Raw genomic sequence first — 72,089 nt, 5'->3', positions numbered from 1 at the left:
ATGGATCATAAATAATTTCTCCAAAATAAAAACCAGAACAAGCTTCTAGCTATTCGCATGGTTGTCCTGACAGCAATGAATTTCTGAGCAACTTCTAACTTAGCCTCCAAAAAAATAAAGACTGAAACCCTCCAAGATGATCATGCTCCAAATCCTTACATAAATCAGGAGAAGACAACATTTAAATTTTTCTTGAAATTGACTCATTTTAAAATGTAGGTAATTTCACATTTCTCCTCCATTCTTAAATATTGCAGTCCCTCAAATCATTCAGGCCTTGTAGGCTACATGGTAGATTCAGTACTCCAAGAGAGTTGGAGTCCTTTGGGACCAATCAAATGGATTCTACAGGCAGAAAAACTTAGGAAGGTAGAAAAGTACCCTATTAGAACTAGTAACTAATGAAGATTTAAGTAGTTGGTGGCAGTGGTGAAATCCAAATTTTTTTACTACCGGTTCTGTGGGTGAGGTTTGGTGGGCTTGGTGTGGCTTGGTGAGCGTGCCAGGAGAAGGATACTGCAAACTCTCCATTCCCACCCCACTCCAGGGGAAGGATACTACAAAATCCCCATTCCCTCCCCACTCCTGGGGGAAGGATATTGCAAAATCTCCATTCCCACCACACTCGGGGACCAGCCAGAGGTGGTATTTCCGGTTCTCCGAACCTGTCAGAACCTGCTGGATTTTACCCCTGGTTGGTGGGCTGATGAATCTAAGTATTCCTTCGATACTCCTCCTCCTTCTGTCTACTTACACGCAGTAGGGCCCAATTTCAGAGAGTCGGCAAACACCATTGAAGCAGTTCATGGAATCTTGAATGTCACTGAAACATCTCGAGACACAGCGCACAGTACCATTTGTTATGTGGGGATAATAGTGGTTTGCATACTGTACACCACTAATATTTTTACAGGGGTCTGGAAAAAAAAGAGGTGCTAAATATATAACGAACTACGCGCAATACATGTAGGTCAAACCAACAAACTGTACTGCAACAAACTATGAGCTTGTGACTGAAATGCAGCAAATTTGCTCAGACATAGCAAGGCCATCCTGTTCCTGCACCAACTGCTCCATATATAGTACAAAAGCAGTTTTGAAAAATATCCTCCCATGGTAGAAAATAAAAAATAGCAAGATGAGCAAGAACGAGTTGTCATTACGATGGACCTACAACTTGAGAGAGAGAGAGAGAGAGAGAGAGAGAGAGAGAGAGAGAGAGAGAGAGAGAGGGAGAGAGGGAGAGAGAGGGAGAATCAAGATGATTGGAAGAACTGAAAGAATTTATAGGTGGCCCAGCTCTGCAGGGAGGCACTAAAATTCTATTACAAAACAAATGTGGGGACTGAAAACTCATCTTTTCCATCTTTCTTTAGGGTCGTCCTTGTGTCCTTCTAACCATAGCATAAATGTGTCCTTATAGTATATCTTTAACTTTTTTTTCTTTTAGTTTCTGTGCTATTTATAGTATCCTGTTTTCCCCAAAATAAGACATTCCCTGATATTAAGCCCAATCGGGCTTTTGAGCACATGGCAATAAGGCCAAATGCTTATTTCAGGGTTCAAAAAAATATAAGACAGGGTCTTCTTTTCGGGGAAACACGGTACAATACAGCATTTACTTATGGCCAAGTTCAGTTTTAGCTAAAAAAACAAGTCCCTTTTATATTTTCTTCATCCTTGTTCCTCAACCATGAATTTCCGCTTTATTTTTCCATTATTGTTCAAATACTTCCTCAATATTTCTGGTTTTTCTACATTTGTTAAGAAATACTTCATAATTATAGTGTTTTCGCTATTTCCAGTCCACTGCAATTAAACTTGCCCTTAGCTATTCCAGTTTTAAAATGTTTTCCATCTTCTTCAAAAACATTTTTACTACAGGTAGCATCTGATACCTGTAGTGTATCTGATACACTCCACCAATAAAGTGGCTGCTGAGATGCCTTCTTCTCTCTGGGGCTGGGCACCATTTCCATGTTATTTTGGCTTGAGCTGTGAGAGAAACAACCCCCTGGCTTCCTCAGAGATATCTGCCTTCAGGATGCTCACTGGTATTTTCCAAAGTTGATAAGTGGATAAGTGGCATCCTTGAACAATATACTGAACCAGTTGTTGCCAAACTTATCCACTGCCCACTTGGGATGCTGCACAGAAAGTCAATTTAAATTGGAAAGGAAAACCAAATTCTGCCTGCTTTGTATTGCTCTTGCTTTAGCACTCTTGTGCATATTAGAATTTTTTAAAATCAATTTTTGGCAGCAAATAATTTCACATAGGCATCCGTTTTACCTTTTTATTTCAGTGGAAGAACAAGAAGACACACAGGGAGAGCTGCACCCCATACCTCTACCGCAGACCTGAGAGCACTAAACCCATGTTCAGAAGTACCATGGTTGACGTGTTTCAGGCATAAAGAAATTGTGTAACTCTATTCTGTTAGGAAAATTCAATAAATCCTTAGCTTCCACCTCTAAGCACCTGCCTACATTCTCCCAGCTCCAGCCATACTGCTCTTTAGCAAGAATGACTGAGTGTTATTTTCCTGTATAAGAATAAACTTGATGGGAAGTGAAATGAAGCCAGGGAATCCATCCATCCCTTTCCTTAACTTGTCCTACATTTAACAGGAATGACTGCATCATAGGCAGGCCTTACTACTGTCTGTGTTGGGTCTGACAATTGATGCCCATACGTTTTTCTGCTGGCTCAAGGATTAGCACTTTAACATAAATGAAAAACATAAATGACATCTGTTAGCATGACCTGCACAGCTTTTTCTCCACCTTCGCCTCCTGTCATTGCCTCACTGCTAATGCTACAAATGGACATATAGGAGCTGGAGAAGATAGATGGATAGATAGATAGATAGATAGATAGATAGATAGATAGATAGATAGATAGATAGACAGAGTGAGTGAGTGAGTGAGTGAGTGAGTGAGTGAGTGAGTGAGTGAGTGAGTGATTCTCCATGGATTTGGTCTGGTGAGTCCTTTTGGCCTCCCATGATTGAGTTATGGGACTGACACTACAAGCTGACATAAAGTAATTTGATGAGATGGATTGATTTGAGTGGTGGATTGCATCTATCCATCAACAAAGCTTCTAGGGACTTTCATTTATGTATGAAAAGCCAGCACTTCAAATACCTGTGGTACTTTTAGCAATTATACATTTAAAATGTGGATTGAACTATTTCATAATTTGGAAATATAAAGCATAGTCCCAATAATCTTGACACATCAACCCAACTGTTTACTGAAACTTACCATTGAATGAAAAGCTTGAATTAAGAATTGGGTTAGGTAAAGGAACAAAGCACAGGTTTGGTCCTGAAAAAAAAATTGTATGAATTAGTTATCCAGGGTGGTTGTATACCTGTATATTTCCTTCAAGATACTTCTGCATTAAAAACATTGTGATATTAAATAGGATCTCCCCCACCAAAATAATTATCCTTTTGAAGTAATCTGGGGAAGAATAAATCATCAAATGATACGTCAAACATTCATCAGTGTCTAAGTTTAAGATTTTAAAAAGTCTTCTGTTGCCTGACAAGGGCCCCCAGTTTCCCAGGCTTCAATCATTTACCTGGCTATCTTTGTAGCTGCACAACCAACAATTTTAGTAGCTTCGAAACTGAATGTATATCCTTGTTCATTGCACTTTGAGGCAATGAACAAACAATTCGGTTTCAGAAAAATATCATCCTGTAATCTACAACTACTACATTGCAAAAATATATGGACTACACATCTCGATCAGGGCAAAGCAATAGACGCAGTTTATATAGACTTCTGTAAAGCTTTTGATTCAGTGGTACATGACAAATTACTTCGAAAACTAAAATCCTATGGCATTTTTGGACTCCTACATAAATGGATAGCTACGTTCCTGTCAAACATACAACAAGGGGTCAAAATAGAAAGTGCTCTATCAAATCCTGTACATGTTAATCGCGGTGTTCCCCAAGGCAGTGTCTTAGGTTCAACACTCTTCATACTTTACATAAATGACCTTTGTGATCATATTAAAAGCAACTGTGTTCTCTTCGCTGATGATGTTAAACTATTCAACACCACCGACAATGCAACTACCCTTCAAAAAGACCTTGACTATGTGTCAGATTGGTCTAACAAGTGGTAACTCCAAATATCAACCAACAGATGCTCTGTCTTGCATATTGGCAAAAAAAATCAAAACATAAAATACAAATTAGATGGGCATGACCTTGTAGATGACCCTCACTCTGTCAAGGACCTTGGAGTACTCATTTCTAATGATCTAAGTGCCCGACCCCACAGTAACAACATTGCCAAAAAGGCATTAAGAGTTGTTAACCTAATCTTGCGTAGCTTCTTCTCTGGTAATGTTGTACTACTAACTAGAGCATACCAAACATTTGCTAGACCAATTCCTGAATACACCTCATCTGTCTGGAACTGCACTGCATATTGGACATAAATACAATTGAGACAGTCCAGAGATATTTTACGAGAAGAGTCCTCCATTCCTCTAACCGCAATAAAATACCTTATGCCACCAGACTTCAAATTTTGGCCTTAGACAATTTAGAACTATGCCGACTTCAATCTACCTAAGCATAGTACATAAAATTATCTGCCACAATATACTTCCTGTCAATGACTACTTCAGCTTCAACCACAACAATACATAACCAAATAATAGATACAAACTCAAGGTAAATCGTTCCAAACTTGATTGCAGAAAATATGACTTCAGTTACAGAGTGGTCAGTGCCTGGAATGCACTACCTGACTCTGTAGTTTCTTCCCCAAACCCCCAAAACTTTGACCTCTACTGTTGACCTCACCCCATTCCTAAGAGGTCTGTAAGGGGCATGCATAAGTGCACCAGCGTGCCTACCGTCCCTGTCCTAATATTCCTTTTTACTTACTCTTTTCATGTATTCAAATTATGTTTATACTTTTACCTGTTATCTTATATATGCTTGAGAAAATAAACTTATGACTTACCAATGAGTACAAGTCTCTTTGTCTGACCACTCGCTTGCGTTCTTGCAATCTGGTGGTTAGCTTCCTTCCTGTCCTAAATCATCACACACTATATGGCAGGGGGAGAACCCACTTTACAAGGCCAACTATTTGGCACACCTTGCCATACATCAAAAATATTTCAGAAGCAGTAGAACACAGCTTCTGAGATCTGCAAGTGGGATCTCACACTGTCCAGAGGCTACAATTATACACTGGACAAATTATACATTGCAAAGATCTCTTGGAGATGAGATATACTGTATAATGTAATCTACTGGATCCCTTGCATGGATTGATTCTGTGACTATGGAGGACAGATGGGAAGGAAGTTAACCACTGCAAGAATACAAGTGAGCAGTCAGACGAGGATGCCAAACTCAATGATAGCCTCACATTGCAATGAACAATAAACATACATTCAAGTTCAAAGCTACTAAAATTGTTGGCCATGCAGCTACAAAGATAGCCAGGTAAATGATTGAAGCCTGGGAAATGGGCCCTTGTCAGTCAACAGAAGTGCTGATTTATCACCAGCTTTTCAGGTACTTAAGAGCCAAGGGTTTTACAGCCCAAGGAAGCAACAGCCAATCTCATGCCATCAACATACCAATCAACCAAGCAATAGAAAGTTAACACATAAATATGACCCATAAAATAGCCCAAATAACATATTCCAGTAAAGGGAAGATCCCTGAGGATGGGCTCCAGCATAAATCCGAAAGCTTGGAAGAGTAAATCTCTGGTCCCAATGACTGTGCCAGATTGGATCCTGCAACATTATTCTGGACTCTTACATTTGCCTTCATTCAGGAAAAAAAAAAAGATGTATTTGCCGCCATCTGGTGGCTATATTGAGATTTGCCATACAGATATGATACCTTGCTCTATCCCCATTATTAAATTTTGTGACAAAGGGGAAGCCATTCAAAGGACATTCCTGCAGAAAAAAGGTGGCTCATTCTAAAAACATCTTGTCTAAAAGAAGAATTAGCCAGGAATCTTGCTTATTTGTCAGTCAAACGAAATCACATTCAAGCAGAAGAGTTTACCAGGATAGATCATACCTGAATCGCTGACACACTCCGCATCATTACGGATGTCTGCCAAGGATTGATTCACTTTCTCTGTAATAGTCTCCATCTGCTGCTGGATTGTTTCCTCATTATTCTTTATTTGTACGTGGAAGATGACTTTATGTTCCACAATAATGCTGCCATTCCTAAGAGAACAATGAAGGAAGAGCAATTCCTCAGGTGCTGAACTACCCTTTATTGCTCCATGAAGATATGCTACAGACTGCTATAACCCCACCCCTTTCCTCCATCAAATGCAAAATGAACTAGTACTTCTACTCCATTTCTACTCTATTTAATCCACACAACAGTTTTCCGAGAGAGCTTAGAATAAAAGTTCAAGACTAGGCCAAAGTACCTCTGGAAGTTTCATAACTGAGTGGGATTTCAACCTGGACTTTAGTCCAATTCTAACTGCTTTAACTTGCAAGAACATTTTTCATCCCCTCAGATGTTTCCTGGAATACATGGTGACTGAAAGTATACATAAGACATGCTCAGGCCCTGGTTTATCCACATTGTTAAAAAAAGAAATCTGAAAAGGAGTTCCTTAAACCGAAAAAGAGAATCCACAATGGGAGAAAAGTTCTACCCATATTCAAGTTCACTTGATGGCTCATCATCCCAAAGAATAAATTAGTCTCTTTCTAGATACCCACTTCATTCGTAAGATCACCACATCATGGTATCCAGGGACAGTACGATAAACACTTTTCATCTATAAGATAGAAAAAGTAAAAGAAAATCTTCATAAACAACGAAATCTATGCCAGGAAAGAGGCTTGAATCAGAAGCAAGCCTCCTAAAGCATTGAGTATGTGGTCTGTGCTATGTCTTGTCTAATTTTCTATCTGAAGAAAGATGAAAATCCAAGAAGCAAATTTTTGATTGGGAAGAAGACACTTTCCTGGTATGAATTAGGACAGCTGACCTTAGTTAAAGAAGAGGGTAAGATACATTACAGTGAAATAGTGACATTGATCAGATGTTTCCTTGATCCAATCTTACCTGCAATTTAAACTGAGACTGAATTTCCCGATAATAAGTAGAGTTTAAGTCTTCCAGAGATTTGTTGTACTCTTTGTTAGTAACTTTCACCTGAGCTTCGACAGTAACAGTCACAGATACTAAAAGAGAGGGAAAGAGATATTCGTATGAATCTCAACAAGTTACTTCCCTGCAGTGCAAAGGAATTCTAAAATGTGACAGGCAAGAGATAAATGTGTTCCCATTCTCCAACACGGTTTCAAATGCCTAAATCCAAAGATCCTCATCTGGTTTGAAAACTCATTTTTGATTTACTGATACATTTTTAAACTCAGAATACTGCTGGAAGGGACCTTGAAGGTCTTTGACTCCAATCCCCTGCTCAGGCAGGAGACTCTATACCATTTCAGACAAGTGACTGTCCAGTCTCTTCTTAAAAACTTCCAATGATGAAGCACCCACAACTTCTGAAGGCAACCTGTTCCACTGGTTAATTGCTCTCCCTGTTAAGAAATTTCTCCTTAATTCCAGGTTGCTTCTCTCCTTGATTAGTTTCCATCACTTCTTGTCTTGCCTTCTGGTGCTTTGGAAAATAAGTTGATCCCCGCTTCTTTGTGGCAGCCCCTCAAATACTGGAATATTGCTATCATGCCACCCCTAGTCCTTTTTTCCTCTAGATCAGGGGTCCCCAATCCCCAGTCCATGGACCTGCAGCACGCCACAAACAAACAAACAAAACCCCATCAGTGGGATGCAGGAAGCGTGTGAAACCATGCCCCTTCTGGTCTGCAGAAAAACCTCCCTCCACAGAAACAATCCCTGATACCCAAAAAGTTGGGGGCCAGTGCTCTAGACTAGCCGTACCCATATCCTGCAATTGTTCCTCATATGTTTTTGTCTCTGAACCTTAGAATCATCTTAGTTGCTCTTTTCTGCACTTTTTCCAAAGTCTCTTTTTATAATGTGGTGACCAAAACTGGATGCAATATTCCAGGTGTGGTCTTACTAAGGTTTCATAAAGCAGTACTAATACTTCATGATTCTATGCCTCTGTTTATACAACCAAGGATTGTATTAGATTTTTTGGCTGCTGCCATACACTGCTGGCTCATATTTAGGTAATTGTGTACTAGGACTCCAAGGTTCGTCTCACAGTTACTGTTTTTGAGCCAGGTTTCATCTAATCTTTACTTATACCTTTGGTTTTTCCTGCCTAAGTGTAAAACCTTGTTTTTCTCCCCTTTAAATTCCATTTTGTTGGATAGGGCCCATTGTTTAAGTGTGTCAAGATCCTTTTTGATCCTGAGTTTCTGGAGTGTTGGCTATTCCTGCCAGTTTAGTGAAATCTGCAAATCTGATGAGTTCTCCTTTGATTCCCTCATCTAAGTAATTTATAAAGATACTGAAGAGTACTGGGCCTAAGACAGAATCTTGTACTACCCCACTGCTTCCTACCTGCCATGTAGATGTAGTACCATTAAGGATTACTTGTTGAGTAACATTTGCCAACCAGTTACAAATCCATATGGTAGTGATGCTGCCTATTCCATATTATTCTAGCTTACCAAGAAGTAGGTTTTGGTCTACTTTATTGAATGTCTTAGTGAAATCTAAGTATACTATGTAGTAGCGGCGAATATCTGTGGCTCGGATGTAGGATAAGGATAGAGGTTCATTCTCGGTACCTATGGGTTGATTTCTGATTGTTTCATTACCAAGCTAGGTAACATCTTCAGGAGAATTTAGGGGATGTCAGTGTTGGTGTTCTAATTATAAAGTCTTAGTGTGATCAGCAGGGCCGGATTTTCCTATAGGCTAACTAGGCTTCAGCCTAGGGCCTCAAGATCAAGAGGGGCCTACACAGTGGTGGGATTCTGGGGGCGGGGGGGGGGGGCGGGGGAGCCAGCAATTTAACAAAGGGTTCAGTGTTTTTTTTTTTTGTAATTTTATTGGCCCACGGAGCTTCAGCATAGGCTAATTGGCCTCCCGGCTCTCAGCTGATTTGTCTCGGCTGTTTTGCTCAGGGCTCTTCTGCTTCCTTGCAAAGAAACGAAACTGAAACTGCTTTGCTGTTGCTGCAAGGTTGGAAAATTAGGCAGGCAGAATTCTTTTCTTTTTCCTCACCAAAAAAGGTACGTGGAAACAATGGGAAATTTAGGGAAAAGGAGGAGAGTTCAGGATTTTAAAACACAAAAGAAAAAAAGCTCTATTTAACTAAGGAATTGTAATAATTGAGATACTATTAATTGTATATTGTGTTGAAAGCAGAAATGGTTAAGTTGTGGTTTGGAGGAATATATGGGGGAAATTATTTGGTTTATTATTATTGGTAAATATAATTAATTGATTTGTAAGAAATTGGATTGCATGGAAATAATAGGAATATTCATGTTCATATTGATTAATATACAAAAAAGGTAGTTATATAACTAATTGATTTATATTAAAATGTTGAATTTGTATTAAACAACTAATATTACATAATTAACCAATGTGAGGATGGATATAAAAATAGATGACAATGGGAAGGGGTATAATATAGAATAGAAGGGAAAAATTGAATTTGATTAAGATTAGAGATGAGGATGAAGGGTAATATTGGTTTTTTACAAAAATAGATGAGGAATAAATATGGCAAAAAGGAAATATAGAAATTGTAAATTTAATTGAAATGACTAAACACTGTTTAAATTTGTGAACCGGCCAAATACTCTGTTCAAAGAAAATACATTGTATGTTTGTATGTGTGTTTCTAATTATTGTTATTTATTCATATTTGTTCTCTTTTATTCTTTAAAGTTTAACAATTCATTCTTTATCTTAATATCTTTATATTTGTTTGGGGTTGGCTTTCTTCCCTTTCATCTTTTTTATTGTACAGCAATCTTTCTCCTCAAACCTACCACCTCTCTCTTTTCTTTCCTTCTTACTTTCTCTTCCTCCCCCTCTTCTTCTCCTCCCTACTTCCTCTTCCTTTCTCCTTCTCCTCCTCTCTTCCTCCCTCTCTTACCCTCACTCCTACTCTAATTTCCCTTCCCTTCCTTCATCCCTCTCTATTGCTGTATCCTTTTATGCATATGGACTACTCAGAGGGCTGAAAAAGTTATTTCTGACTGGTCCTCGCACTTTTGACCAGTCCTCGAACTTACGACTGTCCTCACATTTTACGTTTTTGCCCTATCTTGTCACCATGGTGAAGAGAAGCAGTTGTGAAATGAGTGACATGGTTGTTAAGAAAGCTGCACGGGCATAAATGTGAGGATGGTCATAAGTGTGAGGACCGGTCAAAAGTGCGAAGCCCAGTCAGAAATGACTTTTTTCAGCCCTCTGAGTAGTCCCTATGCACATAGCCACACCCACCCGGTCACATGATGAGCTACCCATGCCTACACAGTCATGTGACCAGCTAGCCACGCCCACCCAGTCACATGATTGCCAAGCCACACCCCCAACTAAGCCACGCCCACAGAACCTGTTGTTAAAAAAATTGAATCCCACCACTGGTGAAAGGGCCTCATAAGTGGAATAGCCTAGGGCCTCTTTTCATCTAAATCCGGCCCTGGTGATCAGTAGGTCTTCTGATGAGGAGATCACGTCAGGTGAGGATCATGTCAGATCAGGATCTTATGATGGGTTAGGTATAGGTGACATTGGGTAAGGGTCTTGTATACTAAGTTTGCGATGAATATACTATAAGTATACTATGTCCACAGAATTTTGCTACTCTATTAATTTAGTCACTTTGTCAAAGAATGAAAAAAGATTGGTTTGGCAAAGTCTGTTTTTAATAATCCTGTGCTGTTTCTAGTATTTTTTTTTACATTTTTGAGGCAATCTCAAAATCTCACCTCCATGATTCTCCTTATATGAAGAAACTGTAGTCAGCATAGAACCGGGATATTTTCTCGGTTATTCATGAGAGCTCCTAGCCATTTAGGGGGAAAACATTAGCTCTAAATTAATTACTTTGGCTTGGAGCTGGCAAACCTATAATAGACCTCTATGAACCATCTTTCCCAGAACCCAGACGGAACTGGGAACGGAGAACTATCTATTTCCCAACAGGTTCCTGGTTTAAGTGGACTATAAAGGAGCTCCTGTCAAGCCACATTTCTTCCATATGCAATCTCCTTATTCTAGTATGATAATCCAACATATCTGAAAGGAAGAATTTGTTTTAAGCTGCCATCAGGAAATCACGCTCTCCCTGGTTGTACTTACATTCAGGGATTGGAATTTCACCCCAGAGGAACTCACACTTGGGTCCATAGAAGAAATCGTCATTACAGAGGCACTTGGTTCCATCATAGGTTCCACCATTCTGGCATAACTCTGGAACAGAAAAGTCCCCTTATACAGATCTAATTTGAAAGTTACGATCAATGCAGCAATTTACATAGAAATATAATTCTTTATCACAGTATGCATGTATAAAAAATAAACAATGCAGCAGATAAATGAAGTGAGTTTACAAGCGTTCATATGACGCCAAATTGCTCCTCACTCTTTCAGCTTCTAACGTGACATTAGCTGACAGGAAGGATGGAGAGGCTGATCATTTTTAAGCAATGAAGTAGAAAATGAAATAAATGCAATTAAGAATTTTTTTAGTTTAAAAAAATTCTTGCCTTTTTTCATTAGACAAACTTTCTCTTAATCATTTTTAAATGTTTGTTGATCTGAATCAGTTCTGACCTTCCTTTCTTAAGATACTAACACTGCAATGCAATTATTCAAATACGTACAAAGATCTAAATCACAAACAGTTGTCTCCAGAGGAGCATTGGAGAGAGAGTTCTGCATAATAACCGTCCTTCAAACCAAAATTTGGCAAGACCAGATTAAAAACAATTCTGTGAATATGAAGTAATCTGCACAAACCCATTAATGATTGGTGCTCCCTTACTTTAAAACTTGGCACAAGGCAGCCATGTCCCAAAGGAGGTGTCCATCCTCCTAATCTCCCAGAACAGATGGCAGCTTCCTGTGGACTTTCAGCTGCTGTGAAATATCACTCTCAGCTACCCCAGACACGATCCCCAGTAGTAGGAGATGAGGGAGTAGGGAAAGCCGGAAATATCATTCTCAGATTATGGAGGGAGAATCACCTCATATGATTATACTTCTGTCACAGGCCCATTTACAAGGGATTATGTCAACGATATCATTTGATAGAAATGTGATGAATAGTAGTAATCCCATTCATACTCAATCTGCCCTAAACTGAGGCCATTCTAAAAAAAGTAGAACATCCAGGCTGTGCTTCAGACCAAAAGTCACCATAGTTTGATCACAGGAAAGGAAAAATTGCCATGACTTTTGAAAAATTTAAAATAGGAATAACCAAACATATAGATCAAATGAAAACTGATACTTACCACTGGTGGTAGTTCTGGTAGTACTCTTGACAGTAGTAGCTTTGGTAGTCGAAGTGGTAGTGGAAGGCCTGCTAGTACTCTTGGCAGTAGTAGTTTTGGAAGTGGAAGGGCTGGTAGTAATCTTGGAAATAGTAGTTTTGGTAGTGGAGGAATCAGTGGGATCAATGACTGTACTTCCCTCGTTGTCGGTGAGGCCTGTGTTTGCGGTGCTGCTCGGTGTTTCACCGTGAGGAGAAGTCATGAAAGCTGTGGTTGCATTGACATCGGTAACGGTGGGGCTGCTATAGGTTGGGAAGCCTGGGATTTCTGCAGTTAAAGGACTTGGGGAAGGTGTGCTAGGATTGACATCACTGGTGGTGGAGCTGGGGGCTTTTGCAGAAGTGAGTATTTCACCTGACACAGCACTCGTGGACGCTATGCTCGTCACGTTGCTCGGTGAGGCACTTGCAGATGTTGAGTGGCTGAGATCTGTATCCAAGCTAGATGTTTCCCACCCGGCAGATGTTGTACTTGTGATGGTGGTGGAGAAATCAGTTAAGATTCTAGTGGAATCCGATGAGGAGGTAGGACTTTCAGGTGAGAGGGATGTAGTGTAAGGACTGGTAGTAATCTTGGCAGTAGTAGTTTTGGGAGTGGAAGGGCTGGTAGTAATCTTGGCTGTAGTGGTATTGGTAGTGGAGGAATCGGTGGGATCAATGACTGTACTTCCCTCATTGTCAGTGAGGCCTGTGTTTGCGGTGCTGCTCGGTGTTTCACCGTGAGGAGAAGTCATGAAAGCTGTGGTTGCATTGACATCGGTAACGGTGGGGCTGCTATAGGTTGGGAAGCCTGGGATTTCTGCAGTTAAAGGACTTGGGGAAGGTGTGCTAGGATTGACATCACTCGTGGTGGAGCTGGGGGCTTTTGCAGAAGTGAGTATTTCACCTGACACAGCACTCGTGGACGCTATGCTTGTCACGTTGCTCGGTGAGGCGCTTGCAGATGTTGAGCGGCTGAGATCTGTATCCAAGCTGGATGTTTCCCACCCGGCAGATGTTGTACTTGTGATGGTGGTGGAGAAATCAGTTAAGATTCTAGTGGAATCCGATGAGGAGGTAGGACTTTCAGGTGAGAGGGATGTAGTGCAAGAACTGGTAGTAATCTTGGCTGTAGTAGTTTTGGTAGTGGAAGGACTGATAGTAATCTTGGCAGTAATAATTTTGGTAGTGGAAGGGCTGGTGATAATCTTGGCTGTAGTAGTATTGGTAGTGGAGGAATCTGTGGGATCAATGACTGTACTTCCCTCATTGTCGGTGAGGCCTGTGTTTGCGGTGCTGCTCAGTGTTTCACCGCGTGGGGAAGTAATGAAAGCTGTGGTTGTATTGACATCGGTAACAGTGGGGCTGCTATAGCTTGGGAAGCCTGGGGGTTCTGCAGTTAAAGGACTTGGGGAAGGTGTGCTAGGATTGACATCACTTGTGGTGGCGCTGGGGGCTTTTGCAGAAGTGAGTATTTCACCCGACACAGCACTCGTGGACGCTATGCTCGTTACGTTGCTTGGTGAGGCGCTTGCAGATGCTGAGTGGCTGAGATCTGTATCCAAGCTGGATGTTTCCAGCCCAGCAGATGTTGTACTTGTGATGGTCATGGAGAAATCGGTTAAAGTTCTAGTGGAATCTGATGAGGAGGTAGGACTTTCAGGTGAGAGGGATGTAGTTAAAGCGATGTCGATGGTGCTTTCTCTCCCGGTGCTGTCGAGCGTGGTCAGGGAGGTGTGCGTTTCCCCCAAGGGAGTGTTTCCGGATGGGGTTCTGGTAGCCACATGAGCCGTTGTGGAACTCGTTGGGGTTAAGTGGCTGTGCGCCGTTGTGGGGCTGCGTGTCTCAACTGAGGTAGTCCAGACCGTAGCCAGGATATCATTCCCTGTGGGAGACGTACTTGGTGGAGGGCTGTCTGTTTTCTTGGAAGGAGCAGTGGTTGAAGCTGTGTGTCTACTGGCTTGCATCCCTGTGGTCCTGAGCGATGTTGAGGGAGTGTGTGTTTCATCCAAGGGAGCACTCGTGGAAGCTATGCTTGCAGTGGCATCCCTCATTGTTGTACTGGGCTCTGCTGAGGGCCTTTCTGAGGATGCAGAGTTATGGGTTGCAGTGGAGGGAGAGGTGGAGAAAGCTGCCTTTGTGGTGACATTGCTGAAGGCGCTGCTGGTATGGTATGAAGAAGTGTAGGATTGCTCGGAGAGGGTCCCTGTCAAAGCTGTGCTTCCAGCGACTTCATTCCCTGTGGGGCTGGTCATGGTTGGTGAGACCCGTGCTCCTGTCGAGGGAGTACTTGCGGATGCGGGTTTTGAAGTGACATCAGTTGCTGTGCCAGCGGCATTTTCTGGTGCACTGTGTGCTGTTGCGGAACTGATTGTCTCGGAGGAGAGAGTGCTTGTGGATGGGGTGGTTTCAGGGGAATCATTCATGGTGGTATCAGCCTGGGAGTGGGGACTCTGTGTTACATCCAAAGGAGAAGTTGTGAAAGCTGAGTCTAGAGTCCCATTGTCCCCCGACATGCTGAATGTTGTGAAGCTCGGCGTTGTCCCAGGGAGGGTACTAGGGGAAAGCACGTCTACAGTCCCCTCGCTGAGGCTGGTACTGATCTGCGTCGACCTGCTGGCACTTGATGTACGGGTATATCCTTCCCCTGAGAGTGAGGTCGATGCTGTTTGAGGACTGACATCAGTTATGGTGCTGCTGGCTTCCGCAGAAGGGCTTGGTTTCTCCTGGGAGGGTGTCCTTGTTGGAGCTGGAGTTGCAGTGACATGGGTTCCTGTGGTGCTGCCATTTTCTGTGGGAGTACGAGTTTGATCTGAGGGCGAATCGGTGGGATCAATGACTGTACTTCCCTCGTTGTTGGTGAGGCCTGTGTTTGCGGTGCTGCTCGGTGTTTCACTGTGAGGAGAAGTCATGGAAGCTGTGGTTGTATTGACATCGGTAACGGTGGGGCTGCTATAGCTTGGGAAGCCTGGGGGTTCTGCAGTTAAAGGACTTGGGGAAGGTGTGCTAGGATTGACATCACCCGTGGTGGCACTGGGGGCTTTTGCAGAAGTGAGTATTTCACCCGACACAGCACCCGTGGATGCTATGCTCGTCACGTTGCTTGGTGAGGCGCTTGCAGATGCTGAGTGGCTGAGATCTGTATCCAAGCTGGATGTTTCCAGCCCAGCAGATGTTGTACTTGTGATGGTGGTGGAGAAATCGGTTAAGGTTCTAGTGGAATCCGATGAGGAGGTAGGACTTTCAGGTGAGAGGGATATAGTAGAAGGACTGGTAGTAATCTTGGTCGTAGTAGTTTTGGGAGTGGAAAGGCTGGTAGTACTCTTGGCAATTGTAGTTATGGTAGTGGAAGGGCTGCTGGTACTCTCAGTAGTAGTTATGGTAGTGGAAGGGCTGGTAGTACTCTTCTCAGTAGTAGTTATGGTAGTGAAAGGGCTGTTAGTAATCTTGGCAGTAGTAGTTTCGGTAGTGGAAGGGCTGGTAGTAATATTGGCAGTAGTAGTTTCGTTAGTGATGTTGAATGTTGAGGGGAGTATTGATAAACCTTCATGTTCTATGCTAAGGATGTTTCTGCCCCATGGCTTCCTTACGATCACCTTGTTGTCCATTGAATCCATGCTGTTAATCTCAACAGATCCATCGCTCTTATGATCTCTCTGGTCTTTAGGTTCAATGACTTCTTCCCAAGTTCTTTCATCTTCTGATTCTACCACTTCCCATTGAATATGCTGTACTTTTTTAGGTTCATTATATGTATGTCTATTTCTAGCATCATTCCTGAAGCCACCTAAAAAGAAAGATGGAGAAAAGTTAAATAGCTTTTTAGTGTGATATTTTATATTCAAAGTTTTCTTTTTCTGCTCCCGACGAAAATGTCTGACTCGGGCAATGGAAAAGTGGCTTTCCTCACTTTCATTTCACTTCAAACAATGCTGGACCAAGAGCGGCAAAAAGAATATATAGCAGGGTGTCTTCTTATACATATATATCATTTACCGGTACTCTATATAAAATTAAGGGAATAACTTTATGGAATTTTCATTATTTTTTATTTTATTTCTAGACCCGCCTTCCACCTTGAGCAGCCCATAATAAAACAATAATAAATAATAAAAATAATAATAATTAATAAATCCAGGGATATCTAAAAGTTATAAATTGAAAGATGAAGATGAAGATGAAGACTTCATCAGATAGCTACAGTATGCACTGTTGCAGCTTCCAGGAGGTCTTTGAAGTGGCCCTATGTATATACATACACAGGATACTGGATTTTTCGTCTGGAATATTTTTTTCTAAATAACAATTGACATTTCACCTAATTTTGCATGAAGATTCCCATGCCCTAGAATGAAAATAGGATTACTTATGTCGGTTTTGCCTTCTGTCAAATAAACATAGTCATCTTTTCAAGTGACTGTAATTTACAATTGCTGAAATGGAAATCCAAAATAGGTGTAAAATTAGGACTAGAATCAGTAATGGACTAAATCAAAAAATATAAAATCATGCTTTAATCCCAGTAAGTTAATATTTACTTCTGTAAGATATCCAAGAAGGAATTTGGCACATTCCTGTGAATTACTATAATACACTTTCTACATGGAGCTATGCTCCCAAAATTCAGATGCTTTATCCATACTGTTAAACAAGCTGGGTATAAGGAACAGAAGTTATTTCCTCATTAAAATAGTGGGCTTCATACCAGGCTGTTTTTAGACAAGACTTGTTGTCAGTGATATACAATAAATACTAGGAAGGTAGGGATGGCAATTGGCACAGGTTGCCCCTTCCATGGCCCTTCCTGGCCATTTACTATTTATCCTGTCCATCAAAAGCATGAATGACTACTTAATGGCAACAACAGATTAACATTTTCTGCATCTCTTTGCTGAAACAGTATGTCTTGTGGCTTCCCTTACATAGTAACCATAGTATAGGGCCCAATTGGAGCAATGACCAGTATGGACTTCTGTGGGTGGTTGCACTGCTGTATGCTTAATAGCTTATCTATTTTGGCTTTAATGTCCCCGTGGCCCATCCTGGCTAGTGTCTCTTTGGTCGATCACACCATCCGCTCCACCTGCTCATTCATGAGGGGTGTCCAGGCCCGTATAGTGCATGCCTTATTCCTTGGTTTGCCAGGAATATTTCAAACTGGTTTGCGGTGAATTGGGACTTGTTGTCAGAGACGACTACATCGGGCAACCCATGTGTTGCAAATAGTTTCCTCAGTACCCTTATGAGGGCTTCCACCATGGTTGACTTCATGTCCTTGCTGCATCGGTTCCTTCCGAATGGAGGCTTCCGTCCATCCACTTGGGAGTTCCTGCGATGCGGTGGGGGGCTGGATTGCCTTGGTCTGTGGGAAAACGGCTGAGATGCCCTGCATACTCTTGCGATATGCCCCTTCCATTCGCATCATGGCAGATGGCATCCCAGAACTTGCATTCGGCCCTGGGATGGTTCCCTTCACACCCGGCGCACCAAAAACACTTTCTGTTTTTCTCAGGGTTTTTCACCTTTTGGTCTGAGCGGAGCTGGTGCACCTCTTCCTCATCTTCTTCCTCGGACTCTGTTTCCAAATCTTCATGCACGGTGGCGGGTTCCCATGCTTGCAACAGCTTATTCATTTTCTTCATGGCTGCTGTAAATTGTTGTATGCCTCTGTTGCTGTCGCTTCTTCCATGGCTTCGTGAAAAGTGATTCTGGGCTTTGTGAGCAAAGTGATTCTGGGTTTTGTAGGGTAAGGTCGGGTAAAGTCAACACTAGACAGTTCCTCATGGCCTCATCCATGTTGGAGAACTCACATGCAGTTGTGATCTCTCACAGATTTGCGATGAATTCGCTGATGGATTCCCCCTCTCTTTGGTCTTGCCGGTAGAACTCGTGTCTCTGCGTGAGTGAGAATCCCTGCAGAGCATAATGTGCCCTCAGTATTCTCTCTAGTGCTGGCCACTAGAGAGCAGTTTTTAACACTGCTGGTGATGCGAGGGCTTTGGCCATTTTAAAAATGATGGCTCCGCAGTGTGTGAGAAAGAGTGCCCTCTTTCTCTGTTCCAAGAGGCTCAAAAGGTTGCTTGCTTCCAGGAAAATCTGGAAACGGTCCATGTAGGAATCCCAGTCTTCTCCCGCAGGGTTGAATGGAGCGGCGGATATGATTGAAGATATCGTGAGTTGGCTGGTTGATTCTGAGTTCGATGGTCGATGATTGCCATGTGGAAAACTTTGTTCAGCCTTGGTGTCTTATTGTTCTTCAAATCCCACCTTAGTCACCAGTGTAAAATAGTGGGCGGACAGAAGAAGCAGGACGCTCAAAAGTGGTTCTTTCTTCTTTATTTAGTTCCAGCAAAAGCAATCGTAAATCAAGCCGCAGCAGCTCCTTTTAAAGGGAGCTGTCCACGGCTTCAGCCACTGATGCACGCTTAATTTTTCCGCTCTGACTTCGGGCCACTTATTGGTCCTTACGTCAGTCCATGAATATCTAACATATTCATCAAGTATTTCTTCCCAACCATGGCTGTAAAAACCACAATCATAAAATAAGAGAATGATGATTCTTCATGACATCTAAGATCTGTTTCCTGAAGCAGCCACCCCATTTTGCCTAAGAGGATGGCCATCCAAATGGCTTTCTTTCTTCCATGACAGCAATTATCTCAAAGCAAAGTTAGAAACCAGAAAAATTAGATCACCTTTGACAATATGTGAATCAAACTGAAGTTGATACAAAGATATTTTTAATTTCATGTCTACAGAATATTTTTTTAAAATAGTTTCATGTTCTTTAGACAGAAAATATGGATTTATTTTATTTTATTTTGCTATTTTAGATTTTTACCACAATTATTACCCAGTTAAATAAAAACTTGAGATGGGCAGCTTCTTCAGGGTCCTGTTCACCTGGACCTCCAGTATCTATTGCACAAGATACTTTGGGCTATCTAATAACAATAAAAAGAGCCTTGGTAGTACAGTGGTCTAAGGCACCCTGTTATTAAGACCAGCTGCCTGCAATTACTGCAGGTTCGAACCTCGCCAAGGCTCAAGGTTGACTCAGCCTTCCATCCTTTCTAAGGTAGGTAAATTGAGGACCCAGTTGTGGGGGCAATAAGCTGACTTTGTATAAAGATACAAAAGGATGAAGGCTACTGCTTAGCGCATTGTAAGCCGCCCTGAGTCTCCGGAGAAGGGCGGCATATAAATCAAATTTTAAAAAAAACAAACATCCATCTGCGCCATGCCAGGAATATGATCCCTATTTTGCCCCATGAAGCCATGTATAGCCCAAAATTCATTAGTTTACAAGGCCTAAGTTATCAGACATACCCAGTGACAATGTTAGTAGATTAAAAACAGCAGATCTGAACCCCACCTAGTCCTAGCACTTGCCCCATCCTTAATATTCTTTCTCAATGTATCCTTCTTTATTCCAAATAAAACATCTGATAAACAAAAAGGTTGCCGAAATTAGAAATTAGGTATCTGTTCAGCTGAACTCCCATACAGTATTCCATATATGAGAAAGTCCCTAATTTTCTTTTCTTTTTTTTTTTTTTTGCAAATTTTTTTTTTATTTTTTAAACAAAAACAACATAAAAACATCAATTTTCCAAACAATTACAGACAGTATTTTGATCGGTTAAAATCATTTCGTGCTCCCAAAAGTTTAATGTGGATTAAAGAATGGGTAACATTGAACAATACTAGATTATTGAATTTAGAGGGACATGATTTGTTGATGGGGTGGCATGCCTTTTTATGGTACAAAGAACTAAAATACAGGGGTATTTTAGAAGACATCAGATACGTGAAGCTTTGCTTTTGAATTGGGAGAGGATTAAAAAATACCATTATTTGAAGATTCCAGACTGGATATCTACAATTGAAGCTTTTTCATATCCAGTGATATTCAAAGGGGAACAAATTGTTAGATATAGTGAATTATTGGATGAAACAGTGAGCTTAAATTAAAACAAGACTTAGAAGATCAGGGATTTAAGATGGATTGATTTTCATATATGCAAATATTTTCTAGATATCGAGAAGATCTCAAACAAGAAGGCTTTTATAATGTTTTGACTACCTTAGATAAGATATTAATGGGTTCTGATGACCATGTAATTAAAAAGTTATACGGACACTTGCTAGAGGCAAAATTGGAAGAAGAACAAGTTAAAGAATCAATGATAGCATGGGAGGAAAATTTTGGTTATGGTATTGATTTAGAGAAATGGCAAAAATTGTGGTCACATAATTATAAAACAACAATGTCTACAGCATGTAAGGAGAATTTGTATAAGATGTTTTACAGGTGGCATTTACCCCCGATGAGGATAGCCAGAATGTTCAAGAACAAATCGGAAAAGTGTTGGAAGTGCCATCAGATACTAGGATCTTATTACCATATGTGGTGGACATGCATAGAAGCAAGGAGATTTTGCACTAAGATACACACATGGTTGGGAAAAATGACAAAGAGACATATTGACTTTAAACTAGATATATTTTTATTAGGGATCTTACCTGAGACATTTAACAAAGAATTGCAATATTTAATTGTGAATATTTTAACAGTGGCTAGAATTGTATTTGCAAAAAACTGGAAAGGAGAGAAGATAATTACTGATGAAGAAATTATTAAGAAAATGTTGGATTGTGCCGAAATGAGTAGATTGACATTTGAAATAAGAGAACAGGAAGATAAACAATATTATTTGATATGGGAGCTATTTTACCAATGGATAGATCATAAAACATGGAGATGAAATATTATATATGAAATGAAATTTGGATAAAATGTTTAAGCACTTGTTTTTTGTTAGAGGAAAGAACATCTGTCATATAATGAGATTTTGAAAATTTTGAGAGTACGAAATGATTTTAACCGATTGAAATACTGTCTGTAATTGTTTAGAAAGTCCCTACTTTTCTTAGGCCTTACGTCACCAGATGAATTAAATGGAAAACAGGCAATGATGAAGCTCCTTTTGTGCTTAGCTATTTCTCCTATATTTAAACATTTCTGTTAAAAGAAATTATTTTAAAAATGGCAATATTGATTTTCTTTTATAAAAATTAATGTTATAGCAGTTATATATAACTGTGATTGCCTGTTCCCTGATGCAATCTTTAGAACACAGTGGTACTTTTTAATTGATATCAGGAGCGCGATAAGTATCAAAAGCAATGAGCACCAAACTAATTTCTCTCATAAGGAATAATGTAGTGAGTCACACAGGCAGCCAATACTGACAAGTTCTAACTTGTGCTTTATGTACCAAACAAACGATGAGTACTGAGACAAAATACATTGAGTACCAAATTTGATGACTTTCAAAGCAGTTGAGTATCAGCAGTTGAGTGTATTAAATTTCTAACTAATTTTGATTCTATTTGATACAATAGCAATAGCACTTAGAATTATATACCGCTTCACAATGCTTTACAGCCCTCTCTAAGGGGTTTACAGAGTCAGCATATTGCCCCCAATTGCTCATTTTACCAACCTCAGAAGGATGGAAGGCTGAGTCAATCTTGAGCTGTGAAAATCGAATTGCTGGCAGTCAGCAGAATTAGCCTGCAATATTGCATTCTAACCACTGTGCCATCACAGCTCTCTACATCATGTAAATGTGTTTGTTTGATTATTTGTTGCAATGATGTACACAAGAATTCCGTACATTTATCAATTTTATATGTGATTTTTTATTTGGAAACTGTTCAATTTTTCTTTGTATTTCAAGACTTGTTTATGACTCCATAAAACGATTTGGTTATATACAGTAATATTTTATTGAATTACCAAGTAGCTTTTTCAGTCATTAACTAGTATACAGAACCAGAATATTTCTACATGTATTTATATTCCCCATTGCCATACATCTCACTTTGGAAAATGCATCATTTATACAGAGATTTTTTTTTCTCCCAGAACCATCCACCATATCTCTGTAAAGTTATTTACAGCCCGAACTCTACTCACCTGTTTCTGCACAAAGGAAGAGAAAAAAGAGGAGAAATAACACCTTACTCATCAGTTAGCCTGAAAATTTGTGAGACAATCCAAATTAGGGCTACTGGAGTAGAATCCGACCACTGTTGAAGACTGCAGTCTGTTTCTTGAAGTAAACGAGTTAGAACTGAGGACCTTGAACCCCTGAAAAATGGCTGATCATTTCACAACGGAATCATAACATTTCTTCCTTCCGTCATAGAGACTATGAGTCCATGAAAGGCAATAAAACTTGCCTGGAACTTTGCCAGTCAATGTAGACAAGAAGAAAAGAGTTCCAGGCTGACCTCCCGGATATGTTTGATAGTTCTTCCCTTTGGATCACAAATCAATAAAATGCAAGAAAAAAACACAAGCATACACCTACACACATACACACACATTATCTTTCATATCCTTATAAACCAAGTCTACAGCAGCTACAGTTTTCACCTTAATTACATGTTAATTTTGTTTTAGTCTTGAGTATGCTGATTGTTTCCATCTAATTTCTTCCATATGGAATGTGAACTGTTGACTTCATAAGATTCCTGTAAAGTTTAAAGCAATGAAAAGTCTAAATCTAAAAAAATAAAACAATGCTTTATACCCATTTTTGAAAGGCATCTATTAAACCATGTACTCGTTCCAGTTTTATCTATAATTATTAGATTTACTATTCACTGTTTACTTTTTAGCAATATGGATTTTGTTCATTTTCTAAGCAGACAATGCAATCTAAAATAACCCTGCTTGAGGGTCCGAATGAGCCCTGTAAGAATCTGTCTCATAGAGATGTGTGTAATTACATCAGTAATAAGCTGATTGCTGCTTCTTAATTACTATTTATGGAGTTCAGTTACAAGGTGGGGAAATTCTTCACAGTGAATTTAGACTTTGGCATGACTATTCTTGGACAAAGGCTGTCTGAGTAGCTTTAGAACCATAAGCTTGACCAGGAAAAAAAAAAAACCTTGGTGGATTCTAAATGCACTGAGAGAAAATCAATAGCATATAACCAATAGCATGGAAACGAAAAATACATCTTGTTGTATTATCTATTAAAATATCACTCTGAAGGAAAACAGCCCTGAAATAATTCCCCTATAAAGGGCAGATAGCAGAAGACTATAAAGCACACATAAATAATTGGTTCAATGTGTGGCTTTCCATTTAAAAATAAATGACTTACTAGGATTCTCTGGATGCCTTTTTAACAGTCAAATAACTGTTTCTAGAAGGCAGAAACATATGAAAGTAACTCCATTTATCCACTACATGTACTTTTAAAGTAACTTCAGGGTATGTTTCTGGCTATATTTCCTAAGTACCTTTTTCCATTTATGTCACTTCCTGTCCATTTAGAGATGGCATGTTTCAGTTTGATATAGGCCCATGATGGCGAACCTATGACACGCGTGCCAGAGATGGCATGTGTAGCCATATCAGTGGGCATGCCAGTTCAGCTCTGGTGCGCATGCACAGGCCGGCCAGCTGGTTTTCAGGCCTCCTGGGCCCACCAGAAGTAGGGAAACAGGCTGTTTCCTGCCTCCGGAGGGCCTGGGTGGGGGGTAGGGTGGGGAAGACCTGTTTTTCTTTCTCACCTGGCTCCAGATCCTCTCTATGCATCTGGAGGGCGAAAACAGCCTTCCCCACCCACTCGGAGGCCCTCCGGAGGCCCCAAACGGTCCGTTTCCTAACTTCCGGTTGCCAGGAAGTGACATTTTTTGCTTTCCCCAGACTCCAGAGACTCCATTGCATGCCAGGAGCAGGGGGGAAGAGGAAGTCGCGCACGCATGTGCAGGGTGCATAGAATTATGGGTGTGGGCACATACGGTGCACGAACCGCCCCCCCTCCTGGTACACGATGGCAAAAATGTTAGCCATCACTGATAGCAGCTCAACAGCTACTTTCTAGAGGCTACTTTGTAGCCACCTTTAGCAGGAGTGCTGTAATAGCACAGTGACTGTGATTCTTGCTTTGCAAATCGAGACTCAGCAGAAACTTTTCAATCACTATTTTGGTTTCTCTGAAATGCTTATTTTTCACTCTGCTTTTTTTTTTTTTTTTTTTAGTCCAGCATTGCACTGTTTCACGTTTTTTCCAGTCACAAGTCACTCCTAGCTCCAAATAGTTCAAATAGAGAATGGGCAATCCCTCCTTAAGATATCTTGACTGAACAGTGCTTTTTTTCAATATTCTTCTTCTTATATTCTGAAGTAACCAGGAGATGAAACAAGGAGCTCATTCTGGCATCATTTGTCATTGTCATCATTATCATCATCATACAGCACACTTACATGCAGTGAAAATAATCCATTGAGTATGATCTTCCTACTAAGGAATCAAATGCATGTGTAAATTAGGATAGAGGACAGAATTTCTTCACAGGCAGAGTAATGATGGATGACATAATAGCAGTATCCAGTATCTCAGGGGCTGCCACAGAGAAGAGGGGGTTGATCTATACTCCAGAGCATCTGAAGGCCGGACAAGAAGCAATGGATGGAAACTATTCTTGACAATTAGGACAATTAATCAATGGAATGATTTACCTCTAGAGGTTGTGGGTGCTTTTAAAAAAGAAATTGGATAACTATTTGTCTGAAATGTTCTAGAGCAGACATATCAAACACAAGGCCTGCCGGCCAGATCCAGTCCACAAGATTTGGCCAGTGGAACCACCCTGGAAACAGTGAAGGACCAGCCTGCGGCACCTCAGTCCGACCCTGGCCTATCAGCTGCTGATCTACAACCTGGTGGTGGCCGTTTGGGCCCAAATGTGGTCAGTCTTAGATCCATGGGGCCATCCTGCAGCCAGCAAGGAGCCACCTCCACTCCACCCCCTGAGTGTGCACACAGGATGCCTGCGTCAGGCAGCTGCAGGAGCCTGGCATCTTGACCCGCAGGCTGACTGCATTCTGAGTGCTTTCCTTTCACTCAGATGCCAGTGCTCGGTGCCTTCTGTGCACACACCCAGGGAGCAGGGTCAAGGTAGTGGGGCGGCCCCTTGCTGGCTCCAGGGTGGCTGTGCAGGTCAGTGTCAGGTTAAATGTCTAACTTAAGGTGACCAGACGTCCCGCTTTTGGCGGGACAGTCCCGATTTTTAGCAATTTGTCCCGCGTCCCGCGGCGTTTCAAAAAAGTCCCGATTTTTCATTCTGCCTCCTCAGTCCCGCTGCCTCTTGAGCCCCAGCTGATGGCTAGAAGAAAAAAAAACTGTTTAAACTCTTGCCGGGGCTTCAAAGGGCCGCCCTACAGGCAATCAGTGTAAAGAGTTTTTTTTCCCCCTAGCTAAGCTGCAGAAACGAAACCGAAACCAGGATCTTTGGTGCAACGTGACAAAATGAGGCAGAGAGAGATTTATTTTTATTTTTATTTTTCCTCCCCAAAAAAGGTAGGTGAAAAACTGCAAACAATGGGAAATTTAGGAGGAGAGTTCAAGATTTTAAAACACAAAAGAAAAAAAAGCTGTATTTAACTAGGGAATTGTAATAATTGAGATACTATTAATTGTATATTGTGTTGAAAGCAGAAATGGTTAAGTTGTGGTTCAGAGGAATATATGGGGGAAATTATTTGGTTTATTATTATTGGTAAATATAATTAATTGATTTGTAAGAAATTGGATTGCATGGAAATAATAGGAATATTCATGTTCATATTGATTAATATACAAAAAAGAACTTACGACTGTCTTCACATTTTACGTTTTTTGCTCTATCTTATCACCATGGTGAAGAGAAGCAGTTGTGAAATGAGTGACATGGTTGTTAAGGATGCTGCATGGGCATAAATGTGAGGATGGTCATAAGTGTGAGGACCAGTCAAAAGTGCGAGGACCTGTCAGAAATGATTTTTTGAGCCCTCTGGTTAGTCCTTTTGTGCATATGGACTACTTAGAGGGCTGAAAAAGTTATTTTTGACTGGTCCTCACACTTTTGACTGGTTCTCACACTTATGACCATCCTCACATTTATGCCCATGCAGCATTCTTAACAACCATGTCACTCATTTCACAACTGCTTCTCTTCACCATGATGACAAGATAGGGCAAAAATGTAAAATGTAAGGACAGTCGTAAGTTCGAGGACTGGTCAAAAGTGCGAGGACCAGTCAAAAATAACTTTTTCAGCCCTCTGAGTAGTCCATATGCATAAAAGGATACAGCAATAGAGAGGGATGAAGGAAGGGAAGGGAAATTAGAGTAGGAGTGAAGGTAAGAGGGGGAGGAAGAGAGGAGGAGAAGGAGAAAGGAAGAGGAAGTAGGTAGGAGAAGAAGAGGGGGGGAAGAGAAAGTAAGAAGGAAAGAAAAGAGAGAGGTGGTAGGTTTGAGGAGAAAGATTGCTGTACAATAAAAAAGATGAAAGGGAAGAAAGCCAATCCCAAACAAATATAAAGATATTAAGATAAAGAATGAATGGTTAAACTTTAAAGAATAAAAGAGAACAAATATGAATAAATAGACATGGTTGTTAAGAATGCTGCATGGGCATAAATGTGAGGATGGTCATAAGTGTGAGGACCAGTCAAAAGTGCGAGGACCTGTCAGAAATGATTTTTTCAGCCCTCTGGTTAGTCCTTTTGTGCATATGGACTACTTAGAGGGCTGAAAAAGTTATTTTTGACTGGTCCTCACACTTTTGACTGGTTCTCACACTTATGACCATCCTCACATTTATGCCCATGCAGCATTCTTAACAACCATGTCACTCATTTCACAACTGCTTCTCTTCACCATGATGACAAGATAGGGCAAAAATGTAAAATGTAAGGACAGTCGTAAGTTCGAGGACTGGTCAAAAGTGCGAGGACCAGTCAAAAATAACATTTTCAGCCCTCTGAGTAGTCCATATGCATAAAAGGATACAGCAATAGAGAGGGATGAAGGAAGGGAAGGGAAATTAGAGTAGGAGTGAAGGTAAGAGGGGGAGGAAGAGAGGAGGAGAAGGAGAAAGGAAGAGGAAGTAGGGAGGAGAAGAAGAGGGGGGGAAGAGAAAGTAAGAAGGAAAGAAAAGAAAGAGGTGGTAGGTTTGAGGAGAAAGATTGCTGTACAATAAAAAAGATGAAAGGGAAGAAAGCCAATCCCAAACAAATATAAAGATATTAAGATAAAGAATGAATGGTTAAACTTTAAAGAATAAAAGAACAAATATGAATAAATAGACATGGTTGTTAAGAATGCTGCATGGGCATAAATGTGAGGATGGTCATAAGTGTGAGGACCAGTCAAAAGTGCGAGGACCTGTCAGAAATGATTTTTTCAGCCCTCTGGTTAGTCCTTTTGTGCATATGGACTACTTAGAGGGCTGAAAAAGTTATTTTTGACTGGTCCTCACACTTTTGACTGGTTCTCACACTTATGACCATCCTCACATTTATGCCCATGCAGCATTCTTAACAACCATGTCACTCATTTCACAACTGCTTCTCTTCACCATGATGACAAGATAGGGCAAAAATGTAAAATGTAAGGACAGTCGTAAGTTCGAGGACTGGTCAAAAGTGCGAGGACCAGTCAAAAATAACATTTTCAGCCCTCTGAGTAGTCCATATGCATAAAAGGATACAGCAATAGAGAGGGATGAAGGAAGGGAAGGGAAATTAGAGTAGGAGTGAAGGTAAGAGGGGGAGGAAGAGAGGAGGAGAAGGAGAAAGGAAGAGGAAGTAGGGAGGAGAAGAAGAGGGGGGGAAGAGAAAGTAAGAAGGAAAGAAAAGAAAGAGGTGGTAGGTTTGAGGAGAAAGATTGCTGTACAATAAAAAAGATGAAAGGGAAGAAAGCCAATCCCAAACAAATATAAAGATATTAAGATAAAGAATGAATGGTTAAACTTTAAAGAATAAAAGAACAAATATGAATAAATAGACATGGTTGTTAAGAATGCTGCATGGGCATAAATGTGAGGATGGTCATAAGTGTGAGGACCAGTCAAAAGTGCGAGGACCTGTCAGAAATGATTTTTTCAGCCCTCTGGTTAGTCCTTTTGTGCATATGGACTACTTAGAGGGCTGAAAAAGTTATTTTTGACTGGTCCTCACACTTTTGACCAGTCCTCGAACTTACGACTGTCCTCACATTTTACATTTTTGCCCTATCTTGTCATCATGGTGAAGAGAAGCAGTTATGAAATGAGTGACATGGTTGTTAAGAATACTGCACGGGCATAAATGTGAGGATGGTCATAAGTGTGAGGACCAGTCAAAAGTGTGAGGACCTGTCAGAAATGACTTTTCAGCCCTCTGAGTAGTCCCTATACACATAGCCATGGCCACCCGGTCACATGACCAGCTAGCCATGCCTACCCAGTCACATGGCCTCCAAGCCACGCCCACACAATAAGTCACGCCCACAATGGTGTCCTTCTTACCAATGTTAAAATGTTACAATATTTTGAGGATCAGGCTCAATAATAAATTCAGAAGTATTTTTCTTCAGTTAAAGAAGAGTTTATTCATAACAGGCATTCTACTTGTTCTGTCAGATTTTACAGTGAGAAGCAAGCATGAGGTAAAAGCATTCTCTATTTATATCAAAGGGGAGGAGTCAAGGATGGGGGTGATTACATATGAATACATTAAAGGAGGAGGAATAAATTAACTCTTAATATCCTGTACATATATACATATCTCTTGTTATAGAATAAGGCATTTACTTATGACAAATCCCCCTCAAAATGCCGATTCGATATATAACAATGATTGCATTCGGATTCAGAGCTATATAGTACTTGTAATTTTGATGTCAAGTATTTGTGTTGTTTAGAAGGTAAAGGTTTAGTTAATATATCAGCTATTTGTTCTGAGGTTTCGCAGTGGATTGCTTTAATGAATCCATCCTGAGATAAATGTCTGACGTGTTTGAATTTGATATCTATATGTCTGGATCTTTGACCAATGGCATCAGATCTTGATATTTCTATAGCTGCCTTATTATCTTCATGTATGACAAATGGTAGTATTGGATTTTTCCAAATATCAGATAATAAATCATTAAACCATACTAAATTATTTGAGGCTTTAGATAAACAGACGTATTCTGCCTCTGTAGTGGAAGTCGCCACTAAATCTTGTTTCCCAGTGTACCAGAATATTGGGCAACCATTTAAAAATAATACATAACCTGAGGTGCTCTTTCTACATTTGATGTCACCTGCCCAGTCTGCATCAGCGTAACTGGTGATAATAGGTTCTTTAATATTATTGGGTTCTAAGAGTAGGCAGAAATCTATGCTGTGCTTTAGATATCTTAGTATTCGTTTGACTGCTTCCCAATGATACATAAGTGGCTTACTTACATGTCTAGATAATAAATTAAGTGGCAGAGCTATATCAGGCCTGGTCCAATTAGATATATACAAGAGAGAACCAATAATTGATCTATACAATGTATTGTTCTCAAATTCAGGCGAAGATTCATCCATATTCCTTAAAAAATCAGTCTGCATAGGAGTATCGCAAGGTTTGGCATCTCTTAAATTGCATTTTTCCAGAAGTTCTATAATTTTATCTCTCTGAGATAATTTGAATCCCTTTCTTGTCTTATTGATTTGAACTCCAAGGTATTTGTTTACCCTTCCTAGCGACTTTAAAGAGAAATGTTCACTTAGTCTGGATACAAATAAGTCTTTCTTTTCTTTATGTTTGCCTATATACAAAATATCATCCACATAGATTAACACAAATTCTAATGATTCACCTTCCTTTCTAACAAAAAAGCAATTGTCTGCAGTTGTGGCTTTGAAATCCATATTTTTAAGCACACTGACAAGACATTCATACCAACGCTTGCCGGATTGTTTTAATCCGTACAAGCTTTTGTTAAGTAACCAGATCTCATCTCTGTTTGTACATTGGCTATGAGGTGCCCTTACATATATCTCTTTGTCGAGTTTTGCATGTAAGTATGCAGTCTGCACATCATATTGAAAGACATCAAGATTGAGTATAGCCGCTATGACTAAAGCTGTCTTAACACTTTCAGTTCTTACAGTGGGAGAGTATGTGTCAGTGTAATCCTCAGGATATTTTTGAGCGTAACCTTGTGCGACTAATCTAGCTTTATATAATTTATTACCCTCTTCTAAATCTTTGATTTTGAATATCCATCTGGTGCCTATAATTGTCTTGTTCTTAGGTGCAGGGACTGGTGTAAATACACCTAATTCACGCAAGCTGTTCATTTCTTTTGTTATGGCTAATTCCCATTTTTCTTTTTCTTCCATGGGAAGTTTTAACACTTCCTCATATGTGTTAGGTGTTGGTATCTCGTCATTCACACACATTATATAATCCTTATACTTATTAGGTAATTGTCTTCTGTTACACCTGATTGTTCTTATTGGAGTGCTCTCATTATCGTGTAGATATCTTGCTTCCTTTTTGGTTAATGAATCTGTTTTTATCCTGGTGTGGTTACCTGTCCATGTTTTGTTTTTGTCATCATGTGTGTTATGTTCATGTTTCTCTCTTTCTATTCTGTCTTGTTGTTTAATGTTTGGTTTAGTATTTTGGATTATCTCGTTAAGATGTATCTTAGACCAGTTGGCCTGTTCATGAAACACTGCTGTTCTTGAGACTATGAATTTGTTATTACTGTCAATGAATCTATATCCTTTTGTGCCTGTTTCGTATCCCATGAATCTAAGCCTTCTGGATACGTTATCTCCCTTACGTCTTAATTGTTTTGGTATGTGTACGTCTGCTGTAACCCCAAATATGTGCATGTGTGAAATTTTAGGTTTCCTATTGTACATCACTTCGTATGGTGTTTTATTTAGTATGCTAGACCAGGTCCTATTTTGGGTATAGTTTGAATATAGTAATGCTTCTGACCAGAATTGTTTTCCTAAACCAGCATCTTCTAATGTACATCTAATCATGGTTTGCAGTGTCGAGTTTTTTCGTTCTGCTGTACCATTTTGAAACGCAGAAAATGGGCTAGTCGTGAAGTGTAGCATTCCTTTGTCTTTTATCCATTGTGAGAATTCTTTAGACATGAATTCGGATCCCCTATCTGTCATGATTCGTTTTATTTTGATATTGTGTTGTGTTTCTACACGTTTGTAAAATTCTTTGAATTTTTGGAAAGTTTCATCTTTGTGTTTTAAAGTATAAACAAATCCATAACGGCTATAGTCGTCTACAATAGTTAGGAAATATCTTTTTTTGTATGTGATGGATGGTGTTAATGGACCAACCAGATCCATATGTACCAGATCAAAAATTTGGTTAGAGGTTCTTGTTGCCCTTTTTGGTTTTGGGTTAGTTCTGAGTTTTGAGGATTTACATACTGAGCATTCTAAATAGTTTTTACAATCCTTTATTTTAACGCCATCAGCATGTTCAATCATTTTTTGTATTACAGGGAAACTTGCATGTCCCAATTTTCTATGCAACATGTGTGCACATTCATCATGAATTGGTTTGCCTATATTGGGCCTTTTGTTATTGTGTGTATCACTAGTGGGTGTGTCTTTGTGATTATAGTGTGTTTTGGGTTCTTCATTGTCATTGTTGTTACTATGTTCACTGTCTATGTTAATGTCGTCATCAGTGTTTGCATTAATGTTATGCAACCATTTATCTTCTGTTACAAGAAAGGGTAGACCCCCTTCGATAATTACACTATTCAATTTAGTCCCATTCTTTTCTAGTATTGCTTTTCCTCCAGAGAAGATTATATTTATGTTGAAATCTTGGCTTAATTTCACTGCACTAAGTATGTTATGTGATATTTCTGGTATCAACAATACCCCCTCTATTTTACCCAAACCAGGTATATTTACATTTCCTTTCCCTATGACTTGAACATTTTCTTGATTGGCTACTCTTATCATAAATTTATCATTTGTGAATGAAGACAGTATTTTCTTGTTATTTGTTGTATGATTAGTCGCCCCTGAATCTATGAGCCAAGCATTATTTTTTGATTTTTGTGTGATGACATCGTTATGTTTATCTAATCCATTTAATGATCCTGATTTCCTATCCCTTGAATTATCTCTATCCTTTCTGCGTTCTCTGTAGTTCGGGGAGTCCCTATATCTGTATCTATCAATAGATGATTGCCTGTCTTGATATCTACCCCTATAGTCACGGTTTTGTCTTTCCCTATGAAACATGGGGCAATCTCCCTTAGAGTGTTTTCTGGATCCACAATTGTAACATTCAATTGTTTTTTGGTGATTCTCTTGGAAGGCTACTCTTTTTGCCTGTCTGTGTTCTGTGTATGCATTGTATCTACTTTTCCTCAAATTATCTTCAGCTATTAACTTGTTTGACAGACTTTCTATGGATAAGTATCCTAGATTGATTGAGTCTAAGTGTGATATGTAGTTATCCCATGATGAATCTAATGAGTTAAGGATAACGCTTTTCATTGTCTGTTCTGATATTATTTCTCCTCTTAGATGTAATTCTGCTCTGATTTTGTTTAAGGATATTAAATGTTCACTTATGGTGGTTCCAGATCTTAATTTGGCTGAAAAGAAATCTTTAGACATCCTAGTGGTTGTTGCTACACTTTCACTGTGAAACAATTTAAACATGCATTGAATTATTTCTGAAACAGTAAGATTATGCTTAATACTGTAGTACATGGCAGGTGATATGCTAGAAATTATTAAATAGAATGCTCTGTGATGCAGGCAGTCCATTTTTAGAGTCCAAGGTCTTTTGGGAGGATTGGTTATAAAAAATAATAAATTTTCTTTCATAAAGACAACCTGAATTTGTTGACACCATTCCTGTAAGTTGATGCCATCAATTCTAAGTTTTGGGAAATCACTGGGTAGATTCCCAATATTATTATTCCCACTACTTACAACTGTGGGTAGTCCATGGTCCTGTAGATGTTGAAAATTGCAGAATGGTGTGGGTATTCTGCTGATGAGCTTGAGAGGTTCTCCTTCTTCATAAAGTTCATTGTAGTTCTCTGTGTTCATCTGCGCATGCGCGTTGGTCATTTCTCTGCTGAAGCCGCTGGGAGAGGTTCTCTTTTGTATTTTTGCATTATCGGCTTTTATCGATTCTTTTGAAATTGTTAGACTTGTGCCAAATGTTTTAAATAGTTTTCTCATGGGTGTTTCGATTTCTTGTTCGGTGGATGATTCTTCTGTATCTGTTTCTGACTCTTCAGAAGAATAAATATATTTTTTGTTATTTTTTGTGTTTTTTCGCGCCAGAGTTTTTGAATGTTGCATTCTGATTGGTTCAGCCGTGTTCCTTTCTGTGGCCGGTTGAAGAAAAGATGGCTGCCTTTCAAAATTTTGAGCGGGACCTCTGGTCTTGCTTCTGGTCATTTTTTCTTTCGTTGTAGGTTCGCTCACCATTTTTGTATTTTCGGGTTTGGCTTTTTCAATGTCTTTTTCTCTCGCTGCTCCGTTTTCTTCCAAGAAGCCTCGGAGTTCCGCGATGAGTTTGTGGTCATCTTTTTGACTTTTTATTAGCCTCAGTATCTCCGATCTGAGGTCTTTGTCTTTTATTTTGTTCTCTTCTTGGTTGTCGGTTTCATCTGCTGTTTCTTCAATGTCTGTGGTGTTATCTTCAGATTCTTTGATTGTTATATTTATTGGTTCGTCGATCATTTCGTGATCTGTTTTTGTTTCTTTATCATTTGCCCTGGTGTTGGGTCTTTCTTTTTTGTTCTTGAGGTTTTCTTTCTTAGGCATGTTGGATTTTATTGAGTCAGTTCAACCATCGACTGCTACCAGTTTGCATTAATATTTTGAGGATCAGGCTCAATAATAAATTCAGAAGTATTTTTCTTCAGTTAAAGAAGAGTTTATTCATAACAGGCATTCTACTTGTTCTGTCAGATTTTACAGTGAGAAGCAAGCATGAGGTAAAAGCATTCTCTATTTATATCAAAGGGGAGGAGTCAAGGATGGGGGTGATTACATATGAATACATTAAAGGAGGAGGAATAAATTAACTCTTAATATCCTGTACATATATACATATCTCTTGTTATAGAATAAGGCATTTACTTATGACATAAAATCTGTTCACCTTACCCTATACACATAGCTATGGCCACCCGGTCACATGACCAGCTAGCCACACCCACCCAGTCACGTGACCAGCTAGCCATGCCCACCCAATCACGTGACCAGCTAGCCACGCCCACAAAATAAGCCACGCCCACAATGTCCTTCTTTACCAATGTTAAAATCTGGTCACCTTAGTCTAACTATCTCATACAACAACCCCACAGCCCAGCAAGAGTTAACAAATCACATATCCCATCATCCCCATAACCACACTTTACCTCCTGACTCCTCCCCCTGGGTATAAAACCTTCCACCACGAGGTCATCCAGCAGTTCCAGATGTATACCTGCAAGGGAAAGAACAAAGGTCAGTTAGATTTAATTAAATAGGCCTAGGATCAATTCACACCTGTAATAAAAGGATTTAAGAAATTGTCAGAATATTGCCTGCTTATGATGCACCAGAGACTAGGAGGGGTTAAGTCTTTACAGATATCACATGTGACTATATCAGCCAATGAACTCTTTTATTGGACTCTTACCCAGAAACCACTTGGACATCTTCCCTGTTTTTTCTCTCTCTCATCTATCTCTCAGCGAGACAACAAGTGAACTTATCTCTCATCTCAACATCTGAGTCATACAGTTAGGGTAAAAGGTGCAACAGGACACCCTGTTCATTATTGTATGCATGTATATATTTTGTAAATAAAAAACAACTTTTTGAACCTGAAGCTGTATGGACCAAATAACTTCCTCATAGAACCAAATGAGCACGACCATCAATATATATCTGACAAATGGCTTGTACTGTGAGTTATTGGGTTAGATCCATCCTTACAACAGTCAGATCTAAGGTTGACCATGTTCTGCCCTGGATGGCCACACCAAGTTGTAGATCAGCGCCACACCTACACTAGCATCTCCATGCCCCTCTTCCCAGCCTGGCCTCGCAGTCCACGAGGCTTACCTTTTGCTGGGACCACCCCCGCCCCACATGGGAAGAGAATGTCTCACCCTTGCAGACCTGCGCCCTCAACAGAGGCCTTCTGCGATAGCAGACTGCAAACTAATGAAAGCTGGGGATTTTGGAATGCTTGTTTCTTTTCTCACCTATTACTACTTCAGTGGTGTATGCTCCAGGGACTATGACATCCCCGTGCATGCAGACATACACACTCATACGTGTGCACACAAATCCACCTCCCGTTGGCTTCTTCCCACAGACAGGCCATTGTTCTTCCTCCTCTGTAGCTGATTGCAAGCCACCAGAGAGATAAGAGGAGCTGGGATGGAAGCTTCTTGCAGCAGTCCACAGTTCCTTGAACACACACCATTGAAGTAGTAACAGGTGAGAAAAAGAAACAAGCACGCCAAAAAAGAAGGAAGGAAGGAGATGGGAGGGAGAAGCAGGGAAGGGAGGGAAGGAGGGAGGGAGATGGGAATGAGAAAGAGGGAGGGAGATTATGAGAGGGAGGTTTCCTCTCAATCAGTCCCCACTCAAAATAATAATTGTCCTCCTTTTTCCTACAGAACCAAAGATCACAACGGAGTAAGAATTAAAGACTACAGGTCAATGTTCTAAGCTGATGTGCATAGCAAGGCAGATGGCTTTGCTGGCACACAGGATTTATTCCTATATGAAAAAATGAAATACAATAAATGCATTTGTATCTCAGAGTTTACTCTCTCCTCTTTAATTATTCATATCTACTACAGGAGAATGAAGAACTTGGTCAAGGCCACACAAAAAATCAGGACAAAGAAAGAATTCTCTGGAACAATTAGAATCTGCTGCGTAACTCAGCCAATGATGTAGACACAGTCTGGAATTGGTGGCAGGGACTTTGGATCACATTAACTCTATATGATGTCTTCTTGCACAACAATCCCAGGCTGTGCCTTTATTCACTGTGGAATACTGGAAAAAAAGCACTAGAAGACACAACTAGAGAACCATTGAAATCCCAGGATTGGAAGGGACTCTGTCCAATGTAATAATTCTCATCGTATCCTAGACAAATTATTGTCCAATCTTTCCTTAAAAACGATGGACCACCTCTAATTTTTGGAGGCAGACTGTTCCACTGCTTAATGTAGTGTCTCCCAGTCTTGGCAATCTTAAAATGAATGGACTTGAACTCCCAGAATTCCCCAGCCTGGAATGCTGATTGGGGAATTCTGGGACTTGAAGTCCACTCATCTTAAAATTGCTAAGTTTGAGCAACACTGGCTTAATATATCTCACAGTCAGAAAGGTCAGTCAGGGAATGAATCTGAACCTGTGACTTGTGAGAGGAGGACAGGATTTTCCAAAATGCGAGTTTGTCTGCCGGCTTTTAGACTTGGGCCCCTTCTAGGTTGTTAAGATTGCCCCTGAGATGACCTGTCAGTAGATTCATGTAGTAGTATTAACTTCCTTTGGAGAGGCTTGCTTTCTTTGGCCCTGAAAATGGCAGTGGTTGCCCTATCCTCAAGAAGCCATCCCTGAACCTGATTATTGGCTCTGAACCTGATGGGGTTTTAATTTTTAACTTGTTAGTCTTAATTGCACTTTTAACTGTTAAATTATGAGATTTGGATTTAATTTCTTTTTAACTTTTTCATTAGATGTTTTTTACTGTTGTGAGCCACCCTGAATCCGGTTGGAGATAGGGTGGCATATAAATCTCATTAATAATAATAATAACAACAACAACAACAACAACAACAACAACAACAACAATAATAATAATAATAATAATAATAATTTTGGAAGCCATCCCTGAACCTGACTATCAACGTATCTCCAACCTTCTTCTTTAGGTTATTGAGAAGGTGGTCCAATATCAGTTGCAGAGGAGGCTTCTAAGGAAGCTGATCATCTGCATCCATTTCAGTCAGGATTCATGGCAGGAATGCATACAGAGATTGTATTAGTCATACTTGATGACCTTGGGTGGAACCAGAGGGTGGTTTGTCCATCAGTATGCTCTTTCATCTCTCGGTTACCATTGATTGTTGTATCTTTCTGGACAAGTGAAGGGCTTGGGAGTTGGGGACATTGTGTTATGATAGGTTTTCTGCTTTTTTGATGGCCCTTTCCAGTCAGTGTTGATGAGGTGATAAAAGAGAGGTTGTCTCTCATCTGCATAGCACTGCAGGGTTCCACACTTTATCCCCTCCTATTTAACACTTACATGAAATTGCTAGGAGAGGACATCCATCAGTTTGGGACTGGTATCATCAGTATGCAGATGATACTCAACTATGTATCTTGACCTTATGCCAGCCAAGTGATGCCATCAACTTTCTGCCACAGTGTCTGAAAGCTATGCAGATCTGGATGGCAAGTGTTGGGTATGCCTCAATGTGCCCATGTGCCATCACTGTTCAATCACTGGTTACCTGTGAGCTTCCAGTCAAAATTAAAGGTGCTGATTATCTCAAATAGAATTCTTGTCTATCAGCCGTAGTTTCTATATGTCTAATAAGATTGAGCAGAAGTGGTGTGCTTCAGCCACATCAATCAAACGGTGCCTTCTCTGTGTGTCATCTGAGTTTGGAATGATTCCTCCCTCTATGAAAGATCCATCTGACTTCCATCCTGGTGGCCTTCCAGGAGTCTTTAAAAAATTGGTTGTTCTCCCAGACTTTGAGGTACTGAGCTTGATGTTTACATTTTCTGTTATAAGGGATATGTTTGTATACACTCCACAGAGTTGTTTTAGAGTTGAGCTGCCTCTAAATCTTGTAAATAAAATAAATACTCTGGATTATGCATGGGTCAAAAGATTTAGATTTAAATCAATATGTACAGTTACAAGCCAGATGGAGAAAAGACCAGAAAACTGGTGTTATACAAAGTGACGAAAATTTAATTAAACAAATTAGAGATCAAAGCCCAATGCATATAAAAAGATTGTATAATATATTGATAGAGATGGACTCGGAAACAGAGCTAGTTAAGGACTGTATGATAAAATGGGCGCAGAATTTTGAACAGCCAATAATGATGGAAACGTGGGAGAAAATATGGGTAACAAATGTGAAATTTACCAAAGCGCAAAATTTAAGGGAGAACTTTTATAAAATGTTTTATAGATGGCATCTAGATCCAAAAAAGTTATCTCGTATGTACCCGAATGTACAACCAAAATGTTGGAGATGTAATTGTGAGGATGCTACTTATTTTCACATTTGGTGGACATGTAAAAAGGTTAAAGCGTTTTGGATTAAAATCTGGTGGATTTTACAAAATATTCTTAAAAAGAGGTTGAAATTTACACCACAGCTGTTTCTTTTGGGTATAGTTACGGATTGTACAGTTATAGAGACTAAATTGATTTTGAATTTAATAACTGCAGCAAGACTGTTGGTGGCACAATATTGGAAGAAGCAAGGTTTACCTACAATCCAAGAGTGGACAATGAAAGTTATAAATCTAGCGGAAATGGCAAAAATCTCGGCGTACCTGAAGGATCATTCAAATGAAAGATATTTAAGAGACTGGAGAAGGTGGATAGATTATATTCAAAATAAATATCGGAATAAGAAATTGCAGATAGGTTATGAATGATTATATAGATATTTAGTGTGTCTTTAAGTAATAAAGCTAGGCGGGTAATTAGGGAATTGAAGAAACAAGAGATGTGAAATGTCATAATTGTTTAGATTAGGATTGATTATGATTGTTGAAGTTTATACCCTGTAATTTGTTCTGGGAAGGGGAGGGGGGAGGGGGGAGGTTGAGGTAGGGAAGGGGGGGAGAAATATGTAAACTTTTTGTAAAACTTTTCAATAAAATAAAAAAAAAAGATTTAGATTTGAAAATTAGTCAACCATTTGTACCATGAAGACTGAGCTCATGTCATGTCATGCGTGGATGAGAACCTTGGATGAAAATTCAGGAAGATTGCCTTGCTTATCTTCAGAAACAGTAATAAAAACTATACTCTGAACCCTAATTTCTACACCTCAGATACAGTACTATATTTAGCTCTGTTCTGCATCTCAAGTTGCGTCATAAAACATAATGATAACGATTAGCTGATAAACAAGGTGAGGTTGCTGGAAAATAGGGTGTGCTTAGAGAACACCCTATGAGGCATCATGTCTGATTTGCTGCAGTCATTTCTAGATACATCTGGTTTTTCAATGTGAAACACAATTATTGCTTTTTGCCTCTCCTTGCTCTCTCTGACGAACAGTTATAAAACTTATAATACCTAGATACTCAATTGGAGAAGAAATACAACTCAGGCCATAACATTTCCTCTGAACATTGGATTACCGTATTCTTAGATACACATTATAAGAATTGCTATGGTGACTAAGGTAGTTAATTGATTGCTAGTAATAGTAATAATTAATTAATAAATAATAGTAATAATTAATTAATAAATAGTAATAATGATAATAACAGTCAGGCTGGAAATTCTGGAATTTATCCCAAAGTTTCTGTGTCAGGAAGGCTGTCTTGAGCAACTACATATGGTTTTTAGTTACAGTAGAAAATTCAGGAAGACGGTTTGAAGCTATGGTAGGCAGTCAGTCAGTCTAATCCCATTTATTCTAAATCTCTGCTGTCATAACCCCGCTATTCACTACCCGGTGTGGAAAGTAAAGGAAAAATAAGGTCAAGAAAAAGATACACTAATAATTAAGAGAACTGTCTGTAACAGAGCCTGTGGAAAAATGTAAAAGAAGGCCACAAAAGAGTTAGAGCCAATGAAAGACTGATCAAGTTGTGTAGCCCTTTGAGGAAGCAAGATTAAAAAAACCCAAGGCCATATAAATCAGCTCTAACTTTATGGCAGCAACTATTCTAAGAGAATCTTGCAAGATCAAATGTACTTCCTTCTTCCTTCCCTTTATTTCTATGTGAATAGGGAGGGACCTTTCTGGGATGCTTTCTCTAGTTTCTTGGAACAGATTCAAGCCCCGTTTATTTAACCATTGCCTTTGGTAGCGGCTCTTCCTCCAGTCTTGTAGGCTAGGAAGGGTGCCTGGCAGGGGTGAAATGCTCCCAGTTCTGATAGGATCGGGTGATCCAATAGCGATCGTCGTGGTTGGTTCAGCGAACCGGTAGCGATGGCGGAGCAAAGCTCCGCCCACCCACCTGGGTGTTGTTACTTCCTAGATTTAACCAGGAAGTAATGTGTTTTTTACCTTCTGTGCATGGCGCATGCACTTCCGAACCGCTAAGGAAGGAAAGTAGATTTCACCACTGGTGCCTGGGGAGGTGACAGGCGAAGGCTGCTTGCGTGCGGCTGTTTCTGATGCCTGAGGGGGGTCTGGCAGGGCATCAGTGCTTGCATGCAGCTGGGGAGGGTGCTTGGGGGATCGAACAATGCTGGGGCATGGTGAGAAGGGCAACTGAACTGCATGAATTGCAACGGGGAGGGGGAGTGAAAATAGAAAGCTGCCATATGTAATGGGCAGGCAGCAGTGGGCAGGGGCTTCCCATTTTGACCTCTTCCCACTGCTGTTGCCTCTCCACCTGGACTGTGGCCTAAAACCGAGCGGCCAATTCAGCTGCCCCCACCATGCCCCAACACCATTAGAACTCCCCAGGCACCCTCCTCAGCCATGCAAGATGATGAAACTTTGGGGCAGTGAAATCCCTTGCTTGAAGCCTCACATCACTTGCAAACGCCTTTTGCACCATTCCAGTCTCAGGAGGAAGAGCATTTACAAGCCGATCAGTAGTGGGTTTCAAAAAATTATACTACTGGTTCTGTGGGCGTGGCTTGGTGGGCATGGCTTGGTGAGAGTGACAGGGGAAGATTACTACAAAATCCCCATTCCCTCCCAATCAGCTGGAACTTGGGAGGCAGAGAATAGCTGGGGGCAGGGCCAGTCAGAATTTTTACTACCGGTTCTCTGAACTACTCCAAATTTCCGCTACCGGTTCTCCAGAACTGGTCAGAACCTGCTGAAACCCACCTCTGAACCCAATGGGAGGTTTGAAGCAAATGATTTCACTGCCCCAAAGTCTTGTCGGCTTGCAAACACTTTTCATGCCATCCCAATCTTTCTATGCTGTCCCAAACAGGGAGGGAGGGTGAAAATGGAAAGCCACAGAGGGCAATGGGCAGGCAGCAGTGGTGGGCTGCAAATTTTTTAATGATCGGTTCTCTGCTCTAATGTCTGGCTGGGTGGGCGTGGCTCAGTGGGCCTGGCCAACTCAATGTCACTTAAGTCGAGGGGCATTTCTCCTCACCTGCCCTCTCATGACCTTGGGGATGCTGCAATGGTCATAAGTGTGAAAAATGGTCATAAATCACTTTTTTCAGTGCCCTTGTAACTTTGAATGGTTACTAAATGAACTGTTGTAAGCCAAGGATTAACTATACAAGAATACAAAAAGCTTCTTTGCTTGCAAAAAGCTGCCCTAAATATCAGTCATTAGATTAGAAATGGGGAAGTACACACTCAAGATCAATGAGTCACAGTTCATTGAAACCTAAATCATCCTGTCTGAATACTTTCCTTTTCCTCAGCAATACCTGCAACCTAGAGTTACAAATCAGGCAGGTTGAGCACATTGAGGAATTAAAATAGTTAAAATACAAGGATAAGTATCAGCAGCCAAGTTACTCTTGCTCATAAAGTGAAACCCTTTAGTAGAGAGGTCATTTAAGCTCTTCAGAAAGTAGGTGGGCATATTTGGGCTAGAAAATGCTAAAGAGGACTTCCAGTGGCACCGCAGGCTCCTTTTGCGAGCGCCAGCCCCGCAATCTCGTAAAGCCGCTAGAACAGCGCAAATCAGCTGTCTAGCAGCTTGAAAACTTTCTCCCTGGGAGAATTTGAATTTATTCAGCAGCCAGAACAACAAATCCACCAAATCCAAAAATTCCCAGTCTTTAAATAATATCAATCCTTTTTTAAAAAATCACTGCTGTAGTCTTTTTAGTGTCAGGTTTCGAGGTTGTCTCAAATAAATTGCATTTCAAACAAAGTCTTTGATGAAAAACTCCCATTTATTAAGCATGACATTCTAACTCCGACTCCATCGTAGCCAACACTGACTTCCTGACCCAAAACCGTCCCTTTCCTTTCCCCACTCCTCTACACTCATTGGCCATCTTCCAAGTCACTCTACCCCTAATCTACTGCTCCAGCTCAAAATAATTTTCCCCCTCCCATCCCATCTCCTAGGGGATATTATCTCCAGGGAAAATAAGTAGGTGAAAAGTCAAACGTCCCTTTCCAGATGCCTCCGCTTCTCCTTCTTATGTCAGCACTAGAGTAAATGCAGACTACAGCAGTGATTTTTTAAAAAAAGGATTGATATTATTTAAAGACTGGGAATTTTTGGATTTGGTGGATTTGTTGTTCTGGCTGCTGAATAAATTCAAATTGGAAACTAAAAATGGCTTCAAAACAAATAAAGGCTATTGTCCCCAAAAGTGCTGGGAGCTCGCCAGCTCAAACGTCTAAATTGCAATCTCTCTCTGTTCCAATGGAACCATCAATATTAACCCTTGATATGTTGCAGGAAGCCCTTAAAATACAAGCCTCTGTTACAGAAAAAAAATTACTGTGGTGTTTGAGGATAAAATTTGAGATGTTGCTGAGGAGATAGTTCAAATTAAAGAGATTATTCAAAAGTGAAATCAGGAAATTAGAGAAGATATTATCATGGCAGTTCAAGATCTGGCAGGCCATATTGAAGCAATAGATGAAAAAGTGGAAGAAATTAAGCAGTCTAATGAGAACTTGGAAAATAAAATGGGAGAGATCCAGAATAAGATGGAAAGAGCTGAGGCCAATGTGATAATGATGTAATATAGAGATATGGAATTTGCTCTGAGAATAAGAGGCCTCAAAGAAAATAAGCAAGAGAATTTGAGAGAGATCTTTTCAGAAGCATTTGCACAGATAATGGGAGATCAAAAAGCAAATCTTGAATGGCAAATTGACAAAATTTACCGTATCAATTCATGGGTTGCCAGACAGAAACATCTACGAAGAGACATTGTAGTCTACTTTACAACAAGGAGAATACGCAATGAAATCTTACAAGTCACCTTTAAAAGCAGACTTCAAGTGCAGGGGCAGGAGGTTTTAATATTGAAAGAAATCCCCCCCAAATGTTGAGAGCCAGAAGGGATTATGCCTTTCTGGTGGAAGAACTGAGAAACCATCAGATACAGTACAGATGGGAGGTTCCAGCTGGACTAGTGGTGAAGTATTCAGGAGAAAGATATCGTCTTAACTCAGTGTGGAAGGCAAGAGATTTTTACACCAATGTACTAAAGGCTGGATGCCCACAGTCCCCGGAAGCTAGAAGGAAGACAGAAGCAGAGGGGGCAAGAACGGGGGAGAAGGAAGAATCGTCGGCACAGGCCCAAAGGGGAGCTTTGATTACTCAAGAAGATTTAATACAATTTTCAACTACTACTTTGGAGGTGTTCGACAAAATAGAAGAATCTAAGGATCAAAGACAGACCCGAGCGGCAGCCAAGCGTCAAGAAGAATTAAGACTGCAGCAACTACAGATATTCAAGAAACTACAAAAACAGAAGCAGTGGAGGAGCAAGACCAAAAAGTAAAATGCATGGAGATTTCCAGCAGATGCTCCAAAAGCTTCAGGCGGCCAAGAATGGCAACTAGATTTCTGACTTGGAATGTTAATGGCTTAAATTCACCACAAAAAAGGGGAAAAATATTTAATTATTTGAAACAGTTTAAAAATGATGTAATCTGTTTACAAGAGACTCATATGAGAAGTAAAGATCAAAAATATTTAATAAATGCAAGGTTAGATATACATTTTGTTGCATCTGTTCCCGAGAAGAAGAATGGTATAGTTATATACCTAAAAAAAGACTTAATTGCCAAATTAATTGAAGCAGATGATCAGGAAGATTTATAGCAATTGAACTTTTAATAAAAGGAAAAAAAATACTTTTAATTGAAGTATATGCACCGAACCAACAGCAGGAAAAATTTTATAAGCTTTTACATTCCAAGTTACTACAATGGGATTACAAATCATGCATTTTATTGGGCGATTGGAATTGAGTGTTGGACACTAAAAAATATAAGAAGGGGCTCTTGCAAAATATCTCAACCCATGCTAGATGGCCAAAATCGTTTTTTGAAATGATGGATGATATGGAGTTGAGCGATATCTGGAGAGAGAGGAACTCTGAAGAAAAAGTCTTTACTTTTTTCTCTGATAGACATCAATCTTTCTCTAGGATTGATTTCATATTAATTACTAATGATCTTTTTTCTAGGGTGAAGAAGACAAAGATCTGCCCAAGAGTTTTAATGGATCATAGTCCAGTTTGGATGGAATTAGAGTATGGAATAGGATTTAAGAGGTCTTGGAGGTTAAATGAAAATCTGTTTAGATATGAGGAAAATATAAAAGAATGCAAAAAATTTATGAAAGAATTTTTTATTATAAATATGCATAAGGGTACATCTATGGAAATGGCTTGGGATGCAAGTAAAGCATATATGAGAGGTATTTTGATATATTTGAATAATAAACATAGACGTAAACAGGGGGAAAAAAGGAAAGATTTAGAAGAGGAAATCAGAAAAAAAGAACAAGCTTTGATATTGAACCCAGCAGACAAGAAAATAAAAGAGGCAATTAACTTACTGCAAGGGCAATTTTATTTATTTATTTATTTTTTATTTATTTATTTATTGAATTTCTATACCGCCCTACTCCCGAAGGACTCAGGGCGGTGCACAGCCATGAAATAAAACACATAGATATACAAAATTTAAAATCGAATAAAATGAATTAAATAAATTTGGCTGACTTAATACCCAATTTAAAATACCCATATTTTAAAATCCATTAAAAATTTAGAATTTACACTTAAAAGGGAGAAGATTTAGGCGAGGCCAGCTTGATGAAACAAAAGCGTCTTCAACTCGCGGCGGAAGGTGCGCAGATCCGGAATCCTCCGTATCTCTGGGGGGAGCTCATTCCAGATCGTCGGTGCCCCCACAGAGAAGGCTCTCCCCCTAGGGGCCGACAGCCGACATTGTTTGGCCGACGGCACCTGGAGGAGCCCCTCTCTGTGGGAGCGTACTGGTCGGTGGGAGGCTGTTGATGGTAGTAGGCGGTCCCGTAAGTAACCAGGTCCCAAGCCATGGAGCGCTTTAAAGGTGGTAACCAGAACCTTGAAGCGCACCCGGAAGACCACCGGGAGCCAGTGCAGCTCGCGCAGGAGAGGTGTTACATGGGAGCTCCATGTTGCTCCCATAACCACCCGCGCGGCCGCACTCTGCGCCAGTTGGAGCCTCCGGGTGCACCTCAAGGGGAGCCCCATGTAGAGGGCATTACAATAGTCCAGACGAGAGGTGACGAGGGCATGAGTGACTGTGCGTAACGAGTCCTGATCTAGAAAGGGACGCAACTGGCGAATCAGGCGAACCTGATGAAAAATCCTCCCGGTCACGGCCGTCAAGTGCTCTTCTAAAGACAGCCGTGAGTCCAGGAGGACGCCCAAGTTACGAGCCCTTTCCGTGGGGGCCAATGATTCGCCCCCAATAGCCAGCGATGGCGCCAGCTGACTATATCGGGACGTCGGAAACCACAGCCACTCGGTCTTGGATGGGTTGAGCCTGAGCCCGTTTCTCCCCATCCAGATCCGCACGGCCTCCAGGCACTGGGACATCACTTCAAGGGCATCGTTGGGGTGGTCCGGGGTGGAGATGTACAGCTAATATTAATTAATAATATTAATAATATTAATTAATAATTAATATGCTAATGGAAGATCAGGTCGCAACTAATTTGCAATATGCTAAACATAATACTTTTTGCAATGCTAATAAACCAGGGAGATGGTTAGCATATCTGTTAAGGAAAAAACAAAAGTCACAGACCATAGAGAAAATAGAATATAAAGGTAAAGAGGTTTATCAGCAAAACATGATTAAAAAAGCATTTTTAGAATTTTACACAAGGTTGTATGCTAGTGGTAAGGAGGAGCAAGATCACACTCAGCCAAAAAATTATAGGCCTATATCACTTTTAAATACAGATTACAAGATTTTTGCTAAAATACTAGCAAATAGGTTAGTGACAGTCATGCAACAAATGATTCATAATAATCAAACTGGTTTTATAAATGGTAGACAAATGAAGAGTAATGTAAGGCAAGTGGTTAACCTATTAGAGTATCTGGGGAAGAACAATCAAATCCCTGTGGTGCTAATATTTCTCGATGCGGAGAAAGCATTTGATCGATTGAATTGGCATTTCTTATTGAAAATAATAGAAAAGATGCAGTTTGGAGAATATTTTACACAATCTATTAAGGCAATATATCAGAAACAAACAGCGCAAATAATAATTAATGGTAGTTTAACAGATACTTTTAATATAGAAAAAGGAACAAGACAAGGATGTCCCTTGTCTCCATTATTGTTCATCTTGACTTTGGAATTTTTGTTAAGATACGTGGGTCGGACAAAATAAATGTGTAGTATAGTTTATTGAATAGCCCGAAGGCCTTTTCAAACAAAACAGAAAAAAAAAAGGGAAAAAGGTAAAACAGTTACAAAAATAGCAATCTAAAAATATATGATAGATGACGTTAAAATTTTACAATATCAATTTTCAATAGCTAAGTTACCAAGACTAGATAACCCAAATAGGATAGCTCCTCTCTAACTGAGCTCATCTTCCTTACAATCGATAAATTTTTTTTTGATATAACTGGCTCGTATTGCTGTCATTCTTTTAAGATATCGAGTGATCGCTCTTACCAGGGGAGAAGAGTCAGCCCTCAACAGAAATGCTAGTTTTTGGCTTATATTCCAGTGGGGAAATTTATTTATAATTGGGGACAGATATTGTTTTCTTACTTCTTGATAGAGACTACATTCGAATATTATATGCGCCGTGTCCTCCACGACGTTTACCCCACATATGCATATTCTTTTGTCATACGGGATTTTCCGATAACGGCCGAATCTAACGTTTGTATCTAGAAGTTCGAATCTAAACTTAACAAATAACTGTCTCTCCATTGATGGCATTTCTAAATGTAAATACTTTTCCAGAGTGAAAGTTGTTTTAACTGCTGTCAGCAGTTTAAGGGAATGATTAGTTGAAAGGGTTGCCATGTCCATTTGCCCATGTATATCTTTAATCCATTGTTTAACTTGGTTCAGTGTGTCACACAACGGGAACCCTACGCCATATCGGTTCAATATTTCTGACAGCCGGGTTAGCCAGGAATACCTTTGAGGATTTGGAATCTGCTGTTCCTCTAGACATATTTTAGGGAGTCTGCTGGCATCCATCTGGGTCATTTTTAGCCAGTAGGCTACCGCCCTAGTGATTGTATAGGTGTACAGTGAGAAATGTCCCAATTCAGCTCTGAAGGCTGCAGCTGAAGTGGAATTGTTTACCCCAAGCATCCTCCTTAACAAATTATTTTGAGTTCTCTCTAATATGGGGGCCTCTGTAAGACCCCAAATTTCAGCACCATAGAGCATGATCGGAAGACTTTATGAAGAGGTAAAATGGAGGTTGGTTGGATTCGTTTACTTAATTTGGATACAAGGCTTGCTCCTGCTCTGACCTTTTGAGAAAGGTGTTGATGGTGCGGAGTCCAACCTCCTGCACTGGAAAAAACAATTCCAAGATAAGTATATTGGGTAACTTGCTCAATTTTTGTGTCATTAATCTGCCAATTGTGCTTTTTATTCTTATTGCCAAAGACTAAAACTTTTGATTTAGCTACATTTATAGTCAAGTGGTTTGCAGTACAGTAACGTGTGAGCTTGTCAAGAAGTCTCCTCATTCCTATTTGGGTTCTAGAAAACAACACTAAGTCATCGGCATACATTAATACGTTAATAAATCTAGAGCCTATTTGGGGGATGTGCGTCAGAAGATCATCCAGCTGTGCTGGGATATCATTTATATAAAGGTTTAAAAGAGTAGGGCCCAGCAGGCAGCCCTGCCTCACTCCTCTAGTTGTCGGTATGCTGTTTGTTGAGGCCCCATTTGCTACATATCTGACTCTAATTGCCATATTAGTATAGAGAATCCTGATCAACAAAATAAGTCTGGGGTCCATCCCCATAACTTGTAGTTTCCTCCACAAGTGGTTCCTAGCTATAGAATCAAAAGCAGCAGTAAGGTCAATAAAGGCGGTATACAGCTTTTTCCCCTGGGTCTTGTATTTATTAATTAAGTGGGAAAGGACAAAACAATTGTCTATGGTAGACCTACCTGATCTAAAACCTGCCTGCTCATTTGCCAGAATTTCCTTATCCAAGCACCAGTCCTCTATTTTATTTAGGAGATGTTTCGTATACATTTTTGAAATTATATTAAGAAGACTGATGGGTCGGTAGTTGGATGGGGCAAAATAAATGGAATTAAAATTAGGCAGTATGATTACAGAGTACAAGCGTTCGCAGATGATTTGGTTGTTATTTTAACCCAACCATTACAGTCGGTTGTAGGTTTAATGGATATAATCAAGCAATGTGGGCAAGTATCTAGATTTAAAATAAATGCAGGGAAAACGAAGATAATAACTAAAAACATGACTACAAATCAAAAAGATGAATTAGAAAGATTAACAGGATTTGAAATAGTAAAAAAAGTTAAGTATTTGGGGGTTTATATTATGACATCAACTGCGAAATTATTCACGCATAACTATGATCCGTTGTGGCAAAAAATACAGAGAGAGATGGAAAACTGGAAAAAATTACAATTATCCTTGTTAAGGAAGAATAGCAGCAGTAAAAATGAATGTTTTGCCTAAGTTTTTGTTTCTTTTTCAAATGAAAGGTGGGTGGAGGAGGAAAGGGGGGAGGAGGGATGGGGAAAAATTGTTGTAATATTTGATAAAACTTTTTAATAATAATAAAAAAAGAAAATGATAAAAGAGACAAATTAACAAATTAACATCTTGAATGTAGGGCTAACCCCATTCTGCCTTTGTTCAGACCTTATTGCAGGGAATTTTTGCCTATGAATATAGCCATCTATTTCTTATCTCTTAAGTGCTGACATCTATTAAGGAAGGTGGGGGCTACTTTCTCCCTCTATGAAAATATGTTTCTCCTTTTCTCATTCAGGGAAATATATTCTTTTTAATATTTTTCAGAATATTTCATTCTGCTAGGAGAGGGGTGGGTGCTAACTTTCTACAATTGGTGCCATGTTACTATGCCATATTATTATGAGAGAAAACTATAACAAATTGTAAGGAGGATCCACTTATTATCAGTGAGCAATCATGTGCCTTGCCCACTCTGAAGCAATGCAAGAGACTCCCGTCCCAAAGGTGCTTTTTCAAGAGGCAACCTGGAAACCAAGAAAGTCCCATTGCCTCTTGAAAAAAATACCTTTGGAACAACCATGACCTGGATGACTGAAGAATCTCCATAGACAATAGACTCTTGTGCTCAGTGAACTGACTAAGCACTGAGTTTACCCACCTAGGAGAAGCAATCATTAGATCCATTTGCACCACTTAAAGATACCAGCTGGTCTCACTCACCTCACAAGATATCCTTAGGTAGTCATCCAGATTTAAGGAAAGATCACATGCCCCCAGAAAGGCAGTAAAAAAATCAGACAGAATGCCAAGCTTGCATCCTGCCTCTTAGTCATTTCTTCTATGGCTATGCCAACCCTTCTGTAAATAGCTGTTCCAGCCATGTTGGTAGTATAATCCAAAAAGCTTAAAACAACTCTTTAACAATCTTTAAGAAGGTCAAGCCCCAGGAATAAAAGTACCACAAAAAATTCGGGGGGGGGGGAGAGGAAGTCTGGAGAAGCTCAGTCTACAGAGAGAAAGTCTGGGCATAAGGCTTACAATGTAACAAGCTTAACCCAGAGGTAGTTTCTGAAAACACTTAAAGCAGCAAGGCAATTAAGATAAGAATTAGGCTAGAAATACAGGCATACCAGAATATTTCCTTCCTGCATCCCTTGCAGGATTAGCTCTGTAAAGTGGGAAAAGATTTCTTCCAACAACAGGTTCTCCAAACTGCTCAGAAAATTAACATCTGGTTTGGAAGAACCAGTGTGAACCGATAGCAGCCCACCTCTGGCAGGCAGCAGTGGGCAGAGGTCCCATTTTGACCTCTCTCTTGCCTCTGTGCCTGGACTCCAGCCGAAAAGGCAGTTCAGCTGCCCCCCCCCCCGCGCCTTGGCACCATTCCACCACCCCCCTGCACCCTCCCCAGCTGCACGCAAGCACCGATGCTCTGCTGCCCCCCTCCCCAGGCTTTAGGGCTCACTCTGAATCAACCCTTTCAGCCTTGTCTGGCCAATCACAAGTGCCCCTCGATGTGAGTGATGTCAAGTTGGCCACGCCCACCCAATCTGGTCACGTGACCACCCAGCCATACCAGCTGGCCCTTTGAGAGTGACCATAATGCTGATTCAGCTCTCAATGAAATTGAGTTCAACACCCCTGCTCTAGATCATTCAAAGTTCAGACTTTACAGTGCTGGTAGCAGTGTTTGGGCCATTTGGTGATGGAAGTGGTGGGTGGGGTGGATGGCAGCAAGGCAGTGGCAGCCAAGTGCATCCCATTTTCACAACTCTTTCCCCTTCCATGCCAAGCTTCGGGAGCTCTGGGGGCTCAAGGGGGAGGGAATGGAAGTCACTGGACAGTCGCTTCCCTGCCGCCTGCCCCAGCCACTACGGTCAACTCCAATCTCTTCAGCTTGGAGCTTGGCTGCGGCAACAGGGGGTATGAAAATGGGAAGCTCCTGGTCACTGCCACTGCTCTGCACTGCCACCCACTTGCCTGCCTGCACAGCTCTCCCTCTGGCTGCCTGTGGAGAGTTGTCCCTGTGGCAAGTTGGGCATCCTGCATGAATTGGCAGCAGTGACTTGCAGAGGCAATTTGGCAATGGAAGCTGGCAGGGGTGAGCTGACTGTACGAGCTGGCGATGCCCAGTTACCCACTTTGGAGAATAGGTTGACCCCCTCTTTTCTATGACAGCTCCTCAAATATTAGAAGACTGTTATCATGTCCCACCCAGTCTTTCTTTTCATTAGACTAGGCATATCCAGTTCCTGCAACCTTTCATCATACGCCTTCTAATCATCTTTGTTGCTTTTCTCTGCACTTTTTCCAGAGTCTCAACGTCTTTTTTGTATCATGGTGACCTAAATCTTGCAGTATTCCAAGTGTGTCCTTACCAGAGCAATATAAAGAGGTACTAACACTTCATGTAATCTTGTTACGATCCTTCTGCTGATGTAGCCTAGGACCACATAGGCATTTCTGGCAGCTACAGCACACTGTTAACTCAAACTTTAAAAAAAAAAAGATTTTTTTATTTTTAACATACATAAAACCATTTTCAATTGCTAACAGTGTGTCAGTTGGTTACAAGTCTTTTGTGCATCATTCACTAAATTCATAGCTTACAATTTACAGTTTACCTAGCTTCTCATATCATCGACCTAATATATATCTATATATTGTTATCCTCCTTAATCATTTATTTGACTATGGCTATTTCTTCCCTCATTATCATTCAAAATATTCTAATATTTAAGTTAATTTTTATTATAACATTCATTTCATCCTCCAACCATGTGTGGATTTTAGTCCAGTATCTTTTGATTTCTGCACATGTCCACCACATATGGTAATATGAACCCGGTATCTGATGACATTTCCAACATTTTTCAGATTTATTCTTGAACATTCTGGCTATTCTCGTCAGAGGTAGATGCCACCTGTAAAACATCTTATACAAATTTTATTTATATGCAGTTGACATTGTCATTTTATAATTTTGCGACCACAATTTTTGCCATTTCTCTAAGTCAATTCCATGTCCAAAATTTCCCCCCCAAGCAAAACGTAATTAAAAAACTATATGGATATTTATTAGAGGTTAAGTTGGAAGAAGAACTGTTAACTCATACTTAACTTGTTCTCCATTAAGACTTCTAGATTCCTCTCACAGTTATTGCCATTAACTAGTTACTACCTATTCTATATCTGTGCATTAAGTTTTCCTTGCCTAAATCGCAATTGGGACTGGAACACAGATCAACTCCATCTTTTGTACATGTGTTGTCATCTCACATAAAAACGAAGGAGCAGGGTTTTGGTAGAACACTTGTCATTTGGCATTTTGTCTTCCATGGATTTCCAAGGTGTTGCCTTGAAGTACTCCATAAGAAGGTCAACCTGCAGTCTGCCAAAACTGCTCTTGAGATGTTTCTCCTAGATAGGAGTAGAACCTCTGCATAACAGTTGTCTCCAGTCCTGAATCCATGGTTGCAGCCCAAAGGATCATCAGTGATATCAAAAACATTGAAATATCCAGCCAACATCATATACCACATTCTTCTGTCCATCTCCAGTAAAGCTCATCCATCAAGCAAATTCTTCACTTTCATTACCAAACCAGAACTCAGACTGAAATATATTTAGAAAAGCAGCATGCTCCAATGGTGCAATTGGCTTAATCGCTAGTACTTTGCCCAAGAAAGGGTAGTCATTATTACACTGAAATTTGACATTAAGATAGAAAGCCCTCGCAACCTCAATTAATGGGTTAAAGCTTTTCCTGAGCAGGCACAGAGGGCTGGTTGCTTTCAAGGAGAGAGAATCAGATCTTTAACAATGAAAAAAAATACAAACTCAAAATTCAGCAATCATCACCTTTATTGATTCCAAGCAAATCTGCAAAGGTCACATTCGTACCTCATGCATATCCCCCACTGAAAACTTGGCTGAGCCTTAGCGTGGAGAAGATGGCTATGTGGCAGGAAATGTTCACATAAAACAAGTTGGAATTTCACCATGATTCATAATTTTGCACACCTTGAATCAAACACTTCCACAGCTATTTGCAGATTCTTTACACTTGATGCAAAGTCCAACATGTATCAAGCCATTTATCATCAGCCTCTTTGTTCTCAGATAGAAAGTCTTGTTAATCATTTTTTAACATTCATTCCATATACTTCACATCAGCTCGTCCTCATTGGTTATGTGCAAGTGCAGTTCCACTAGCCTCTATTCTGGAAATACGGGATTCCTTTGGCCCATTTTATCACAGTCAGCATTATCAGACCAGCTGCAAGAACAACACAGATTATTGTAAATAAACCCTAAACTAGAAACAGCCCTCCCATGATACAGGTAATTCTCTCCACTACACCTCAGGTGAGCAACTCTTTGGCTCTCTAAAACCAGTAGCCACTTAGCCCTTAGATAACTAGAAATAACTATTTCCTGACTTAAAGATCTCAGAATTTCTGGATCTTCTCACTAGGATATTCTTCCCAATCAGATGGTCTAAGGATCAAAGATATGGATTAGGGATATGTTCTCCCTTGCTATGGTACCTTTCGACTTCTTAGGCTTCTTACCTTTTCCTGGATTTTTTACGCTTTGCTTTGCTTTTATGCTTTGCTTCGATGAGGCAAATAACAAGGATGATACTTATCACAAAGAACACAGCCAGGGCAAGACTAAGGCCCAGCACAATCTTTTGGATAGGGAATTGGCAGTAATTATTCAGATACCAGAACATGTCCAAATTATCGCAACTATGGGAAAGAGAAATGAATTGATAAAAAGAGCTTTCTTTGCAAGACTCTAAGTAACTTCCAATAGCAAGATTTCATTAAAGCATTGCATTAAAATAATAAAACAGAAACATTAAAATAGAATAAATCAATAGGCCTCACAACATAACTACCAAAGAAACTATAACTATCACATTCTGTTAACCTGTCTTCATAGATAAAAAAGGATTGATTTCATTCGGTTTTGGAACACTAGTAAGTGGGGAGCCATCCTAGCTTCTTAGAGTGGGAAAAAAGACAATGATGAGTCCTTCGGCTAAGAAACAGAGATGAGCATCGCCCTCTAAAGTCAGAAATAACTGGACAGGGACAACCTTTACCTTTCGTTTCCAAATAGACTCCAAAGCAGCCCCAACTAAAGGTCATTACTGTGATCCAAACAAGAGATGATGAAAGCACGAGAGACAATCACTAGAGTATTTTGTTCTAGAACACCATCTGGTAATTGTGTAACTGTGATGTGCTTTTTAATATTTTTGTCATATGCTAAATAAAATAAATAAATTTAAAACACAGGGGAATTAATGCTCATTTAGTATTTTATTCATTCCTAAAGTACTGCCCTCAAATCACTCTAACCTTGTAGAGTTTGTGCTAGAGTCAGTATTCCAAGAAAGCTCTTTTGAAGTTATCAACCAAATTATACTAGGATATTAATTCCTTTATTTTACACAATTTGATACTCCAAATACTGTATTTTTCAGAGTATAAAACGCACCTACCTTTTTTGGTGAGGAAAAGAAGAAAAAGAAATCTGCCTCTGCCTCTGAGCAATTTTGCCTTGTTTCAGCAAACAGCAAACAGGAAACAGCCTGCTTTACTTTCATTTTCATTTTCAGCATAGCTTGATTAGCACAAGGGGAAAAAAATCTGCTCCAGCAATTTACCTCTTTGCAGCAAGCAGTAAAGCCCTGTGCAAAACAGCTGAGAGCAAATCAGCTGAGAGTCAGGAGGCCGGTCCAATCAACTTGTGCTAATTAGCCTGTGCTGAAGCTGAAAGGAGCTGTTTTTTCTTGCTGTTTGCTTGCAAGGAGGTAACTGCTGCAAGGCAGAGGCCAAAGGGTAGGGGCCAGTGGGTGGGCGGGGCTACATTTGGTGTATAAGATGCACCTAAATTTTCACCCCTTTTAGGGGAGAAAAAAGTGCGTCTTCTACTCCGAAAAATACAGTAAATCATTTTACCTGCTTTTCTTATTTTCTTCATTTGTCATAGAATTTTACCAATTTAATACATCGATTGATCAACCCATTGGGATACCAGAAATAGCTTAAGTTTTTTCCTGAAGATCTGGTGAGTAGTTTGACTGAGACACTGCTTGGAATAAATTAGATGGCTAGAATGTTGGACCATATTGCCCTATGCAACCTCTCCCTGTACACTAATCCAAGAATTCACCTTGGTTTACCTAGAAGCACCGGGAGATGAAACATCAGTAGAAATATCTGGAGCGCTCACTGAAGTAGTCTAATGTAGTCAAGTTGACTACATTATCTGATCAGATTACTATATTAGGGATTACCTATTGGTGATAAGGGTGGCCAAATGTCAATATTTTCTCACCCACATTGCATCCACTGATAATTGTGCAGTGGTCGTGTTCAGGATCATTTGTTCTCAGTTAGGTAGGGATGGCTTTTCAGCAGTGGTGAAATTCAAATTTTTTTACTACCGGCTTGGTGGGCGTGGTGTGGCTTGGTGGGTGTGGCTTGGTGGGCGTGGCAGGGGAAGGATACTGCAAAATCTCCATTCCCACCCCACTCTGGGACCACCCAGAGGTGGTATTTGCCAGTTCTCTGAACTACTCAAAATATCCGCTACCGGTTCTCCAGAACCTGTCAGAACCTATTGGATTTCACCTCTGCTTTTCAGAACATCTGCTGGGCCATTGTGAGAATTATTCAGGCTATCTGATGGATAAAGTCATTCAGATCAACTCCAACATGGATTTTGATTGTGCAGGGCAGACCAAAGTGTCTGGGGTATGATCTGATGGTACAATCTGGATGCATTTGAGACCTTGACTCATGATGAAGTAGACAGGGCTTTTGCGTTGTTACTTTGGTCACATGTTTACTGGATTTGGGTTATAAAAATGGCCAAGGAGGTGACCTGTTGGGTCCATGCTGTGCTGTGAGGTATTTTGATAGAGGGAGTGATATACCTCCTGCCTCAAAAGACGCCCTTTTCTCTTATTGTATTTCTTCTTGTTTTTCTTCTATTTACTTGTAAACTGCCCAGAGTTATAGGGAGTCGGACATCATACAAATTTAATAAATAAATAAATAAACATTTTGATAACAACTATATTAATAACAGCTTTGTATGTAGATTTTAGGAAAATGTGGGATTTTGCAGGCCGAAAAATGTAGTGAGATGGGAGAACATCTCTGTTAGATCTAATAACTGTTCAAGATTTAAGATTTACATCCTAATGAACCTGACTCTAAAGGACTCCTTTCATACTCCTCCTCCTTCTGTCTACTTACATGCAGTGGGGGCCAATTTCAGAGACTCGGCAAACACCATTGAAGCAGTTTATGGAATCTTGAATGCCACTGAAACATCTCGAGACACAGCGCACAGTACCATTTGTTATGTGGGGATAATAGTATTCTGCATACTTTACGCCACTAATATTTTTACAGGTGTCTGGAAAAAAAGAGGTGCTAAATATATAATGAACTATGGGCAATACATGTAGGTCAAATGAACAAACTATACTGTAACCAACTATGATCTGAGGCAGCAAATTTGCTCAAATATAGCAAGATAATCCCATTCCCTCACCCTGCCCCATGTACTAGTTTTATAGCAGTTTTGAAAAATATTCTTCTTTGGCAGAAAATGAAAGATATCTGCACAATTATGATAGAACTACAACCTCAAAGAGAGATAATCAAGATGATTGTAAGAACTGAAACAAACAAATTTAGAAGAATTTATAGGTGGCCCAACTCTGCAAGGAAGAATTAAAGTTTTAATACAAAACAGATGGAGGGACTGAAAACTCATCTTTCTCTATCTTTCTTCAGTTCTTCCTTATATCCTCCTAACTACCATATAAATCTGTCCTTACAGTACATCTTTAGCTTTTTTCCTTTAGTTACTGTGCCATTTATAGTACAATATTTACTTAGAGCCAAATTGAGTTTTAGCAAAAGAACTAAGTCTCCTTTATATTTTCTTCATTCTTGTTCTTCATCCTTGAATTTTCCACTCTGTTTTACTATCATTATTCAAGTACATCCTCAACATTGCTGGATTCTCTCCCCCCCACCCCTAATTCTTAATAAATACTTAATAGTTACTGCTTTTTCTTCATTCCCAGCCTATTGTCAGCCATGTTAAACTTGTCCTTAGTTGTTCCAGTTTTAAAATAGTGTTTTTCCTCTTCCTTTTGGCACAATTTTTCTATAGGTAGGTTCTGACATACCTGTGTTTCCCCGAAAATAAGACCCTGTCTTATATTTTTTGAACCCTGAAATAAGTGCTTGGCTTTATTTTCAGGGATGTCTTATTACTTTGGGGCGCGTGGAGCAGGACGGGGCTCCCCTTGCTGTTTTACCTGATTTCCAGCTCTGTCTCCCTAACCCTAACTAGAGGAAATGGCGGGGACCGGCTGCACATGTAGTTAAATATTTTTGAGGAGGGCTTATTTTCAGGGGTGGGGGGGCTTATTTTAGTGAATACGCTCAAAAGCCCGATTTGGCTTATTATCCAGGGAGGTTTTATTTTCAGGAAAACAGGGTACTCTATCAACAGGTGGCTGCTGTGATGATACCCCCCACCCCAGAATATGAGGCTGAGAACCGTCTCCGTATTATTTTGCAAGAGAGACAAATCACTGGTTTCCTGAAAGTAATCTACCTTCAGGATGCTCACTGTCAGTTTTCAAAGTAGATACTGTAAGAGGGTTTTTTAGAATTATGGCTGTAGCGTCCTAGATAAAACTTAATGGGAGGTGAAATGAAGCCAAGGAATCAATCTCTTTCCTCAAGCTGTCTTACATTTAACAAAAATGACAGTATAATAGTCAGGCCTCACTACTCTGTCAGTGTCAGGACTAGCAATTTATGCTTATATGTTTTTCTGCTGGCTCAAGAATTGGCACTTTAGCATAGTTGCCTAGTTCCTAGCTAGAGAAAAGCATAAATGACAACATCTTTTAGCATGACTTGCACAGCTTCTTTTCCATCTTCATCTTGTCTTTGCCTCACTGCTAATGCTACAATGGGCATATGGTAGTTGGGGAAGACTTCATTGATTGGTTGATTGATTCATTGATTGATTAATTCATTCATTCTCCATGGATTTGCTCTGGGGGATCCCCTTAGCTTGCTAGAGGTTCCCCATGACTGTGCCATGTGATTGAAACTACAAGCTGATATAAAATAGTTAGATGAAATAGATTGATAGCAGTGGTGGGTTGCCCCCTGTTCAGACCGGTTTGCAAGGACCAGTAGTAAAACTGGCGGGAGGCTCCACCCACCACCCCAGATGTTGTCATCAGCGATCTGCGCATACGCAGAAGCAAGGTGCATGCGCAGAAGCCAGGTGCACGCATGCGATCCCGTTGCGAACTGGTAGTAAAGGTAAGTAGAACCCACCCCTGATTGATTGATAGATGGATTGGATCTATATATCATCAAATATTCCATGGACTTTCATTTATGTATGAAAACAAACAGTTCAAATATCCATGGCAGTGTTAGCACATTTAAAATGTGGATTGAACAATTAAGTAGTTTAAAAATATAAAACATAGTCCCAATAATCTTCACACGTCTACCCATCTGTTTACTGAAACTTACCGTTTAATGAATAATTTGCATTAAGAATTGAGTTAGGTAAAGAAACAAAGCACAGTTCTGGTCCTGGGGGGAAAAAGTATAATTGTATTCATTAGTTATCTGGGGTGATTATATACCTTGGTTTATTTCATCCAAAATTCTTCTCCACCCAAAAAAATTAAATAGGTCTTTTTAAACAACCCACTAAAGTGCAGGAAAACCATTAACTTTACTTCTTCAAGCCAGGATAGTGGAAACACGATTATTATCTTTGGTCCAAACTTTGTTTTATTCTGCATTGCAGTTTTCATTCTTGATGAACCAAGTACTATAAATCTCTTCCCTGCCCAGTAGAGGGGATCTGAGGCTGAGCCCCCCAAGATCTCCCCTCCTTTTCTCAGGCAAAACCTCCCGTATTCATAGCCCCTTGCCCCCAGAAGAAAAGGGAATTATAAGCACAAAAACATAAGGAATGAACCAAAGCTGCATTTGAGCCCTACATCTTCTGTCCTTTTGCCCCGAGAAACCAAGCAAACCAATCTGTTTCTTGACCCACATACACCACACCAGTTTTTTTGGGGAAAAAACTTTCCTCTGATTTGGGGCAAATAGAAAAAAAAGAATGTATTTGCTGCCATCTAGTGGCTATATTGAAATGTGCAAACCATCCGAAAGGAGGTTTGTGCCTGCTGAAAAAAAGGTGGCTCATCCTAAAAGCACTCTTGTTTAAAAGAAGAAAGAGCCAGGAATCTTGCTTATTTCTCACCCAGGAAAAACCATATCCAAGTGGAAGAGTTTACCCAGCCATACCATACCTGAAGGCTCAATACACTCTCCTTCGGTATGTATGTTTTTCAAGGCGTGTATCACTGCCTCTGTAATAATTTCCATTATATGCGGAATAATTTCCTCATTATTCCATATTAGTACTTGGGAGATGATTTTATGTTCCACAATAATACTTCCATTCCTAAAGAAAAAATGAAGGAAAAACAATTCCTCAGGTGCTGAACTAAAAAAGTTTTCCCTCCATGAAGGTATGATAAAGACTGTAATACCCCCACCTCTTTCCTCCATCAAATTCAAAATGAACTAGTACTTCTAGTCCTTTCCATTTAATCCACACAACTATTTTAAGAAAGAGCTTAGAATAAAAGTTTCAGACTGGCACAAAGTTCCTCTGGAAGCTTCCTGACTAAGTGGGATTTCAACCCTGACTTTAGTCTAACTGCTTTAATTTGCAAGATCATCATTGTTGGTGCTTCTCTTGAACAGCTATTTGATCCTCCTCAGATGTTTCCTGGAACACATGGTGACTGAAAGTATATATAAGACATGCAAAATGCCCAATCTTCAAATTCTCTAGCCGTGCTTGGTTCCTTCCCTGCTCAGGCCCTGAACTATCTACATTGTTAAAAAAAGAAATCTGAAGAAAAGTTGCTTAAACCAAAAAAGAGGATCCACAATGGGAGAAAAGTTCTACCCATATTCAAGTTCATTTGAGGGCTCATCATCCCAAAAAATAAATTAGTCTCTTTTTAGATACCCACCTCATTCGTAAGATCTCCACATCACGGTATCCAGGGACACCACCATAAACAACTTTCATCTACAAGGTAGAAAAAGTAAAAGAAAGCCTTTATAAACTGTTGGAAGAAATATCCTTCTGGGTTCAGCTCCAAGTGGGGAAAAAGACACTGGAGACATGGAGACTGCTTGGAAAGATGGTTTAATGGTGGACAGGATCACATGCTTGAGTTCCTGAACAGAAAAAGGGCTGAGATACAGCTGAGTCCCCAGGTTTTATGCTTTCTCTGGCTTTGAACTTCCTGGGGCCCCGAAAGAGTATCCTGATTGGTTGTCCGACTCCCAGGGGGTGGGAGTCTTATGCCATGTGGTGAGTTTCTATCTAGATGGGTCCCATTGTGTTAGTTTCTGTTGCTGTTGTGTTGCAGATGAAGGTCCATTGACAAAGATTGAGTTTCTGCCTCTGGCCCATTAACAAAAGGGTGGGGGCAGGAAGGTGGGAGCTGCTTTGTCTTTAAAAACATACTTCTCCATTTCTCATACAGGGAAACATAATATTCTGCCTTTTTAATATTTCCTAAAATAATTCATTCTTCCAGGAAAGGGGTGGGTGCTAACTTCCTACAAAACAAAGAAACCTATGCCAGGAAAGAGACTTGAATCAGAAGCAAGCTCCTAAAGCATTGAGTATGTGGTCTGTGCTATGTCTTGTCTAATTCTCCAGCTGTGCAAGAAGCAAGTTTTTGATTGGGAAGAAGTCACATTCTTCATATGAATTAGGAGTGCTGGTCTTGGTTAAAGAAGAGGGTAAGATACATTACATTGAAATGGTGACATTGATCACATGTAGGCTATTTCCTTGATCCAGTAAATCTTACCTGCTTTTTAAACTGAGCGTGAATTTCCCGAGAATAGCTAGAGTTTAAGTCTTCCAGAGATTTCTTGAACTCTCTGTTAGTAACCCTCACCCGAGCTTCAACAGTAATGGTCACAGATACTAAAAGAGAGGGAAAGAGATATTCATATGAACCTCAAAAAGTTATTTCCCTGCAGTGCAAAGGAATTCTAAAATGTGACAGGCAAAAGGTAGGTGTGTTCCCATTCTCCAACATGGTTTCAAATGCCTAAATCCAAAGATCCTCATCTGGTTTGAAAACTTTTTATTTCGTGATAAAAAGAAGCAGTAAATGACTAATCAGGTATTTTTGAGACAATCTCCAAATCCCACCTCCATGATTCTTCTTAGATTTAAAAAAAAAAAATCCTTATTTAGCACAGAACAGGCATATCTTCATGAGGCCTCTATAGCCATGAGCGGGGAAAACATTAGCTCCAAATTAATCATTTTAGCTTGGGGCGGGCAAACCACTGTAACCCATCCTTCCCAGATAGGTGGAACTTGGAATAGAGAGCTATCTATTTCTCTACATGTTCCTGGTTTACATGCACTATAATGGAGCTTCTATTAAGACACATTTTCCAAACTTAGTTCTTCCATATGCAATCTCTTATTCTAGTATGATAATCCAACCTATCTGGAAGCAAGCAATTTGAGAAAGTTGTGTTTTGTTTTTTTTTTAATTTGATTTATATGCCGCCCTTCTCCGGAGACTCAGGGTGGCTTACAATGCGCTAAGCAATTGTAAGTGTTAGGCTGTCATCAGGAAAAAATAATCAAGCTCTCCTTGACCATACTTACATTCAGTGACTGAAATTTCATCCTGGAGGAACTCACACTTGGGCCCATAGTATAAATCTTTATCACAGATGCATTTGGTCCCTTCAAATATTCCACCATTGTAGCATAGCTCTAGAAGAAAGAGACCCCCACTTATCAATGTAATTTGGGAATTGTCATTTTTATTTATGAAATGTCTGTCGCTTTCCATTGTCAAAAGAAATCTGGACAGGTGGCTTCTGGTTTGACTTCCGTCGCCTCCAGACGGTCTTTCGGGACCGCCAGCCTCATTGCCTGTAAAGAGCCGTCTCTACAGCTGAGAGACGGCTCGAAAAACTCCGTCTCCTCAAGGAGACGTGAGATAGAGCCAGTGAGGGCAGGTAGAGCCCTCTGCGAACTCCCCAGAGTTTTTTATTACTCTTGGGGAGGAAGCAGAATGTGGCTCCCCATCCAGCTCGCTGCTGCTCCGGGCTTCGACGGAACTCTGCTTTTTGCAGAGTCAGGCGACGGAATCAATCCATTCAATGAAAATCAACAGATTGCTTAAACAAATAGGATGAAATCCGGATTTGGGACCCTAAATCGCAAGTATTTCTAACAATTTTATAAGTGATTTTAAAGCGAAGGAGAAAAAGTTTAAAATGGTGACTGGCTGAGGCTTGAGAAGAAGAAAGCTGAAAGCGAAAGTCCTTCTGCCTGAATAGTTTAACACGTTACAAAGTAGCAGAAATAATAGCGCTGGCTAGAATTGAAAAGAAAAATTTCTATTTTATGTTTCTTCCTTTTTGGAGACTTGATATTGATATCGTTTGGAGAGAAGTCTTTTTCTTTAAAAAGAGTTTGTCTGTGTGGCAGGATGGCGTTAAAACTGATAAAGCCAGACAAACAAGCAGCGGGGGGGGGCTCCCCGTTTTACAAACCATATGAACAAGTTTTGAACTTGCAGACTCAGAAGAATGGCTTTAAAGACCTAAAGGAATTTGTCTTGGAGGAGATGGCAAGACATGATGAGATTGTGAACCAGAATCTTGAAAAATTCAGGCAGGAAATTAAGGAGTTGGTACAACAAAAATATGCCAATCTGAAACAACAGATTGTAACAGCTTTGAAAACTTTTTCAGAAATAGTTATAAAGATGGATAAAGATACCAACTTAGAACTAGAGTCTAAAATGAAGGAAGCTGATCATAAGATTTATAATCTGGACAATAAAATACAAAGAATTGAAAATGATTTGATAAATATTCAAGACATTTCCTCAGAAGTAAAGTCTAAAAAGGAAGCTGATCATGAGACTTATAATGCAGATAATATAAAACAAAGGATTGAAAAAGAAGTCACAATGATGCAATACAGGTCCGTGCAATTTGCGGTCAGAATGAGGGGACTACAGGAAAATAATAGAGATGATTTGAGAAAGATGTCTGCTGAAGTTCTGGCTGTGATTTTAAAGGTTAGTCCTGAAGAGGTATCCTGTAAGATTGACAAGGCCTACAGAGTAAATTCTTGGGTGGCAAAGCAAAAGCAGTTGCCTAGAGATGTGGTGATTTACTTTACTGATAAAGGAATAAGAAATGATATTGTGCAAAAGTCTTTTAACTCCACTCTAGAAATGAACGGAAGGAAGATTTGGATATATAAAGAGCTGACGTCTAAGATATTAAAGGACAGAAAGGAATTTGGATTTTTGGTGACTGAGCTAAAGAAACAAAACATCCCATTTAGGTGGGATGCTCCAGTTGGCATAATATTGAGATACCAAGGAGAAAGATATCAATTAAATACCCTTTGAAAAGCGGAAGAATTTTACTACAAGGTTCTTAAAAAGGATTCAACATCTCCATGTAGACCATCAGTGTTAGGACAGGACGGGAATAAAGAAATGCGAAATGAACAAGAGATTGAAACCCAGGCTAAGCAGATGGAGATAGAGGTAATGGAAAAACAACAAGTCACAGAGGCCCTTTCGGACGAGTCACTTTTGGATTCTCCTTCAGAGGTTATAGCTGGATTATCTACAAATACAAGAGAGGCGGCTTTGGATTTTAATGTGATGTCTTATCAAGTTACAGACCAGCATGGAAATCAATCAGCTGATATACAAGTCCTAGAAAGGCAACCAGGATGGAGATCTAAACCACAAAAAGTTAAGAAGAGAAGAAGCAGGTCCTACAAAACTAAAAAATTTTAGACTAAACAACAGTTTAATGCCAGTTACTTAAGAGACGTTTAAATATAATAAGCGGGACTTATAGATGGATGATACATGAAAATATAGCTGAGGCAAATTATTGACTTATACTATTTTGAGAAGAATAACAGATCTCTGCAGTGCTGTGTTTTTGGGATGTGGAAGATGGGCTCCAACTGAGTGGATTGGAACTTTCTATTCTGGACTCTTTGAAAAATTGATTACGTATATGTTGAGCTATTTTCCAGCAAGCCGGGCTGGCTTAGGAAGAAATTTTTTAAAATTTTTAAATGTTTAATTGGTTTGTGGTTTTTTAAATTTTGGGCCAAATTTATATAGATTTTAATTGTTTTTAATATTTGTATTTCATGTTTTTAATTCTGGCTGTGCACCGCCCTGAGTCCTCAGGGAGAAGGGCGGTATATAAAGTGAAAATAAATAAAAAAATAAAAAAATAAAAATAAATAAGGCATGAGAACTATGGGATTGGGGCATGCAGAAGATCTGATTGTTACCCTAACACGGTGGTTGGAATTAATAATCTAGATGAAAGACACTACAGAAGATATTATATGGAATATAAATATAAAGTCACTCGGGTGGTTTTTTATACACGAAAATATTCATTACTGATGGGGGCAGATTGTAATTGAAGATACTGAACATACTGTTGGAACTAGAACTTGATGTTACCCTTACATGGGCGATGGAATTAATAATCTAGTTGAAAGACATTACAGAAGATATTATATGGATTACTTAAAGTCATTTGAGGATTTTGTTTATATATGGAAATATTTCTTAGTGGTGTGGTGTGGGCAGAAGATCAAAGATATTAAAATACTATGTATGGTAGACCTGTAGGAAAAGGGGTGGAGATAGGTTAGGTTACTGATTGTTTAGTTTAGGAAAAGGGATGTTAGGTTCAGATATTAATATACATAAAAAATTTGAATTAAGAGATATATGTATGGGGGTGGAGGAAATGGGTAGATTTTGAGTTGAATAAATGCCAAATTAGGATTTATTATATAGTTTTATAGCTGAAGGTTGCTTTGAAATGTATAGTATAAGGGGGATATAATAACAATGTTAGAAAGAAATGGTTAGCATGTGGGTGGTGGTGTAAAAGGATGGTAAAGTATTATTTAACTTGATATCAATGATTTTATCTTGAAGAAGCCATGGGGGGGGGAGGGTTAGGGTTAGGGGGGGCTAGGGAGGAGGGGGGGAAAGGGGGAAAAATTTGTATTTGAAAAACTTTTTCAATAAAAAAAAAAGAAAGAAATCTGGACAGTGTATAGTTCTATGGACACCTGGGTCCGTAGAATAAATCCTCATTACAGCGGCAATTGGTCCCATCAAATATTCCACCGTTGTGGCATATCTCTGGAACAGAGTGGAACAGTTCAAGAGTGGGTTTCAAATCCCGTCGCTACCGCTTTACTCATGGGTGCGTGCGCATGCGCGCAATGCTTCTGAGCATGCGCAGAAGCGTCCAGGCGGGTGGGCAAAAGCTCCCACCGCCGCAACTGGTTCGCCCAATCCGGGGCGAACCAGTAGCAACCCACCACTGGAACAGTTCCCTTATATAGATTTGGAAATTATAATCTATTCTTATAAAATGGCAATTTAAGCAGAAGCATTACTCTTTATTACATATACAAAAATAAACAAACTAGCAGATAAATGAGCTCACATGTATTCATACAACATCAGTTGTAACTGCTTTTCAATTTTTTCAATCTCTAAATTGATATTAGCTAAAAGGAATAGTGGGAAAACAGGTCAGTTTTTCAAGCAATGAAGTGGAAAATGTGGTCAGTTCAATTGTGTTGTGTTTTTTTTTTAAAGAATGAAAAGAGAAGTCTTGTATCTTGCCTTTTCCATTAGAAAATATTTCTCTGTTGCTTTTTAAATGTTTGAAGACTATTGACACTCCAAATCAGTACTTCAATCTCTCTTTATCACATTCATATTTCAAATAAATGATTCAAATAAACACCAAATAACCAAAATTTGGCAAAACATGAAAACAATTCATCTGTGATCATGGAGTAACCTGTACAAGCTAAAGATCATGAATGCTCAATGCTCTCAATGTGTTATTCCAGAGTTCTAGCACAAGGCAACCATGTCCCAAAGGAGATGTCCAACTTCCCAATCTCCCAGAACAGATGGGAGCTTTCTGTGGTCTTTCAGCTACTGCTGAAATATCACTCTCAGATACCCCAGCCAGGATTGCCAGGAGTAAGAGACGAGGGAGCAATCACTGTGTAGGGAAAGCCACAAGTATCATCCCCACAATACGAAGGGAGAATCACTTCATATGATTAGGCTACAGTCACAGGCACACTTACAAGGCAGTATTTTGCATAGAAATGTGATGAATAGTGGTTAATCCCATTCATACTCAATCTGCCCTAAACTGTACCCATTTCTTAAAAAAAAAATAAAAATAGAAGAGCCAAGCTATGCTTCAGACCAAAGGTCACCATACTGTGATCACAGGAACAGAAGAAAAATTTTGAAAAGTTTAAAATAGGAATGAGACAAGCAAATGAAAACTGATCAAATGAAAACTGATACTCACGACTTGTGGTAGTTGTGAACGCTGTGCTTGTAGTGCTAATAGGGATGGTGGGGTGTGGGGTGGTTCTGGTCCCAGCAGGGTGTGTTGGAGAGGTGCTTATTTCTCCTGAGAGAGCACTTGATGTTATACTTGTTGTGACAGTGCCATTGAGGGTTTCTTGAACAAGGAACTCACATTGGGGCCCATAGTATAAATCTTCATCACAGATGCATTTGGTCCCATCAAACGTTCCACCATTGTAGCATAGCTCTAGAAGAAAAAGACCCCCACTTATCAATGTAATTTGGGAATTGTCATTTTTGTTTATGAAATGTCTGTGGGTTTCCATTGTCAAAAGAAATCTGGACAGTGTATAGTTATAAAACACATAAATGTTTTATAACAATCCAAAGATAATGGACATCACAGAAGAATAGTAAAATCCTAACTCACATATTCTTAAAAAGAGCCTTCCACACATTCCCTAAGCCAGGAATGTGGCTGGGGGAAGAGCTGAGTTTCCAAGACATTTTTCTTTTTTTGGGAAAAAAGCTAAAATAGCTATTGTGATGAAGTAAGATTCAACTGCCAAACATTTACAGTAAATTCATATTAATAAACAGCTAATAAAAAAAGTTGGCATCATATTGCACTTTGGTTAAAAATATTTTAAACTTTGGAAGAGATGTTACTTGACTTCTTTTTACAAAAAAATGTATGATTTATAGATGAAGCAATCATATATAAACTAAGATGCCTATTCTCATGTTGCACCCTTTAGAATATGAGATTTTCAAACTATTTTTGACAGAGTTTATTGATCCAATAATATTGGTAGCTTAGATCAATTTATAATTGATATTTCATGTCCAATCTGATTATTCATTCATGTTCACAACAGCTCCAAAACTCCCCTACTCTCTAACATGTTTTTGAGACAGAAACTCTTTTAGTTTTTCTTGTACATCAAAATATCTTTATGGCTAGATAGACAGTTTTGGTTATATAAAGCAATTAATTACTGAATTATCAAGAAATAAAATGCAACTACAGAATATAGCTAAAAGTATTTCTATACCTTTAGTCATTCATCCCACTTTTGAAAATGCACAGAAGAGAATCTGCCTAAGATATTATTCTTGGGAATTACCTCAGACATTTAAAATTGCACCAAAATCAGCACAAACACTGAGTTATATTTAATTCGACTTTTCTGATTAAGAGACGAGCAGAAATAATTCTGATTCTGCATTCTGTTTGAAGAGTTGTTTATATCTTTGGCCCTACTCACCTGCTTCAACACAAGGGACAAGAAAGAAGAGAAAGAGAGCCCACGTCTTCATTTTAGATTGTTTCTTAAAAGCCTAGGACTGAATCCAAATCAATGTTACTCATGTGAGACTCAGGCACACTTGAGGACCTCACCCTGTTTCTTAAGGAAAGAAAGGTAGAACTGAGGACCTTGGACACCTGAAAGACGGAAAAGGAAAGCTAATCAGCTCACAGTGAACGGATATATTGTTGTTTTTTTCTTCTGTCACAAAGTCTGGGTGTGCAAGAAGGGCAATCAAATCAAGCTGGTACTTTGTGAGTCAATGTAAATGAGAAATGAGTTCCGGACTGACTCCTAAAGATTCAGTTCTTCCTTTTCAAATAATCAGATGGATAATTCTTTTTGTTCACAAGCCAATATAATGCAAGAGGAAAAACAAGCACATATATACCAAACACACATAACCCCTTTTATTTCATATCTTTTTATCTCTCATACCATGATAAACCTATTCTTACAGCAGATACAAATAGTATCAGGCAGTTTGATCATAGTCCTGGACAGGGTGTTTGTTTGCTATCATCCCTTTTCTTCGATCTGGAACATGGACGTTAGTGCTGTTGACCCCATATGATTCTTGGAAGGTTAACAGCAATGAAAAAGCTGCTTAAAAGGCTGGGACAGGACTTTAAAACAGTATTTGAAAGGTATTTGCTAAACCATCAAATAGATCTATTTACCATTTTATATGTGATTATTAGTTAGATTTATTTTCCTTGTCCGATGTTCAAAATGATATATATAGCATCCCCCGATTTTAATTTTTCCACATAACCTCAACCTTGCATGGCAGCCTGGGCTAAAAGAAAGTTTCTAGCCAAAGGTCATCAAAAGATCTTTCATTAGTGAAGGTGAATTTGACTTCACTTTGGAAATCTGGGCCTTATTACACATTGGCACCTACAGTTCAGTAGAATGAATGAAGGTTTCAAGCAACTATTCTCTGGAGAATATGCTCTCATAACATTCCTGAAAAAAGATTCATTCTGGACTACTATGGAAAATTTACATGCATTAAATCCAGTCATTTGATATTGATTAGAGCATAGCCAAATAGGTTTGCCAAACCCACCGCCACTCCCTGGTTTCTCCCAAACCTGAAGTCATCCATGAAATGCAACAAGACATTATATATCCACAAGCTATAGACATGGCTACACAGGGACACAAGAAAGAAAACAGCAACCTGTCTTAAAGCAGATTCTATTTAGTCATCTAATTGTATAGCCACCCATTTTACCAGAAGCAATTCTGGGCAGCATATATTATGGACGTGTATTTCATGGCTGGGTAGTAATTTTTCAACACTTCACTTTTGTGACTCTGAAAAACAGACAGCAGTGCTTCAAGCAGTGAAAACGGCAGGGCCTCCCCTTACCTGGAGAAAGTATGTATCATAATTCTTTCAGGACTCCTAAAAATGTTGAGCAGAAACCCTACAGAAAGGCTTTGGTCAGGCACTAGAGGGCACCGAAGCTATTCAGTACCTATGAGGAAAATGAAGAACTGGCAGAGGGCCTAAATAGTTGTCCCTACTACATTCTTCATGTGGTAAAAAATCAAAATATATTTCCCCAAAGTTGTTCCTGTTAAAACATCTTCCTGCTGGGAAATTCCTTATTTCTTTTTTTTCTTTGCTTGGAAAAAGCGGGGTCAGAGAATTAATTAATACAGAACATTTCTGTCCCCAGCAATCTAAAATTAATAGGTGCATGTAACATAGATATTTGTGCGAGTAAGATTGTCAAGCAAAATCAAGCATTTAATAGTGAGTGCCATACCAAGTGCACTAATCAAACAGGTGGCAAAAAAGTCGGGGCAGTCATGCACAAGCCAGGTTATGTAGACAGTAAACACAGGGTCAATCAAAATGGGCTCAAATGTCTATACACCAATGCACAGAGTATGAGTATTAGAAATTCAAGTAAATGAGGGCAGATATGATATTGTTGCCATTATGGAAACTTGGTGGGATGAAATCCACAAATGGAATATACAGCTAGAGCAGTGGTGAAATCTGAACCGGTTTGCCACCGGTTTACTGGCTGTGCATGTGGGCAGTGTGCCAAATGCACACATGCACAGTGCACACCAAAAGAGGCTTGGGAAAGTAAGTAGAGCAGCGAGGGGGAGATCAGCTGTGACATGATTTAGATCTAGTGATTTTAAATCGCACAGCACAGCTGATCTTCAGAAATACCAGTTCAGAGGAACCGGTAGTTTTTATCACTACTGGTTCATCCAAACTGGTGCAAATGAGTAGCATTTCACCACTGAGCTAGAGGGATTTAAATTATTTAAAAGAAATAGACCAAATAAAAGAGGAGGTAAAGTTGCATTATATATAAGAAATAACTACATCTCTACAGAAATAGAGCACAACAATGATGAAAATTATCGTGAATGCATTTGAGTCAATATAGGTCTATATTATAGGCCATGCAATCAAACAGAGGAAATAGATGAACTTTTTTGCTAGTCAGCTAACTAAGGTATGTAGGAAGCACATCACAATAGTAATGTGGCCAGGACATCAACTGGGAGATAAACTCTGTACCAAGTGGAAGGTCCAACAGGTTCCCAACAAACCTAGCAGACAACTTTGTTTCCCAAAAAGTAGAGAAGGAACAAGGGGTTCAGCCATATTGGACTTAATTCTCACTAACAGAGATGAAATGGTAGAAGGTGTTGAAGCTACAGGAACCTTGGGGGCAAGTGATCATGCAATATTGGAATTCAACATTATGCAAGCACAAGTAGTAGAACAAAGTCAAACTAGAATCTTGGACTTTAAGAGAGCTAATTTCAATAAACTTAGAGAGAGCTTGGGAAGGATTCCATGAATGAGAATCCTCAAGGGGAAAACAACTCAAGAAGTTTGGGAAATTTTGAAAAGTGAGATTATAAAAGCCCAGTCTAGCACAATACCAATAAAGAAGAAAAATAACAGCTCTCAAAAGAAACCAGCATGGCTGCATAAAGAACTCTCTGACAAATTGAAAAACAAGAAGGGCAAGTATAAAAAGTGGAAAGTGGAAATAACTAAGACAGAATATCAGCAAATAGCCCGAGCCTGTAAGATGAAGTGAGGAAAGCTAAGGCTCACAATGAACAAAGGCTTGCAACAAAAGTAAAAAATAACAAAAAAGCTTCTTTCAACATGTTAAAAATAAGAAAAAAGTCAAGGAAACAATTGGCTCATTGCTGGGAGAAAGTGGGAAGAAGTGACAAGCAACAGGGAGAAAGCAGACTACTTAGCTCTTTTTTGCATCTGTCTTTACACAAAGGGAAACAACAGTCCAACCTATCAAAAACAGCACCACAAAGAACAGATTAGAAACACACATTAAAATAGGGAAGAAAATGGTAAATGAACACCTGTCTACCCTAGATGAGTTCAAATCACCAGGACAGATGGATTTGGTTCTGAAGGAACTGAAGGATGAAATCTCAGAACCACTGAACTAAATCTTTCAAAGATCCTGCAGCACAGGGGAATTGCCAGAGGGCTAGAAAAGAGCTGATATAGTTCCCATCTTCAAAAAAGGAAAAAAAAATAGATCCAGGAAACTACAAACCTATCAGCCTGACCTCAATACTAGGGAAGATTCTGGAAAAGATAATCAAGCAACGAATCAGTGAACACCTAGAAGCAAACAAAGTAACAGCCAAAAACCAACATGGGTTTGTCAAAAACAGATCATGCCAGACTAATCTTATTGCACTCTTTGACAAAGTGACAAAATTAGTGGACCAGAGGAATACTGTCGATATAATTTACATGGATTTCAGTAAGGCATTTGATAAAGTAGACCATAACCTACTACTAGATAAAGTAGAAAAATGTGGGTTAGACAGCATCACTTCCAGAGCACTAATAGGTTTCAATTTCAGTCACTACCAGTTTGCTTGTGGGCATGCGCACACACTCTCAATGCTTCTGTGCATGTGCAGAAACGTTTGGGTGGGTGGGCGGA

The 72,089-nt window shown here is 39.7% G+C and overlaps 2 protein-coding genes across 2 annotated transcripts in view; both read right to left on the bottom strand.

Moving 5' to 3' along the window:
* LOC148114126 (uncharacterized) overlaps nt 1-18,115 on the bottom strand; it is a 23,363-nt gene extending 5,248 nt beyond the window's left edge. Inside the window, exons 1-8 of the mRNA XM_087893666.1 lie at nt 17,996-18,115; nt 17,712-17,835; nt 12,457-16,260; nt 11,300-11,410; nt 7,100-7,218; nt 6,751-6,809; nt 6,083-6,237; nt 755-917 (exon numbers count right to left, since the gene is read on the bottom strand). Of these exons, the coding sequence (XP_087749792.1) occupies nt 755-917; nt 6,083-6,237; nt 6,751-6,809; nt 7,100-7,218; nt 11,300-11,410; nt 12,457-16,260; nt 17,712-17,835; nt 17,996-18,115 (4,655 nt within the window). The remainder of the gene's footprint in view (nt 1-754; nt 918-6,082; nt 6,238-6,750; nt 6,810-7,099; nt 7,219-11,299; nt 11,411-12,456; nt 16,261-17,711; nt 17,836-17,995) is intronic.
* A 34,958-nt stretch (nt 18,116-53,073) lies between these two features.
* On the bottom strand, nt 53,074-68,122 carry LOC117665050 (mucin-17-like). Its single transcript, XM_034416574.3, has 10 exons — nt 68,071-68,122; nt 66,801-67,049; nt 62,038-62,148; nt 61,217-61,335; nt 60,362-60,420; nt 59,627-59,781; nt 58,833-58,895; nt 56,508-56,670; nt 53,802-53,981; nt 53,074-53,506 (listed from the first exon to the last, which is right to left on the bottom strand). The coding sequence occupies exons 1-10, from the start codon at nt 68,120-68,122 to the stop codon at nt 53,446-53,448; spliced, it is 1,212 nt and encodes a 403-aa protein (XP_034272465.1). The 3' UTR covers nt 53,074-53,445.
* Nucleotides 68,123-72,089: the final 3,967 nt, after the last annotated feature.

Source organism: Pantherophis guttatus, chromosome 4 (assembly GCF_059756535.1).
Source record: "Pantherophis guttatus breed Tessera chromosome 4, ASM5975653v1, whole genome shotgun sequence".
NCBI lineage: Eukaryota > Metazoa > Chordata > Lepidosauria > Squamata > Colubridae > Pantherophis > Pantherophis guttatus.
The sequence above is the reverse complement of the archived record's forward strand: the minus strand, read 5'-3'. Positions and strand labels throughout refer to the sequence as shown.

What these genes read in the sequence shown, in the direction of transcription:
- LOC117665050 (XM_034416574.3), bottom strand. Translation starts at nt 68,122, where the DNA reads ATGAAGACGTGGGCTCTCTTTCTCTTCTTTCTTGTCCCTTGTGTTGAA. An exon ending in TGCAAATTATTCATTAAACG is followed by an intron (nt 56,671 to 58,832) that starts GTAAGTTTCAGT and finishes CTTTTTTTCCAG; the next exon opens with ACACCTGTAAAAATATTAGT. An exon ending in CGTAAAAAATCCAGGAAAAG is followed by an intron (nt 53,507 to 53,801) that starts GTAAGAAGCCTA and finishes TTGTTCTTGCAG; the next exon opens with CTGGTCTGATAATGCTGACT.